At 42.2% G+C, this 60,948-nt stretch overlaps 1 protein-coding gene and 1 pseudogene across 4 annotated transcripts; one reads left to right on the top strand and one right to left on the bottom strand.

Annotated features, from left to right (window-relative positions):
- Positions 1-33,480: 33,480 nt before the first annotated feature.
- On the top strand, positions 33,481-50,536 carry Ogfrl1 (opioid growth factor receptor like 1). 4 transcript variants are annotated; one of them, XM_052745287.1, is made up of 7 exons: positions 33,481-33,818; positions 37,901-37,987; positions 38,144-38,225; positions 41,092-41,170; positions 41,279-41,375; positions 41,488-41,633; positions 46,748-50,536. In XM_052745287.1, exons 1-7 carry the CDS (start codon positions 33,582-33,584, stop codon positions 47,409-47,411), a joined length of 1,392 nt encoding a protein of 463 aa, XP_052601247.1. In that variant the 5' UTR covers positions 33,481-33,581; the 3' UTR covers positions 47,412-50,536. The 4 variants fall into 4 exon arrangements, with proteins under 4 accessions (XP_052601247.1, XP_052601248.1, XP_052601249.1 ...); XM_052745288.1 differs by having other exon boundaries at positions 38,147-38,225; XM_052745289.1 differs by having other exon boundaries at positions 33,483-33,818; positions 41,279-41,345.
- On the bottom strand, positions 48,854-58,334 carry LOC128113933 (60S ribosomal protein L35a-like; annotated as a pseudogene).
- Between the last annotated feature and the right edge of the window lie 2,614 nt (positions 58,335-60,948).

Raw genomic sequence — 60,948 nt, forward strand, 5'->3', positions numbered from 1 at the left:
AGTTGCCACGTGGCTTGTGGCTTACCAGTACCTTACATCTCACTTGTCATGGTGGCGGCTCGCAGGTCTCTTCCCTCTGTTTTCCTGTTCCCTCAATTCTCCTCTCTGTTAGTCCCACCTACACTTCCTGCCTGGCTACTGGAAAATCAGTGTTTTATTTATTAGCCAACTAGAGCAATACATTTGTCATACAGAACATCCCACAGCAGACATGTACATAGGCCAGTTTCCCTCTGTAATGTTTTGTCCACCTGAATTCAAGCCCATTGGTCAATGTTTCCCACATTCACCACAGGTGGCCTACACTCAGTTTATTGACTCACATGTCAACTGTCTCCGAGACATACCCAGAAGCACACTGTACCAGTTTACATACAGAACATGCCTTAGCAGTTTTCTGGACCCTCCTAATCCAGACAGATTGACAACCAAGATTAACTATCATAACTCTCATGGATGTTTGAGAAAGAACCATGGCTTGAAATCAAGACCAGGATACTCAAGAGAGGAATAAGCATGGATTGAAAAAAGAGCCCTTAGAGGTTAAAATGTGAATTAGCAAACAAACAAACAAAAACCAATGTAGCTGAGTGTTAATATGGAGGCACACACCTGTAATCTCAGCACTTGGGAGGCCGATGCAAGAGGATCACCGGATTTCAGGCAAGCTAGGGATACAGACGAAGACTCCTTCTAACTCCATGCCCCGTCCCTAGAAAGAGAAGACAGAGAGAAAAGAAGGAAGAAAGGGGAACAGGAGAGAGGAAGGAAGACAATATAAAGACCAGAAGACAGTCCCCAGAGGCTGCCCAGACAGCGATTGTGTGGACTTGAGCTCCCACCACAGATCTGTGGACAACAAATCAGCCATCAATGAGCAGCACTGTTCCTGTGGCTAAAGAGTCATCTCATGGTTTCTACTGCTGCTGCCTGGCGGTCTGATGTGGCATTAGTCTTTTGTCCCTCATGTCCCCTGAGAACGTAATCTGATAGCATCTTGCTTCCTTCCGCTGTAGCATCTTCTGCCTCTTACCCTGGGGACTCTTAGCTCCTGCTGAGGACCACTATGGTGTCTTTATGTTTTTAGCCAGCAAGTGTGGAGGAGTTAAACTGTGGAGCAATCTCTAAGTAAAAATCATCCCCCAAAAGAAGATGCCATTGGGAGATTACACCCTTTTTCCTTCAAGCAGACTGTGGGCAAAAACAAATTTCTACTTCTTTCTTAAGCTGTCCTGCAGTATTTGAAGCTGTGGCCTACTCAGGAATTCCCTCTATCTGTTTTTGTTTCTCTCCCCTTCTCTTAGACTCCTGCTCTCTGTCACCATACTCTTAAGCAAAAAGATAGATGGTTCCTTGGAAACAGGTCTAGGATAGCCATCTTCAGATTGGAAGCACTCCATATGTACCCAGAAACTGAATGGAAAAGACCCTTGCCTAGACAGAGGAGCATGATAATAGACTATAAAACAAATAAAGAGAAGAATAATAGATCACTTACAAAGGGAAAAGTACAGACTAGGATCAGCACCCAGAGGCCAGTTGATAAGGATACAGCATCTCCAAAGTTTATTATCAGCCAAAGCAAACCCTTTCAATAGACAATATCTGAGAGTCCACTCCAGCAAAACAAGCATCCAGCTGAGGAAAAGAGTCGGGAGTCAGCAATGCCACCCTGAAAGGACAAGGAGGGGACATTGTCAGACATAGGTACACAGAAGACAAGACACAGAGCAGGACAGGAGGTGGCCGGAAGTGAAGGGCAGCAGTAAACCGAGAAGAATCTGAACCCAAGAGTATCTCTGTTACCAAATAATAAAGAACTGAAAGAAAGAGAAAAGTTTAGACTTTTCTAGAAACCATTGGCAAAACATACACCAAAAGTCATCTCAAGAGTATGAGATTACAATATTGTATAATTTTAAGTGATTTGTACAATAAAAGGAAAACAAATGATAATGCAACCCCAGGACTTGGGAGGTGGAGGCAGGGGGTTGCCAATTCAAAGCCAGCCAGGAGTGACCTAAGGTCAGCCTGGACAACAGAGAGATCCCATCTCAAACAAAAGTAAGGAAACAAAACCAAGACTAAACAAAACAGAGGGAGGTCCACTTGACTTTGATGTTGGGAAATGTCCAATGCCACCACAGGGCTCATGAATTTGGAGGAGGAACAGATACTTTTGTTCAGTAGTTAGCCCAACAGTAAAATACTGTTGATATTTAATAATAATAATAATACAATTCCATTTGCTGCTTTCCTTTAGTGTGAATCTCTAGATACATTCTGGAAAGACAGTAACAATAATGTCAATGTCTAAGTTAGAGAGGTAAAGTAGGAGGTGGGAATGGATGGCAGAGTGCTCCTAGCCTCAGCCTAAGAAGTGGGCAGTTGAGAAATCATGCTTAAATTTGATTTAAAAAAATAGAGGTTTACTTTAAGTTTCACAGGCATAGTACCAATGATAAACACTAGAAAATGCAGAGGGGGAGGGGATGGTGCTGAGAAGGCAGTGGGCATCATCTGTAGCAAGAGGCACTCTGAAACAGGAGTAGAAACACACTCTCGATGATCTCAGAGCCTCACAGCACAGACTATGGTGATTAAAATGGTGCCTCCGAAGTCTGGAGCTCCGGCTAGAGAAGAGCCGGGCACGAGGACACAGAAGGCTTTTCACAGATTTCAGGACTCTGATTTGTTTACTGTGCATGTCTCATATTTACAAACCTAAATATGAAGTTATTTTTAAAAGCTGCCAGAAGCCGGGCGGTGGTGGCGCACGCCTTTAATCCCAGCACTCGGGAGGCAGAGCCAGGCGGATCTCTGTGAGTTCGAGGCCAGCCTGGGCTACAGAGTGAGTTCCAGGAAAGGCGCAAAGCTACACAGAGAAACCCTGTCTCGAAAAAACCAAAAAAAAAAAAAAAAAAAGCTGCCAGCCTTTAGAAGGCAAGTTAAACCATAGGAACTGATAGAATGCCTTTGACCTAGAGCCCTATGCAAAACAAAGAGGAGGTACCTACGGCAAAATCACAAGGAGCTTTAAGAGGACAGTGGGGCAGTAAGGACATGAGGAAGGCTCAGGAAGGATGGAGCAAAACAGGGAGGTTGGCTTAGGAAATGACAGGGAGAAGATGCACTCCATTGCACCAAGCCTTGGAATCATTGATGAGCTACATCAGCGGTTCTCAACCTGTGGGTTATAACCCTCAGGGGGTCAAACAACCCTTTCACCGGGGTCACCTAAGACCATCAGAAAACACAGATGTTTACATCATGACTGATAACAGTAGCAAAATTACAGTTATGAAGTAGCAACAAAAATAATTTTTCTGTTGGGGGTCACCACATCCTGAGGAGCTGTGTCGAAGGGTCGCAGCGTTCAGAAGGTTGAGACCCACTGGGTAGATGAACCCTGGTCTGGACTTGGAACAGTTTGCATCTCAAAGATAATTCATCTGTGAAAGAAGCAGCTTCTGCTGAGACAGAATGAACAAGTGGACTAGAGCTAGGTTTATTGGGTGAACTCTCACCCCCTCCCGCTGCTCTCCCTTCCCCAGTACTAAGCAGTGCTTTGGCAAGAGAGGCAGAAGGCAATATTCATTCAAAATTGGAGTCTGGCCAGGTAGGCAAGAAGGGTGAGGGACAGGTATATTCTAGAAACTCGAGAGAAAGAATGAAAACGCAGGCCAATTAGCAAAAGGTGTATTAATCAAAAGCCAATTTTGCAAATGGTGAAAAGTATTTCAATTATGTAATGAGCAATTCTTTTAAATGCAAAGTAGCATGTGAAAAAGTTGTTGTGTGCTGAAATTCAAATAACTATTACAACATAAATTATACTTATGCTCAGTGATTCATTAACTTGGGCTAGAGGTGAGTGCCACATGCTGTCTGCTAAGACCAAGGCTCAGATTTCAGCACATTCCTTTCCAAACTCATTGAAGAACAGACAAAGACTAAGTAGAGGAGCCCAGTTGGTGCAGAAACCTCTTGGTTAGCTACCAGCTAGATCTGGAAACATTTTAAAAATGCTATGGGACAACTTTATAGAGCTGGAAAAGAGTCATTAGAACATGGAATGTTCTGGAAAAGACTTGAGGTTCTTGGAAGCAACCCATTGGGCACTATGAAAACTAGGTTCTGCTTTACTCAGCTTTTTTGGACTGGCATTTGGCAACTCTAGTCCCTTTCACAGTCCTGGATGGGCCTTGAAAGATGGCTGAGGCTTAGAAAGAGTCTTGTCATGTGATCTTAACTGTGGTCCAAACTTCTCATTTTCAGTGAGTCCTGCTTCTGACTGAGGTCTTAAAATCTGACAGTCTTGAACTTGTGACATGAAACTACCCATATGGGGTATGTAGGGGGATACAGGGCACCCCCAAAGGAGGTTGGCATCTTCTGCCTTGCATGAGTAGACTGAATCAAAGTCTGGTACCAGAGACTAATTCTGGCCTTGTATTAGTATTCTCTAGAGGAACAAAACTTGCAGAATGAATAGATAGAAAGGGGATTTATTAGAATGGCTTGCAGGCTGTGGTCCAGCTAATCCAACAATGGCTGTCTATAAATGGAAGGTCCAAGAATCCAGGAGTTCTTGAGTTCACGAAGCTGGATGTTTCAGCTGGTCTTCAGTATACATACACTGGAATCCTGAAGAAGTAGGCTCTAATGCCAGTGAAGGAAGGTACTTGCTAGTGAGAGCAGCAGGCAAAGAAGGCAAGCTTCCTTCTTCCGTGTCCTTTACATAGGGTGCCAGCAGAAGGTATGGCCCAGATTAAAGTGGATCTTCCCACATAAAATGATTTAATTAAGAAAACGAATGCCTCAGTGGTGAAGCCAGTTACTTGGACTTTGGTTAATTCTAGATGTAGTCAAGGTGACTACACAGGCCTCTGTGTTTCCTGCTGATGCTGGGAACAAGTGCAGAAACACTATTTACCAATGCATTTACACAAGTATTTTGTGGTAAAGGAGGAGCTGAGAGGAGAAGGAGACTTTGCCTGTGTAACTCTGGCTGACAGAGGCCTCAGAGGTCTGTGTGGCAGATTCCAGTTTGGGCTCAGTGGCTTCTGGGATCACTGCCCAGCTATTGGCTGTATTTGTTCCCTTGCATTCTGAACTGTAGTGAGAGACATACACACCTTTGTTTGCTCCTTTGTTCACTGGAGGATTTGCTTAAGATTGTTTTGTGCTCTGAACTTTGATATGGACTTGAGAGGCTGAAAACCTAATACAGACAAGGCTATTTCCTTTTTCTCTAAACCCCAATGTACTTTAACTGCATCTCCTTTGAGATTTTTTTTTATTGTTGTTTTTTCCTTTGAACCATAGTTATTTATTTGAATGCCATCTCTTATCTTGGGCTTTTAGCCAGACCTTTAAAAAATGGCTGTGGTGAGTAGATTTGATATGAAAATGTGTATTTCATAGTTCCTCAGAGAGAACTTCTTTAAAAAGCAAAGTTGGTTACCACGTATAAAATTTAGAAGTTGTCCCTATACAGACTTAGGAGTCTGTCTTCTTTAATAGTATTAGAACATCTGCAGCATTAAGAGTCCAGTTAGAGGTTGTCTTTTTAGGCCAAGCACAGCCTTTCTAGTGTATCTGTGTTAGCCTTCCACTACCACAATAAATGTGTGAGATAACTACTCAGAAAGAGGAAAGGTCAGCTTTGCTTATGGTTTTGGAAGTTTCAGTCCGTGGTTAGCTGGTCCCATTACTTTTTGGCCTTTGTCTAGACAATGACATCCTAAAGCAGACTGCTTATTTTATTAAAACCAGAAACCAAAGAGAAAGACATGAAAGAAGCAGGCTTCCACTCTGCTCTTTAAGGGCAACCCTCAATATCCAGAAAACCTCCCACTAACCCCTACCTCTTGAAGGTTTCATCATTGTCCATTGGCACCACTGTGGTTGTTTTTTTGTCTGTTTGTTTTTTCACTCTTTGCTCTTTGGGAGCCTGCCATCCAGCTCTCAAATAAATACACAAAGACTTCATCTTACTTACGAATGCCTAGTCTTAACATGGCTTGTTTCTAGCCAGCTTTTCTTAAATTATCCCATCTACCTTTTGCCTCTTGGCTTTTACCTTTCTCTATTCTATATATCTCTCATTCCATCTTACTTCGTGGCTGGTTGTGTGGCTGGGTGCCTGGCCCGTGGCATCATCCTCTCCTTCTCCATTTCTCCTCCTCCCTCTTCTCTCTCCTATTTATTCTCTCTGCCCACCAGTCCTGCCTATTTCTCTCCCCTGCCTAGCTATCGACCATTCAGCTCTTTATTAGACCAATCAGATGTTTTAGACAAGCAAAGTAACACAGCTTCACAGAGTTAAAAAAAAATGCAACATAAAAGAATGCAACACATCTTTGTATCGTTAAACAAATATTCCCAGCATAAATAAATGTAACACATCTTAAACTAGTATTCCATAACACAGCACTGATTGGGCCCCAAATTCCACATGGGTCTTTGGAGAACACATCAAAACAATAGCAACATATCAGATGCCACCAATGGCTTTGAGCACTGGAGGTACTATTAACTGCATATGGAAGTTCTGAAGCTAGTTAGGGGAATGTGATTGTGGGTTAAATATCAATCAGTTCTGGTAACAGTTAAATCTACTCTAAGCCGCAGTTAGGAATAAAGGAGAAGCCAAAACTCTAGGTAAAAATAAGAGGAAGATGTGTAGTGAAGCAGGGTAGGCATGGTGACACATGCCTGTATTCTCATCATTAGGGAAGCTGAGGCAGAAGGACTGAGTGTTCAAGGTAAGCCTGGGACACATAGTGTAGCTTCTGGCCAGCCTCGGCTACACAGTGAGATTCCCATATTATAAAACAAACAAGGGTTAGTGAAAAATCAGGCATGGCTTGACATATAGTAATTCTGACCCTCAAGGTAGTGGTGGTGTTTTACGGGCTTGTTTGGTGGTCGTTCAGATGTCTTTATCAGCTGGTGTGCAGCTTCTCTAGCTGCTTTGTAAGGGGGCTGATAAAAGATCATGGTGGCCCTCTTTCCATCCATGGAAAAGCAGGGGAGCAGAAAGATGGGGAATTTACAATAGCACCCTCCAGGGATACCGTCATCCATGCTGTGTGGTTAGTGGCATTTATGTACAAAAGGTACCCTGCATGTTCCAAGTAGGATCAACTCAAGGGAATTGATTATTCTTCAGAATTGCCCATGAGACCACACTGCAGGTGGGGTCCAACAAGGACATGGGCCTTAGCTTCTTCCTCTGCCCTGCTGACCTTGATTCTGAGAACAGCAGCATCTCAATAAACCATGCTGTTGGAAACCCAACCTTAGATACTGTTATGACAGAATTAAGTAGTTTAAAAGTTGAGGAATGGCTAGTGGTAGGGAGACAGGATGTGGGAGCTGTTTCCTGCAGCTTTCCCTTCCAGACTATGATTTAATCTCTGGCTCTTCAGCATAGGGCCTGCCTTTCACTAAGTGAGCAACACATTTTATTTTCTTTGTCAAATGAACTTGACTTGGAGTTTGTTGAGTTTGAGAAAGTATCAAGGCGTCTGCCTGAGATACAGAACGAAGACCCGGGAAGGCTGCTAGAGCTAGAAGTTCAGATCTTTCACAGGGAAGGAAGCAATTCAAGACAGAGGCAGTAATTAGTGTCAAGTGCAAATGAAATCTGACTCTTTTCAATGTAAAGCAGCCAACATTGGTCTTTATCTCAATTAGGTAGCTAATTCTCATTACTCTTAATCAATGAGTTACGATCTTCTAGTAATGTCTGGGCACAATTCCAATTAGTGAGTTTTGTTCACTGCTAGTCAGTAGGGCGGGTGGAAAAGAAGATCGATGGCAGGTTAGAGAAGTATTTGTGGATTTTGTTTGTCTTCTTGTGACAAATAATAGAACAAGCCACTGAGACTCTTAGAATAAGAAAGTCACCTTATACCAAAGAGGAGATCAATACTCATTTTTCTTCATTAAAATTGTGTATTTTCTAAAAATTTAAATAAGGAAAACAGACATAGCATTCAGTTATTCCAAAGGTGACTTTATCTTTTTTAAAAAAAAAAATCTTTCTTTTATATTTTGAGATTATAATGCAACTATATCATTTCCTCCCTCCAAGCCCTCCCATATACCTCTCTCTGCTTTCTTCCAAATTCATGTGCTCTTTTTCATTAATTGTTGTTTTGTGTGTGTATGTGTGTGTAACTATATATCCTGTAATACATAAGTACAACCTTCCCAGTTTATATAATGTTAGTTTTATGTGTGTTTTCAGGGTTGACCACTTGATATTGCATATCAATATAGGTCTCCATTATCCAAAGGAAGATGATTTTAGGTGCTCTCAACTCTTGTCCAGTTTCATTCCACAAACTGTAGTTAGATGCTAACAAACCCTCCTCCTGTTAGATGTTTATACTTTTCAAATATTTCTAGGCTTCCATCATTCCTTCCTCATCTTTTCACGAATCGGCTTGTATTTTATGCCTATAATACTTCTTTTTTTTTTTTTTTTTTTTCGAGACAGGGTTTCTCTGTGTAGCTTTGCGCCTTTCCTGGAACTCACTTGGTAGTCCAGGCTGGCCTCGAACTCACAGAAATCCGCCTGGCTCTGCCTCCCGAGTGCTGGGATTAAAGGCGTGCGCCACCACCGCCCGGCTCTATAATACTTCTTATGAATCAATTTCCTTAATATTAAGCTGCTTCTCCTAATTCTCTATCCAATTTGTATCTGTATTTTGATATAATGCTAGTCAAAGAAAATGAGATATTTCAGGCACAAATTATCCAAAGGTTCTTTGAAAGTGTATAAACTTTCCTCATCCTGGTTAGAATTTCTGACTTATATGTGCTGAATTTATTAATATGCTTTGAAAATTTGTAAATACTTCTACATAAGATATTTAAAAATCTCTATTCCATCTCTGCTTTATCCATAATCGAGTAACAGGTGGGAATTAGATGAATTTAGAAAATATTTCTGCATTTTATTTCTTATTATGCAATATTGAACCACACGTCGTCTTATTTATATCCATAAGCTGTCATTATTCCTCGCTGTTCTTCTAAATAGAGACTATCTAGAAACGATTGGAAAGATGCTGTTTTCAGTCCAGATTGTTTGAATAATAGCAAGTTCCTTCAAGCTTCACTTTTAATCTCTCGACAGGATGTCTTCTTTTCAATGACACTTTAGTTGAGCATACAGGGCCATTGTTATGACACTTTAATGATTTTATTCCTTTTGCTTATGAGTTGAGACTTGAGAATCTTAGTGCTGTCTTCGTTTTCTGAACTTTTACTTACATTATTTATGTGTGTGGATGTAAGCATGTGGGCATACGCATGGAGGTCAGAAGACAGTTTGGGAGTCTATTTTCTTCTTCCACCATATGTGTCTCGGGGATCAAACTAGGGTTGTCAGGCTTGGCAGCAAGGGCTTTTCCCACTGAGATAACTCGCCAACCCTTGTATCTTGTGTGTGTGTGTGTGTGTGTGTGTGTGTGTGTGTGTGTGTGTGTGTGTGTGTGGTTGTATACCCATAATAGGAAATGTACAGTGTTTTCCTCTTCCTTCTTCAATGTATACCCTATATTTATACATTGTAAGTTTTGAAATAAATTTATATCCCTTCTTAATATAAAATATTCACTTGTCTCACTGTTACCATAAAGAGCACTAACGCTGGTGTGACTTCTGAAGGACCTGTTCAGCTCTGTGATTCCCATGCTTCCCTGGGCACCTTTCTTGTGTCTGTGAAGCTTTTTGAGGGGTCCTCAGGGAATTGATTGTCCCCTTGTTGATTTAATGTATACGTCTACGGTAACACTTTAATGTATACTCAAATCTAAACTGCTACTTGTACACCTTTGTCGCCCACACATCATTCATTATGGGAGCTTGTTTCCCTCCTGCGTAGTGACTGGCAAGAGTGATCTTAATTACTAAGCATAGAGTAGTGGCCAATCGAGGTTTTTTATACAGAAAGGATCTGGGGTGACAATCCCATTAGCAACTGGGAGATGTGTATCCTGAAAGTGCATTTCAGAGCAAACACGGGCCTTTACCTAGATGGTTCCTTTAGGATAGCTTTGGGTGAATTGAGAGGGATCCTAAAGGACTTTGTCCTGTGGTCCCAACAGGGTCCTGTGTTCCTTTAGGACTAGAAACAATCAAATGAGGAAGGAAGTGAAGATGGTCAGATTTAGAACAATGTGATAACGATGTCATATCAGAGGTGGCAGAAAACTGACTTCTGGGCTCATGGTATCATCCAATGAGTCATGTATTCCACTGGACTCAGAGTTTTTCTCTTAATATTTACATCAAATAGGCAAGGCCACATTTCTTTACTTGCATACAATATCCTTTCCTATGTTGACTCCACACAAATCAGAAAATGGAAACCACCTCAGGCACTTCACACAGAGGGACTTGCACACAAAGGACTGAATTTTAAAAAGGGTTGTGGGACCAGCAAGATGGATCAGTGGGCAAAGGTGCTTGTCACCAACCTGATGGCCCAAGTTCCATCCTTGGAACCCACATGATGGGAAAAGAGAACTGTCTCTGGCCATTGCAACTCAGATCTTTGTAACACGAATCTTAAAAGGTCTTATTAATTTTTTTTTTAAAAAAAGAGCCAGATATTGGGGTGAAAGCTGAAAGATCAGAGAAACAGAACAAGCCAACCCCATTCTTACCTCTATGAAATCCTCAGCCTCACCGGGCGGTGGTGGCGCACGCCTTTAATCCCAGCACTCGGGAGGCAGAGCCAGGTGGATCTCTGTGAGTTCGAGGCCAGCCTGGGCTACCAAGTGAGTTCCAGGAAAAGGCGCAAAGCTACACAGAGAAACCCTGTCTCGAAAAACCAAAAAAAAAAAAAAAGAAAAAAAAAAAGAAAAAGAAATCCTCAGCCTCAAAAGAGAGACTTCCTGTTTACTCACGCCTTATATACCTTTCTGTGCCCTGCCATCTTCCTTCCTCCCTAGTGCTGGGATTAAGTGTGTATGCGCTTCCCAAATACTTGGTAGCAAAGGCATGAGCTTCCCAAATACTTGGTAGCAAAGGCATGAGATCTCAAGTGCTGAGATTAAAGGCATGTGCCACCATGCCTGGCTCAGTTTCCAGTGTGGCCTTGAACTCACAGAGATCTGGATGGATCTCTGTCTCCCTAGTGCTAGGATTATAGGTGTGTGCTACCACTGTCTGACCTCTATGTCTAATTTAGTGGCTGGCTCTGCCCTCTGATCCCTAGATAAGCTTTATTTGGGTACACAATAGATCACCACAGATCTTCCCAAGCAAGCCCCGGTTAATGTGTACACATAGTCAGTCAATAAACGTGAAAATGTTGGAAAGCCTGAAGGAGCACAAGATAGGAAAAATAGAACCAGTGACTACAGAGAGTTCCTGTGAGGTCTTGGCTAAGAGCACACAACGGAGAACTAGGAAGTCACTCACCCAGGGATACTGCTGGAGGCAGAAACCACACCACTGCCAACTTCGTTGCCAGAATTGCTGCAACGTTGAAGGCCTTGAGGGCTGGAAGTGTAGCTTGGTGATTGAACACTAGCCTAGCATGAACGAAGGTCTGAGTTTAGTCTCCAGCATTGCAAAACATTGAGGACCTGAGGAGGGCATTGAAAGCCAGGGAGCATGCAGCTAGTTGACTTACAGTTGCTTTTCTGCCAGGGCCCTCAACTGTGTCACAACCATAGGTAGTCACTTAAGCCTGGGGCTACTCACTGCTTTCAGACACAGTCTGAAAAAGCAGGGTGGGGTGGGGTGGCAAGATCTCTTTATTTCTGTATCTTTCCAATATCCAGTGGTTGCCTCTTTGTCGAACACTCCTTCCTCAGAAGTCATTATGCTAGGAAATTTGGGGAATTCAATTTTCTATGTTTGAGCCCTAGAGCATGAAAGGACAGAAAGAAAACTAAGAGAAGAGTGGTGGTGGTGGGGGACAGGACAAGTGAGTGTCACACATGCATAGTCAGCTGAATCTGCGACACAATTCCAACTCTGTGCTTTCCCGTCTGTCCTGGGAAGGACTGTAGCATGTTAAATAAGTATCCATATTCCTTATCATTTGTAACCTAGCAAATTAGTTTTACCATCTTAAACTTTCTGGATAGTTCTTTAGTATTTCCTATTCTACATTCCATGATATGCATCTGAAAAAATAGGTCCAAAAACCAATGGGTTTTGGAAACTTCACTTTACACATCCCTCTTGGAATTTCACACTTTAGGGTAGCATGTGTTTTAAAGAGAGTGAAATGATAGAAAGTTTAAAGGAGTAGCCTGGTGAGAAGACTTGGTCAGGACATACCCTTTGAGGAAGGCTGAAACCTAAACAAGCAGATGGAATCAGCTATGCTCAGAGTCCTCAGCAGCCTGTGACTCAGACTCCATTAGTGAACTGTTCTTGGCTCCTAATTAGTTCCATTGAGAGTAAACATTTGTAACTTATGAAGCAATTTGATAGGACCACATTTATGTCTGTTAAATCTGAAACTAAAAGTCTTTAATCTTTTTCTAATATTTTTTTTTCTGTTTTACATGGCAGATTCACAAGAGAAAAAAAATCCTTCCCACTCATAGTTTGAAAGGCTCTTTGTAACCAAAGTCAGCCACAGCTGCAAAAGCCCCCAAGAAAGAGCCTGTTGAGTTGGAGGAACTAACAGGATGCTCGTAAGTGGGACTGGAGCTACATGTTATGTGCAGAGCCCCGAGGATGAGAGGAAGAGCTTGGGTCACAGTCCAAGCAGTGGAGTCCACTGAAGAATTTTAAATAACTCAAACTGACAGAGCATAGATTTTTTTTTCAAACAACCATTGAGTGCTTACTGGATGGTGAAAGAAAAAGCGTAAACCAGGTTGATCAGGTCAGAGCCATTCAGAAGTTTGTTAGAGAGAGGATGGGGGCCTGGATTGCCTTAGCAATGGACAAGAGTGAATTGACTGGGGGAACCGAATGAGCTGGCACATGTCTAGCTGATGAATTAGAGACAAATTGGGGAGAAATGGGACAATGGACCAGGAAGATGGCCAGCTTCCTCCGAGAAAAACTTAAAGCAGTATGATACGTTAGAGATGATAGTTATTAAGTTTTCACAGCATCAGAGACTATGGAATTGAACCCAGAAAAGGAAGAATTTGAAAACCGAGGACTGTCTTAAAGAATAGCTTAGGATCCCGTAAGAGCTTCTGGAATCTAGTATAAAAAGAGCTGACTGCCTCGGGAGCATGTTGATAACATGTGTCTTGTGTCCCTGACATTAAATTCTTCTCAGTACATTTACTCATTTTCCCAATTATAAAAGAGTTCATGGAAGGTGTTGTAAAAGATATAAGGCATACCATATTTGGAGGGACCTGTATTGGCACAAGATACCCCAAGACCAAGTTCTCAGCACAAAGGAGATTTGCCCAAGAGAGACAAAGGGCAGGGAATAAGAGACAAAGACAGGAGACGAGGAGGAGGGAGAAGGGGAAGGGAACAAGGGAGCGGGGGGGGGGGGGGGGGGGGGGGGGGGGGGGGGGGGGGGGGGAAGGGATCTCTGTCCCAGAGGGACAAAGAACCGCCTCTGGATGGAGAGGAGACAGACATGGCCCATAGGAAAATGGCGGTTTAAAAAGGGAAAAGAGGAAATCCCATATTAGGATGAGGGTTTAATTTTAATTGGGCATGTTAATTAGGGCAGCCAAAGGGGGCTTTTGATTGCTGGACTTCAACACTTTGATAGCTGGACCTTGGTAGTCAGCCTCAGGAGGAGGAAGTGGCCAAATAAGGGAATAGATCTTGGTGGCCAGCTTTAGGAATGTAATCTAATGTTTTTTTAGCAAGGCAGATAGAATGGGGGAGAAGGGCAAGGCCTGCCAGAGTCATGTTTGCCATGCTTGGGCTGGCTAGAGACCCTTCAATATTTTTAAGAATTTTCAATCTTGAAGGGTCTCTAAAAATATGTGCAAAAGTTCAAGGCAGTCATGATGGTGCTATGAAAGAATTATAAATCAAAAGGGATCTGTAGACGTCAGTGTAAGGCTCTCAGAGGGCAAGGCATTGAGCTGGCCTTGGGGTGGATGGATTAAAAAAGTCCTATATAAGAACTGGAGAGTTGGCTCAGCAGTTAAGAGCACTGACTGCTCTCCCAGAGGTCCTAAGTTCAATTCCCAGCAACCATATGGTGGCTCACAACCACCTATAATGAGATCTTCTGGCCTGCAGGGACACATGCGGGCAGAACATTGTCTACATAATAAATAAATCTTAAAAAAAAAAAAAAAAGGCCGGGTGGTGGTGCGCACACCTTTAATCCCAGGACTCGAGAGGCAGAGGCAGGCAGATCTCTGTGAGTTTGAGGCCAGCCTGGGCTAGAGAGTGAGTTCCAGGACAGGCTCCAGAGCTACACAGAGAAACCTTGTCTCAAAAAACAAAACAAAACAAAAGTCCTATATATAAACATAGTATGTATATTAGCCCCATTCACACACATATTCATTTTTGTGTTTGTATTACTCTCTCTATATTATTCTCTGAGTTCATAGTTCCAATCTAATTCCAGTTCAGTACAGACTGATGTCTTCTTTGACAACTAGAAACCTGGTCCTAACGGTTTACAATGTACTTCCTTATTTGTGTAATTCTACTGTACCCAAGACGTCTCAGAACTGCCAACTCATACTTCTGTTGGAAACACTAATCGGAATATATCTGAACATTATTTTTGTCTTTAGTTTGTCATAGTATCCTACCAAAATACTGATTTCTGAGATTCCTTAGTTAATTCTGTCCTCTGTTTTGCTGTGGTAATTATTCAGAAGGAAGGTTGGCAACCTTTGTTTGAGTTTGTATTCTACTCGGCAGCACCTCCACTAGCGTGTTTTTAATTTAGCTGACGAAGAGTAACACGCACTCCTCATAGTGTTTTGTTCTTCAGGCTTTGTTATGTACCTACTACCACAGTCATGGCAGAGGGTGTCCTTGTCACCTGGATGTCCTTTGTGTTTGCCCCTCTGCAGAGAGCCACTCCCACTACCTCTAAACAGTTATCTATTCCAACTTTGTATAAATGGAACAAGACAATGGCCTTTGAGTCTGGCTGCTTTCACTCGGCAAAGCATGTTTGGGATTCATGTGTGGCTGCCAGTAGCAACGGCTCGTTCTTTTTTAATGGTAACTAGTATTTGATTGATTGGCTGTACGTGTTTTATCTGCTCACAGGTTTAAAGACATCTGGGTCGTATTATGAATAGGGGTATGGTAAACATTCGGGTATAGTGTTCTCTTTCGGCATGTTCTAAGTTGTTTTGGGTAAAGCCACCGAGGAGGGGTTGACTCTTTTCTCCTCTTTGTTTTTCAGTTTGGTTAATTACCATTGACAGGGGTCCAAAGTTAACTGGTGCTGTAGCAGGACTCAGGAGCCACGGGAAGGTTCCCACTCCAGCTCTATGCTTGTGGCTTTCACTCCTGGCATGCCAGTTTGGCTGACTCTGTTTCTGTTTGTTGTCATCCGTTCCTACCAGTGTTTACACATTCCTGAGTTATTTTAAATTCCCAGTCACAGTTCTTACACCCGTGGACCACCTGAGTTTTTTTTTCTATTTGCTGACTTGTGACTTGTTTTATGACCTGTGGTCTGCCCTTTAAAGCCAAACACCTGGTTTAGGACACAGAGACAAGAAAGCAGAGTTTATGCTGGAAATGGAAACATGTGTCCTGCTACTGCAGTGCTAGAGTGAGTTTGATTAGGAGTTGGCCATCCTTGACTTTCCCTGGTGCTGCAGTGGGATCAAATTCCTTTGCAGCGGCCTGGTGGGGTGGGGTGGGGTGGGGTGGGGTGTGCCTGTAATTCCAGCCTGGGAAACAAGACCAGTTAGAGACTAGCTTGAACTAATAGTGAAATCCTATCTCAAATAATCAAAACACCCCTTCCCCCGCAACACACACACACACACACACACACACACACACACACACACCTTTCTCCTATGTAACGGCGCTATTTTCCAGCTGGATGCTCTTTGCCTGCGGTTACTTCTCAACATCCGCTTCCCCATTAGCTTCAGAATGATCTCTTGCTCTGTCCTTATGTGTGATCTTGGTCTTCTTCCAGCAATACTCCAGTGCTCTTTGTGACTCACTTCTGGGCCTGGTGAAGGGGAGGGTAGTTCTCTGTGGTAAGCCTTCCTCTTAGGTGGCCATTGGATCTGGGGTTGTGGCCCTCTCCATCACCCTACTTACCTTGCAGCTATAGTGGTAGGTAGGGCTCAATCAGGGTTAGGGGGTCCAGCCTTTCTCATTTCACCAGAGTGTGCATATCATTCTTAGCATTGAATGTTCTAGAAACTGAAGGATTATTATCTGTTCCTCTGTTGCAGTAGGTTTTCAAGTATCTCAAACATGGCTGTTTGTTGCTACTGTACCCCACATAGACGAAGGAGGCTTTTGCCCCAGAGGATGGATGTAGGAGAAAGGTCCTGGTTGAGGATTTTCCTTGGACAGAGGCGGTGACTCAGCTCTCCCTGTGCACATGGCCAGGAACGCTCATAAGTGGTGGGGTTGGTGGACTGTACCCTGCAGGAGCGTGCACGCTCCCTTATACCCAAAGTTCACAAGGGCTGTGCACTGGTCAATCAGCCCACATTCAACCTCTACTAATCCAGTTGAGTCCTTTTTATCAGGGTAGTGCATGGTTAGGTTCTCCTTTTTCTCTCTGTGGCTGCTTCTCCCTCCTTAAAGTTTAGAGTATTCAGTTGTTAATGTTCTTTTAAAAAATCTCCTTTGAGTTTTGTGGTTTGGTACTAATAAAAATAATTTTAGGTGCACACACACTCAGCTCATCCCTGCCACATGTCAGCATCCTCCTCATTGGCCTACAGCACTTGGCTGTCCAAATTAGACATAGCAAGCAGAGCCGGTTGTAGTTTTAAGGGACTATCTTGAAGAAACAGGTTTCTTTTTCAAGCAGCACAAGACTATTCCTGTGATGTTTCACTGGCTTAAAGCATACTGACCGCCATATTGACACTACCTTCTTAATGACATTATACATACTTGACAAACATTAATCTATTGATTAGGTCGGAGACCTCAGGATCCACTTTCCAAAAGTTATTCAGCTGGTCACAAAGCCTTTATCATGTAAGTCTGCAAGATACATTTCAGATCCAAACTATTGTATGTAAATTTTGTTCTGTTGCAGCAGATTAATTAAACAAATAAAGAGAGAGCAGGGCAATTTGGACATAAAAACATAAAAGATATATTGAGATTTTATGGAAAGTACTGGTATTTTAATAGGTTGAGACGCAAAGGTGTGCTGTAAGTTAATGCATGGGTATTTGCAGTACAGGTATCGGTGTTGTGAAATCTTGTTAGCAGGTCGTGGAAACTCTCTGCTAGCCTTTCTCTCTCCTGGTATGTCCTCAGGTACCATAGTATATCATTTAATGCCAACTAATGTGATGAGCATTATAATCAAGCTATTAATTTATAGCTATTGTAATGCCACCAAGGTAAATAGTCTCCGTTTTATTACCTAATATTAGATGAAGAATTTCTTTGATTCATAAATATTATAAATATGATTTGTTGTTTTTTGTGGCACTCAAAAATGTCTATCTATACTGATTTTTGCATACCTTACCAAACATCGAAGCGTATGATATGCCTGCAAAGAAAAATCTCTCTTTAAAAAGTAGACAATATCACCTTTAACTTGTATAATTTTTTATTAAAAATGTTTACGCATACTAATTTCATGGTTGCTTTGGATACCAAAACATTACAAACAATCTAAGTAACTATAAGATGCTTCTGGAAGAATGTGTAACAACTAAATTCAGATTTCTATTGTTTTAATCCCTATTGAAATTTTGTTCAACTAGGCGTGGTGGCTCATGACTACAATGTCAGATCTAGGGACACCAAGGCAGGATAGTTACAAGTTCAGGGACAGCCTGGGCTACATAGGAAGACCCAGTCTCAACAAACAAAAAACCATCATATTTTTTCTTAGTTAACGTAATATAAAATAACTGTTTTGGTATGAATTCTATAGGATGCAATTCATGTAAGCACTACCACAATCAGTGTACATGAGCTCCATTCCCACAAGGGCTGCCTTAGTAATGTTCCCTAATGCCCCCCTTTCCTAAGCACTGAAGTCTCTCTACTCTCTTCTTCCTTGCTTTCATTTTCCTTTTCTCCAAGAGGAGAAATGTCCGTGGAGTCCTGGAGGCTGAGACATTCTAAGATTGACCTCCATCATTCAGTATGCTGCTTTTGGGTCTCATCCTTGTTATGATGGCGTCAATAGTTTGTTCCAGTATTTTCCTGAGTAGTATTGGTTGGGTGGGTGTGTCCACCTTGTTAATCTTGGTGGACACTAAAAATTGATGATTGCAAATGAAGCTGCTGTAATCATCCGCTGACACTCATTATGTTTTTATTTCTCTAGGTTTGTGGTTGTCAGCTTGCCGTCCCTGTTACTAAATGCCTGAGAGGAGTAACTTTAAAGGAGGAAAGGTTTTTTTGGGTCTCCTTTAGTGCAGTTAGCATCCTCATGATCCATCTGTCCCTCAAGAGAGACCCCAGCTGAGATGCGAGCATTTAATACACTAACTTTTTGAGGACAAATCACAGCTCATGCATAACAAGTTTCAATAGAACTTCTGAGACACTGGTGAAGTGCATGCCTGACTTTCTAATAAATTCACCACCTGTTCCAGAGTGTACTAACCATTTTAGATTTTCCCCAGCAATGCAAGCATTTGGCATTCCCTGGTGTTGATAGGTTAGCATGAGTGATAAAAACACACAGGCAAAAGCTCCCATCTTAAAATGGAAACATTGCAAGCGTTGGGTAGGGAATAAGGAGATATTTTACATTGACGTTTATTGATGAATGATCTGGTGATGTTGTCTGACACAGATCGGAAGAGAGTGAGTGGGCAGAACCACACCCATACTGGCTAGCTGAGAAACTATGGAAGTATACCTACAAAAGACTAGGAAATGGGTCACTAGATTTTGTATGTCAAAGGTATAATCTAGCATGTGGTATTTCACAATCAATATAGAAAGAGCATAGGAAAAGTACTATGGCCTTCAACGGGACCCCAGCAGAAGATATTTCTCTATAGGGAACAAATAAAAAGAATTTGTTTAGGGCAGTTCCAAGGTTTTAAAGAAAATGACTAAGTGAATGACAAGTGAGAAAGTTCGTGATTCCAGAAGGGAGTAAGATCGTGGGGTTAGCTCAGGATAGCTTGCTTGACCCGAGTTATGGTACAGCCATTTTTGTATCTCAGCTCCTGGCATTTTACCCAATAGCCAACATATGATTTTTAAATAAGTAACACTGAGACTCCAAGAGGGCAGGGATATTGAGAGGAATTGTGTAGAGAGTGAAGGTGATCTTAAAGTCAGGATATACAAACAAATGTACTTAATATGTGACCTATGGATGTCATGTTAGAATTCACTCAGTGCGGCATTGCCATCAATACATACACACGTAACACACACACACACACACACACACACACACACACACACACACACACACACGCATGCACCCCTCACCACACCAAAAAAAAAGGTGTTGTGCATTTTCTCAGAAGAGTTACAGCCCTAATTTTCACTTTAAAAATTTGTCTTTGATTTCCTAGAGAAAGTAGTCAATACAGTTCCAGATATGGGGTCAATGAATGGTAGAAGCTCCTTGGAGGACGAAGGTGCAGGTACCAAAAGGTGTCCATCATGGAAGAGATTTGATATTTTAAATTTGATATAGCAATACTTGAACCCCGTAAGGGAGTCAGTGCAGGAAGCAGAGCAGGTGGATTGGGAAAGTGGGGAGGTGACAGTGTGGGTTCCTGAAAATGGTGGGCATGAGCGCAAAGGCACATCCAGCTGCTTGAAGTGGTAAATTTAGCAGGAAGACTGACATGTCGCAGAAACTCTGAAGCTCATTCAGTGACTTCTAGCAGTTTCAGAAGAGGGCAGAGTAGCGGAATTCAGACAGCACTGGAGGAAATGCATAATGAAGTGGAGGCGCTCAGAGCGCCTGTCATTCACAAGTTGGTGGTGAGCAAAAGGTAAAAATAGCACAGTGGTGACAAGTGCTTCTGGTCAACTGAGCTGCTTTTGAAGCCAGGGCTGAGGGACACACTTTGCTCACTGTTGCCTCATCGAAAGGGATAATCACTAAGAGAGGAGAAATGGACAGTGTAAAAGAGTGGTAAGTGCAAGGACCTGTACGATCTCCTTGGACAGAAAGTACAGAACCCTGGAATCCAGGCATTCTGTTTCTACCTCTGTCCTGAAGGCAACCCAGAAGAACAGCCAAGACATTTATCTGTGTCCAAAGATGGCTAACGTACTCTGGGATGCATATGTTTTCACAAGGATTCTTAATATGTGCGGATCAACTTTTTCTATTGAATTTAGTCAGTTTTGTTTCTTACCTGAGAACATTTCCTGTTACAATAGCACGTCAATCATTCTGAGTAAAACTCCGCTCTGTTCTTTACCTTACACACATGGTAGACTGATGGGTCTCTACTCCAAATATCTAGAAGTGACATTTTAATTATTAAAATAGAATCTTGAAAGTACTTTATTGAGAATTGTTTCACTTAGATTGCAAGTCCAGAAATCTATCATACCTTTAAGATTCTTTTCTTTTTATATAAAAATACAAAAAACAATGGAGAACAATTTATTCTCAAATGGATTACTCAGTGAACTGAAAGGCTGGCCATAACTTAGAATTCATGCAGTTGCTGCGGGGGCAGGAGGGGATGACAGGGTGATTTAATATTTATTCTCAAATAAAAACAATACACTGATTTTATTTGGCAGGTGTGGCTGGTAGAGGGATTATCAGATTGAGCTGTGTCTGTTATGTCTCATGCTTCCTAATGCTCACACCAAGTCCAGTGAAGAGAGGAAGCAATCTGAGGTGATGAGGTGATGGAGCCAGCTGGTTGGGGAGCGGAGGAGAAGCAAGAGAATGGGTGCGTATTTACACCAGCCGTCTCTGTCTTCTTCCTCCTTCTATTCCAATTTATCATCTATTTTTTTATTTTTTTATTTATTTATTTATTTTTTTACCATTCTACAGAAACCGGTCCAATTCAAAACTTACACCACTGCCCCTTAAGGACATATTCGATTTTGTTGCACTTTTGAAATGCAAAACAAGACCACCCCTGTCCCTGCTTTACAGTTGCAAAGAAGCTAAAGATGCAAGTCTACAAAACCAGTAAGCGTGCTGCTGCTGAGGGCTGTGAACTACTGTTTTATAAAACATAAAAGAAAAATGGAGGAAAGTGTGCTCTCAGACAGATTATTCGGTGAACGGAAAGGCTGGCGGCGATAAGCAATCAGCAAGCGACCTTTGTATTAACGCTCTTCACCAGCAGTGCAGTGGCAGCAATAGATCCCAGCTTTACGAGCCTAGACCTATGTTTAAGAGTGTATAACCGTCTTAGATTTCCCTGGCAGTGCAACCACTTGGCACTGCCAGGGCTGTTTTCTGCCCCCATTTTCACGGGTATGTACTGCTCTATTACTATAGTTGGGATTTTCATTTCCGTAAATAACTCACAATTTGAAGCATCTTTTTATATTCTTAGTTGATTTGCCCTTTGGCCACATGTGTTTTTTTTTTTTTTTCTGGTAAAGTCTCTATTAAAATATTTTGTCATTAAAAAAATTTTTTACTGTTGATTTTAGAAATTTTTCATATCTTTCAGATAAGCCTTTTTGCGTAAATATGATTTTCTAATATCTTTCATTTTCCCAGTTGTGTTATTTAGAGAACAAAAGTTTAAAGTTTTAATTAAAAATGAATGACTTTCTAAAAATTTTATGGATGTGCTTCTGGTTTCACATTTAAAGATCTGTGCCTCACACACAATGTCCTTAGAAGGACAAGTCCACGAAGAGCAGGCATGGATAGGTTAGAGCAGCAGTTCTCAACCTATGGTTGGGCATCACCAGAACACGAGGATTAAAGGGCTCCTGCGTTAGGAATGCTGAGAAACACTGGATTAGACTGGGTGGTAAAGACCCACCAGCAAAGTTCAGCTCCCATCTTAAAATGGAAACATTGCAAGTGTTGGATAGGGAATTTGAAGATATTTGGTGGAGTAATAAATACCAGGTTTATAAGTCTATTGATCTGCTAAGCTCTGTTATTTCCTCACACTTAATAAAAAACATTGAAAACATGACTATAATATGTCAACTATTATAAGGAGTTTTGGGGAGGAAAACACAAATTCCATTGTAATTTGTTAATGTTTATTAAAAACAATACTTGGAATAACGATATTGTACTTTCAAAAACTAGGGACTCCAGGTTTCCCCTGAATATCAAGTTTTGATTCAGTATTAGACGGATTCAGATTGAAAGCAGAAGCTACAACAAAGACGGCCTCAGAGTTTCTCACACAGTTACAATCCACAATGCCGCTGGGCTTTCTTCCTCCCAACTACCCTATAACATCCCATTATCCAGCAGGAGGCAGAGCCGGGAGTCTCCCCCAATGAACCTTCCTTACTGCTGACCCATGACATGCAGCTTCTTGTAGAGTTGATGATCCTGCCTGGGCAATCCATTCCTTGAATTATTGATGGACAGGGAAGCTAGAGTCCAAAGTATGTTGTATGTGTGGTGTGTTGAATCCAGAAGAACATTTCCCGGGGGCCAGAAGGCAATTGCTTTTCTCCTCAATCTATATGAAAGGAGGTTGTGGATTCTGGGAGCTCAAAATTTTGAAGATGTAGATCCCATAATTCCACTGTTCTGATACCGTGCTCGCCAAGCTGAGGCTTGTCAGGGTTCTCATTGTAAATTAAGAAGTGGGGATGTGGTTTCATAGACGGGTCTCTTGAGAGCTTCTTAAAGGACTGGTAAGATGAACAGGTTGATGAACGCCACACACTGCCCCTTTAAGGCTCTGAGCCTGCTCAGCTGACTTCGGTGAGCTTGTTCTGGAGGGTGCCACTCAGTGATCAGTAGAAGCCATCTGGGCTCTTGAGGACTCCTGTGTTTACATAGGCTGATGCCTGAAAACCAGCCTAGTCACTGAACATCACCTTTCTACATTCATTCATTATGTCACTGTCTCTATGCAGCTATGAAATTTGCGACAGCCATTCCATCTTCTTGTAAAACTCACTTTAATGTCAAAAAGCATTCCCTACTTGCAGAGCTGTGATTAGGTTCCTAGAATGGTAGTTTTTAGGAAATGTCCGCTCTTGGGAGCCCACTAGTGCCCTGAGCCTGCTCCACGTCAGCTTTGCTGTGCTGCCGCGATGTAGGCCAGCGGAGACGGGAAGCAAGTTGCCAGTGATGAGAGCAGCTGATAGAAGGGAGAGGAAACATGCTCTTGACCTTTCTCTTTTCTCCCAACCACTAACATCCTTGAAAATACCCGTGTGTTCTACACCAGCAGTTTCCCGGTCCTCTTTCTAGTCCAATTTATTATCTATTTTTACCATTTTACAGCAACTGGTCTTAGGTCACAGTATGCCAGATCTGATGGCCTCATTTTAACTTTCCTCCAATCTGTTATCTACTTAACTTTCCAGAGTGATCTTGCAGGCAGAAATCTGTATTGAATGTTGTGGTTTTGTTTGTTTGTTTGTTTGTTTTTAACCAGCATTTGTCACAGATCACAGTGACTTCCTAGGAGATACGAAATACATTTTTATTGCAAGAATGAGTAACCTTTTCTCATTAGCAGAGAAAGTCATCCCCTTTTTTTGTGCTTCAACATTATTTTTCCAAAGAATCATATTTGTTTGTCTGTATTTACTTATGGATGTTCCCGGGAAGTAAGGGATGTGGCTCATATCGCAAGTGATCAGCAGGAGTATGAGGCGTGATTGACATTGGTGATTGACATTGACTCCATGATGACCCAGTCAGTTACTCTACTGACTTTGTAACAAATCACCCCCCAAACACTGCAGTTCCAAACAATAGTCACTTATTTTCTTTCTCATTTTCTGCTGGTCAGGGATTGAGGAAGGACTACACTGGTCACTTTTCTCTTCAAGTATTTGAGGGACTTATATAAGGAGAAAGAGAGTGAGATGTCAGCTGGAGTGGTAGGAACCTAAAGGTTTGCCTTGGATTAGAGAATCCATTTCCAAGCTCAGTCCCTAGGGCTGGGGCCATTGTGCCTCTCCACGGGGTTGACTGCATGTCCTCACAGCTTGGCAACTAGTTCCTTTAGAGCAGACAGTTCAGGATACCAAAGTGGAATCAACAATGCCTTTAGACCCGCTTCTCAGATGTCCTACATCAGGGTACTGCCATTCTTTATTGATCATACAGGGTTCTCAGTTAGTGTGGCAAATGATGGAATGTAAGGAAGTAAGGACACTAGAGCTTGCTTGAACATGGGGCACAGAGTTTAGCCTTGAGGGAAACAGTTTTGATCTGAGACAAAACTACATGTATTTCCTTTTAGGAAGGTAAATATTCAGTACAAAGCCTGAAAAACAAAGCAAACAAACAAACCCATTGTGATTGTAGAGTGAATTGTACTTCTTGTGTATGTCACATTTAACACCTCAGTTCTGCCCTGATGCAATGGCTGGCTGCCTAGGATGAGTTACTCTTTAGGGCCCCAAACAGCACACCCATCTCAGTGAAGGCAAGTGAAGAAGAAGTTGGATTGGTTTAATCTTAAACTGTCTGGGCTGTCCCTTGGGCAGTCCCTTAGTACTGAAGCTGCCAGTAAGTCCCAAATAAAGTCACATGCTTGTCTTCTGGCCTTGTATAACTGGACTGGGTCTCAGGGCTCTAAGACAGACGAGTTGCCTGGAGGAAACACATTTCTTTAGGATTATTTCAAAAGACAAGGAGAAGGGCAGGAACTCCCAGGAAGCCTGGCGCACACCCACACAAACCATGTGTTCCTTGGTTGTTGATTTTCGAGCCAACGTCCTTCAGATCTGGGGGAAAGTCCGGGATGTGTTTACATATCCTTTTTTTTTTTTTTTTGGTTCAGTTACTGCAATGCTTTTAAGTGATTAGAAAAATTTAAAGGACCAAGAAAAAGAATTATGGAAGAAAAAATAATGGAATAATTTTTGAAAAGATTATATGATATATATCCTTTTAATTAATGAAAAACAAGTAGTTAACATTGAAATAAAATGGTCTTATTTCATAAGATTTGTAGTACTTATTTTAAAATAACAATATGCAGCTGAATTATCCAAATGAGAACTATAAACTATAGTTTTGAACAGTGTTATTTTTAACTTTGAAGACTAGTCTACATTCAGTTCCCAGGTTGACTTCCTTTGATTAGTTATGCAAATGTAGTCTCTTACCTGGTTCTTATCATATTAGTTTCAGCTTAATTTCACTGTCAGTACGTCTAATAACATCTTACTACATCCTAATGCAACACGCACACACTATAAACCTTTAACCTTGCTCTCGGTAAGAACTTTGGAGTGATGAGTAGGTACAAAGGGTTTTGTGCAGTGAAAATACTCACTACTGACTGTGACTATATGGGCTTGGCCTTTGATTTAAAAACTAGTTCTTAGAAATAAGCCAGTATTTTAACAGTCCTAAGTTTTCCCTCTTAGTCACCTACCCTACTGTGGGGATTTTCAAACATATAGTTTTTCACATTTCAGTGAAACAAGATTGCATGTTAGAATCAGTATTTCTTGGATTCCACAAAACGCAGTATGTTCTGGCTTCGCTGTGTCGGTCACTATTGCAAGTGTCACAAAGAACTCACTACTGGGAGGGTCCACTCCTTCCACTTGTACTTTAGGACAAAGCAATAAACACCAGAAGGCTTACAGAAGTTATAAAAATAGGGTTGTTTGTGGTGATATTTTATTTGTGCTGAAATGTGATATTTTATTTGTATGTTAATAAATAAAGTTTGCCTGGAGATCAGAGGCCAGTGAGCCATAAACAGAAGTCAGGTGGTGGTAGCCCACACCCTTAATCTGATCACATGGCAGGCAGAGTCTCTGTGTGTTCAAGGACACAGCCTTTAATGCCAGTACCAACCACAGAGACCTGGAGGTCTGTATAGAAAGGCAGTGATGAGGAAGTGATGTGGCTGGGCTTAGAGCCAATGAGAAGGCAGAACAGGAAGCACAAACAAGTGGCTTCCAAAAAAAATGTGAGTTGACAGAAACAGCCAGCTGCCTGGACAGTCACCCGAGGTTTCTCTACAACGTTGGGGCATCACCTTCAGCCTGACAGACTCATTTGTGAAGTAGGATGTGCACAAGGCCTACAGATCAACCTCATTTCAGGTGCAAGTATTCCATGTACCAGATAAACATGAATTCTACCAGTGTCCTGTCATGATTTGGGATTTTAAAATCTGGAAATTGCTGGTGTTTTTGGAATTCAGCTGGCCATTCTTCTCAGCTTGTGGGTGGCTTCATCTCTTTTATTAAATGCCATTGAGAGGTTAGATTCCGTCAGCCTAGTTACTCTTTCAAGAATAACTATTTCAGCTACTGTTCCACTGCACACTAAAAGCCATCAGTCTATTGCCTGTTCAGCTGCCTTCAAAGAAAGGGACACAGCACCTTTTCCAGATTGCAAAGGCCACTTCAGGGATGGTGCCATATTGTCCTCGCCTCAGAGGATTCCTGTTGCTAAAGCCACAACCACACTTGTATTGGCAAGGATCGGTAGTCCTTTGTTTTGTGTCCTGTCTGTCCATTTTGTCCTGTTTGTCACCCACAAGCCGAGAAGAATGGACAGCTGAATTCCCAAAAGCATCAGCAATTTCCTGCTGTGGGATGTTCTGTATGGCAAATGTGTTGCTGATTAGTCAATAAATAAAACACTGATTGGCCATTGGCTAGGCAGGAAGTGTAGGCGGGACAAGGAGGAGAATAAAGCTGAGAAGTGGAAGGCTGAGTCAGAGAGACACTGCCAGCCTCCACGATGAGAAACAGCATGTGAAGATGCCAGTAAGCCACGAGCCATGTGGCAAGGTATAGATTTATAGAAATGGATTAATTTAAGCTGTAAGAACAGTTAGCAAGAAGCCTGCCACGGCCATAGTTTATAACCAATATAAGTCTCTGTGTTTACTTGGTTGGGTCTGAGCAGCTGTGGGACTGGCAGGTGAGAGAGATTTGCCCTGACCGTGGGCCAGGCAGGAAAACTCTAGCTACAATTTCCAGAATTTAAAATCCTGAATCATGACAGGACACTGGTAGAATTCATGTTTATCTGGTACATGGAATACTTGCACCAAATGTGAGGTCGAGCTGTAGGCCTTGTGTACATCCAACTTCGCAAGTGAGTCTAGCAGATACGCTAAGCCTAAAGGCTGAAGTTGATACCCCAACGTTGCGGAGAAACTTTGGGTGAACTGTCCAGGCAGCTGGCTATTTCTGTCAACTCACATTTTTTGGAAGCCGCTTGTTTATACTTCCTGTTCTGCCCTCTCATTGGCTCTAAGCCCAGCCACATCACTTCCTCATCACTGCCTGTCTATACAGACCTCCAGGTCTCTGTGGTTGGTACTGGGATTAAGGATGTGTGCTGCCACCGCCTGACTTCTGTTTATGGCTATGACTTCTGATCTCCAGGCAAACTTTATTTATTAACATACAAATAAAATATCACATTTCAGCACAATAAAATATCACCACAATTGTTCTTGATTAAATTGACTAGCTAGTAGTTTTGGAAGTAAAACAAACAGCTTTAAGCTGGTTGCTCTGAAACCGGCAGCCGTGGCCAGCTTGCTCCCCTCGGAAGTCCATACTCCGGCCACACTGGGGGCCAGTCTTGGTTTTGCTTGTTCTCGCTGCCCACACCAGTGTCTTAACCAGAAGCTCTCTTCTCACTGCTGCTCGTTCTGTTACTTCATTTCTTCATTTCATTTCTTTCATTGTTCAATTCTTCATTTCATCACTTGTACGTCACCTCCCTCAGAGAAACCTCCTAGAGCCAGACCGCTGTCATCTCATCTTGCCTCTGCTGTATTTCCGATGTGTACGGTTGTTATTGTGGGTTAAATTGTGCTCTTCCCCAATGCACTCTCAAACTCTTCAGTCTGTGGCCCTGACTGGTACAACGGCTATCCCTCGTGAATGCTGGTGAAACAAGTGAAGCGTCGGGGAGCCAGTCAACACAGACTAACATCACTCAGTTATATTTTGTCACTTTGGTAGATTATATGTGGTAATATTTAAAGCCCCCCCGGGCAAAGCAGCAGAATCTTGGCAGCAGTGTGGCTGCCAATGAGAGAATTTCATGCATTTGTTACCAAGACTTGAGAGCATAATATTTGGCATCTTCTTTTAATGATTAAAAATACAAAAATCTCTTTGTTACATAAAACTTGATTTAGTTGAAGCAAGGTATGTTCTTTTATGCCTATATCTCATTTAATACAACTTTGAGAACTCTAGTTCTGAGCTTCAAAAATTGCTTGAGTTGAACACTAGCGGGAGGTGGTCATAAGAGGACTTAAAGAAAGAGTTAATGGATAGAAAATACATCAGCCATGAAATCCTGTAAAGATAGGAAATAACAGGCAAGATAAAAATAGCTTTTCCAAGTGCGGTATCCAGTGAAAGAGCAGATTTTGTAGGAGGCATCGCGGTGGTGACGCTGCACGTTCAGGAGAGCTAAAACTGGGGAGTGGTAGCTCATGTACAAAGCACCCCCTCATTTTGTCTTCATAAACTAAAACATTTACAAATTCCTTTTTTGAAAAGAGAGATGATCTCGGGAAATTTCTAGTAAGTCTTGGTTTGGTCAAAGAATCCAGAAGCGGATCTGTAGGTTGTGCCCTGTTGGAAGGTGTCTCCTGGAGTCCTTGGGAGGGACCTCCGATCCAGTGAGGCAAAGAGCATCTTCTTCCTAGGGGCACGGTGGCTCTGCAGAGATGTGTACTGTGGTGAATGCCAGGGTCCTGGCACACAGCTGTTTCTTTGAGATATTTTTTTTCTTCCCCCCTCTAGGATTCTGGGTTAACTCCTGGTAAAGTGGTCCTTCATCTGACCTCTGTGTTCATTTGGAAGATTCCCAAAGGACATACACCACAACAAGACCTCCTTTGCTAATATTCTTAAAACACAACTCACTATAAAAATCAAATGCATGTTATGCCAGATGCACTTGGGAATCCATCCAAAGGTTTAGTTTCTGAAGTGTCCATTCCTCTTGAAGACCTTTCAATGCTTCCCAAGCAAAACTGAAACAGAATTACACTGGAGAATCGCAGTAGTGCCTGTGTGTGACTCCAGCGAGAATCCGGATACAGAGAGGCAGAAGCCATGCTTCTTTAATGCTCATCCTGACAGCACTTTCTCCTCATTCCACATACAATTTACATTAGAACTCAACCTGATATTCTTGAAGGACATAGTAGATGAATAATGACAAGAACTAATACACCCTGATAAATTAAGATGTTTCCGGGTTCTGGGTTAAGGGCTGAAATTTGTTTTGTTTTGAGATAATTTCTCCCTGTGCTGCTTGGGCTGATTTTGAACTCCAGGCCTAAATGAAGGCTCCCATCTTAGTCTTCTGAGTCACTATTAGGGTTGTGCTGGCTAGCTTTATGTCCACTAGACATGAGCTAAAGTCACCTGAGAAGAAGGAGCCTCAATTAAGAAAATGCCTGCATAAGTTCGGGCTGTAGGCAAGCCTAGGACATTTTCTTAATTTGTGATTGATGAGGGAGGCCCCAGTCCATTTTGGGTGGCGCCAGCCCTGGGCTGGTGGTTCTGGGTTCCGTCAGAAAGCAGGCTGAGCAAGCCACGGGGAACAAGCCAGTAAGCAGCTCTGCTCCATGGCATGTTAGCTGCTGGCACTAGGTTCCTGCCCTTGTTTGGGTTCCTGCCCTGACTTCTTTTGATGATGAACTGGGATAGGATGTAGGAATATAAACCAAATAAACCCTTCCCTCCCCAAGCTGCTTTGGTCGTGGTGTTTCATCACAGAAATGATAACCCTAACTAAGATGGAGGTATACTACCATATCCAGCAAAATGATGATCTTTTTTAAATATGCTTAACTGTTAATTCAAAAACGTTATATACTCTCAAAGGTAGGAATGTTTTCAATTTTTAATTCTAAGAGACATTCAGAATTAACTCTTAAAAACATATATTAGATACAATGTAGGCAAAATATTGCTTTAAACTTTCAGTGTTTTTCTATATTATGTTTTTATGATATTTCATATAAAACAACACTCACTAATAAATACATTTCACAACTTGGCAGGTGACCTATCACCCTATAAAACTGATAAAAATGCCAAAAGGTGTAGGAAAATGTAAGCGCTTAACTGGAGCAGTTATTTATGTTTATATGTGTATATATATATATATATATATATGTGTGTGTGTGTGTGTGTGTGTGTGTGTGTGTGTGTGTGTGTGTGTGTTTGTATATATACTTCCCATTGTATAAGAGAGAAATTCAAAATTTGGTGACCTAAAAACAAGAGTCTTTTTTTTAAATTTCATGACTCAGAAATTTGATCTGCGCTCTATTGTGTGTTTATTTTGTTCTGAGTAGGATCAATGAATCCTGCTGAATGAGATCCGCCTGGTGAATGGATTCAACATAAAGCAATTCACAATTAACAAGAGATACCGAGAGGCAGGGATTAGCTGGCATCCCTGGCCAGAGTCCTGTTCCAGTAGCCTTTCCAGCTAGGCAGTATCAAGGGAGTTGAATTTACATGTTAGCCCAGAGCTATCAGAGGGAATAACCCAAAATAATATGCTGAAAATGCAAATTCCTTGTGGCTAAACTTTGAAAATCTCAGAATATCTCTTACTCCAGCTTCTGCTTTTCAAGGTTAGAACCAATTCAAGAGTGAGGGTTAAAAGTGTCTTTTTCTTGTCTTTAATTTTTTGAAATTACAATGTGATTACAACATTTTTGCCCTTCCCTTTTCTTCCCCCTAACCCTTCCCATGAACCCGCACCCCCTTGTTCTTTCTCAAGTGTGTAGACATGTGTGTGTGTTTTAAATTGTTGGTACAGATAGTGGAAGAGGGAGGCGGAGGAGAAAGCTTACGAGCCAGAGGAACAGGAGTTTGCTGTGAGATTTCCTGTTTTCAGGAGGCTACACCCAGGAAGTCTCATGAACATGACCGCCTAAACAAGACCTGACCAGGGACGACAACCATTAGACATGCTAACGGGAAAGGGGAAGAATCTCACGGGGCTTCCACCCTAGACAAAAACCTACATGCAACCAAGACATCTGGGAGCAGGGGAAATCATGGCTTAGTTACAGGAAAGCAAGCAAATGCAATGCAATTTACACACAACTGGGCCAACTGGCGGAGCACCTGGGCACACTATCCCTAGACTTTCAGCATCATGGACCCTGGACTAGTTAACATACACTTTTGCAGTATGTTCTAGTCCAGTACCGATGGAAGATGAGTGGAATCCCTGGAATTTAACAGTGTTGGATTGATTTGTTGGGCAGCTAACCCGTAATTTTTTTTTTCACCCAGTCATTGTCAACATAAAGGACAATTAGAGGTTCTCTGCCATGATGTTGATTTGGGAAGAGCAGAGCATTGTGGAGAGAGCAGGCAACAAGAATAAACTGTGGATTTATTTAAGAAGGTTCGAGGCAAGGATATGATTCTAAACTCGAAAAGAGATGAATTTGCGTTAGCTTCTTGGATATCAAGATTTGAGGTTTTGGAGGTGGAAGGAAGGAGTTGAGATGAGTTCATTTGTATAGTAGGTAGGATGTTAGGAAAGTGTGCAGGAACATTTGTATGGACTGCTGCAATCTTAATGTTCAGGATAATTTTTTTTTCCTCCGGGGGAGAGGCATGCAGAGCATGACTGTCTTTTAGAACAGACACAGATCTTATGAGCCAAGAAACTACTTACCTCAGACAGGCATGAACACCCCCTCCCCCAATAATACTGTCTGGCTCTAATTTTGTCTGGGTCTGACAAGGAGGATTTCATCTTTTTTTTTTTTTTGGTTTTTCGAGACAGGGTTTCTCTGTGTAGCTTTGCGCCTTTCCTGGAACTCACTTGGTAGCCCAGGCTGGCCTCGAACTCGCAGAGATCCGCCTGGCTCTGCCTCCCGAGTGCTGGGATTAAAGGCGTGCGCCACCACCGCCCGGCGGATTTCATCTTAATATCATCAGTTTTTTATGATATTCTGACCAGAAAGCTCTTTTGTGTGTATTATGGATCCATTATTAGTTTTAGAGCCAGCCTCTTCTAGTCATAAAGTCATTAAAGGTCAAGCTAGATGCTACTCTAGAGAGAAAAACCTGGCTTCATTTTGAAGATGAGGGAATTGGGGTCTCAAGAAGCTATGTGACCTATCCAAAGTCAGAAACTAGAGATAGAAGTGCGCCCTACTGCAACGTTTGAAAAGAAGCAACCCTGATTTATCTGTGGGTAGGGCATCCTGCTCGTCTGAGTCTCCCCTAAGCAATACCCACCTACCTTGATTTGTATTTTTTTAAATTACTAGTTTTGAGTACAATTGATTGATTTAAAAAACAAACAAACAAAAAACTAACCCATTTTCTTGGCCGTATTCAATAATGTTTTCTGAGCACCAAACTCCCTGCATGAGCCCAGGCAATGTTCCGGAGCAGAAAACAGTCCCGTCCAGACTCACATGCTGGATGAGGGCCCAATTTCATGAGATTCGTTTTACACTCTATCATTTTTCGGATTCTTTGGTTGTTATTTTGCCTTGAGTACTTTTACCGAATGGTTCCCCTTAGAACCATGAGTCTAAACCCCACGTAGAACCAGCCTATCTGTGGTACGGATCCTGAGATTTTTCTGCATAGAGCACACATGTGGAGTGGGTACTGTTAAAACTACTCATAGATGGAGTATGCTGGTCTAGTTCTTACTGCTCCTTTGTTTCAAGAGAAGTTTGCTCTTTGGCTGCGGTGACAGATAGCTCTGACTTTTTACACAGACCGCAGGGACTCTAGGTGGCCCTAAGTACTGTTCCTGAAGCTTGGATTTCCTGTTTAGAGGGTGCCCTGTCACACCATATTAGCTTTTGGCTTCTGCTGCTGCGGCGGCGGCGGCGGCGGCTAATTTGTCTTCCTCTTGGACCAGCCGGTGGGGGGCGGGGGTGTGGGCAGGACCCGCCTGCTGATGGAGACACCTCCTTCCCCTCTCTGACCCGGGGCGGGATCCATCTTCCCGCTTAGCGGGGAGGAGCCCCAAGGGGGCGGCTCCCGAGCCAGATGGGGCGGGCCAGCAGCTGACCCCTGTCCACTCCCGGGGACCGTGGAGGGAGGGGGTTGCGCGTCCCGGAGGAGCTGGCGGACGGGCGCTCCGGAGTGGGGTTGGCACCTCGGGGGCGGGGCGGCGGCGGGATGGGCGGGCTGGGACGCGTGCGGCGGCGGCGGCGGCCCCGGGGCGCCCGGCTCCTCCCCGCCTGTGCGCTGGAGCGCCGGCGGCCGCGCTGAGCTGTGCGGCGCGGGCCGTGCGAGCTTCGCCGCCGGCGCCCCGAGCGGGAGCGCGGCCATGCCCGGGCCCTAGCGCGCTGCCGCAGCCCGCGCCCGCCGCCGCCTCTTCAATGGGCAACCTGCTCGGCGGGGTCAGCTTCCGCGAGCCCACCACCGTGGAGGACTGCGACTCCACCTGGCAGACCGACTCGGAGCCCGAGCCCGAGCAGCCGGGGCCGGCGGGCGGTGGCGAGGGCCAGGAGCACGACGAACCGGAGCAGCCCGAGCAGCCTCCCGAGAGAGCCGGAGGGCGGCCCCGAGCCAGCCCCGTGCCCGAGGACCATGCCGAGGCGGGGGGCGCCGAGCAGGTAAACGCGAATCCCCCCCCCCCGCCGCCGGATCCATGGTGGGCCCGGCAGGGCTAAGCGCCCCGGCACCGGGGAGGGGACAGCGCGCGGCCCCCGGGGGATGCAGGGCGGGCGGGATGCTAGGCGTCTGTGGCCCGGGTACTCGACCTGGGGGAGCCTGCGGTGGCCAGGATCGCCTGAGTGGATAGCTGTGCTGGCCCGGGGCCTTGCTGTGAGCACCATGGGGAAGTCCCCCAAGGCAAACCCCGACTCCACTAGGTGTTATCTTTGCCTCTGCAGCGCAGCTGGGTGATGCGAAGGTGGGGTGGGAGGAACCAACCTAAAAATAGAGGATTGTGAGGACCCGGCCGGTGCGTGTTACTGTTTGTTTAAAATATATATATATTCAGAACAGGACGGAACTGCAATTGCCGAGCGGCGGCCCCCAGGCTCCCCCTCAGCGGGGGTCCACGGCCATTAAAAGTATTGCAGTAAGGCTCCTGTGCAAACTTAATATGTCTCCGTTCTTTCCCCCAAGAGAGACCTTTCAACGACTTCAAGACATTCCTTAAACAGTTTGTTTCACCCAGAAGACTTGTTGATCCAACCAAGCTTAAGTCAGTTAGTTGACCAATACGGTTAGGGAGGTTAGAAGAGAGAGAGATGTTGTCCCTTAACCTCATGGCTTTAGAAACTTTTAAATAGAGGAACTGTATTTTTTAAAGAAGTCTGCAGTGTTTAAGGTTGGTGGTTCTGTATTAGGACTCCCCTTTGCCACTTAAGGGGAAATGGAGCCCCAAGTCCGATATGTGACTTTCGGGGAAGCAACACCTTGCGAGGAAGTCCAAGTCTTCCTTATGGGGAGCTAATGGTGCATGATATTGAAAAGGAATGCAATTTCGGGGTGTGTGCGTGCCGTTTCCATTCCCCATTTAGGAGACTTGTGAGCCTTCCAGAGAGACTCTTGCCCAGAGCACAGAAGGAAAGATGCAAACCTAAGTATGTCTGTCGCCAAAGTGAGCGCCCTTGGCCCTGATGGGTGGGATCCGGGCCATCCTTCCCTTGTGCTCGGTCTGGTTTGCATTCCGCATTGTGTGCCCAACCCTGAGACAGTATTGTGTGCCATATTTCAGTGTTTTATCTTTCCATGTGTCTTTCAAGTAAGTTGCCATGGGCAGAAGTTTGGGATATTAAAAAACAAAACCAACACAGGCAATAATCTAATGAACTAGGTCAGTCTATGTAAAATAGTGTGGTAACATTTCAGCCAGTGCTCCCCAACCTGAGTAAATAGTAGACCACCTCTTAATGGTTACTTCTTCCCCCAGTTAAGTACCGCCAAACTTCTGAAATACTGTTTTCATTTTATGTTTTGACTCCTCACCCTGTTTGTTCCTTACCTGGAGCAGTCAGCTCTCCTTTTAAAGTAGGTTGCAGACTGGCTTCTCGCCAGTCTGGGTAGTCTGCTTGGGTAGACTTTGCTGCCATCCATCTCTCTGTAAACATTAGGCAAAGGATGGTACCATTAACTGAGATGAGGAAGCCTGGGGCGGAAGACGCTTTAGCCATTAAGTCAAGTCTTATCTTAAGTTTCCCATCCTATTAGACGTCCAAGTGGGATTGTAGAGTAGTTAATGTTATCTATACATCGATAGTCAGCCTAGAATTGGAGCTGTAGGCAGGCATTTAGGATTAGTTGTACTTAAAAATCAGTGCTCTTAGATAAGAGGTCATCGGGGAGTCATGAGGGATGAGGACAGACCGTCTCTGGACCAGTGGTTCCCAGCCTTCCTAATGTTGCGACCCTTTAGTACAGTTCCTCATGTTGTGGGGACCCCCATCCATACAATTATATCATTGCTACTTCATAACTGTAATTTTGCTATGAATTGCAATGTAAATATCTGATAATGCAGGATATCTGATATGCAACCCCTATGAAAGGGTCGTGACCCACAGGTTGAGACCCACTGCTCTATACAAAGGCTGTGATTAAGAGGAGGAGCCAAAAAAAGGGGACCAATGACACCGGAACAAGACTGGAGAGCGTGGTGTTCTGACAGCTAAGTGCTAACATTGCTTCTGGGTGGAGGACCTTAAGGGGTCCAGTGTTGCTGGGAAGTCATCTGGGATGATCACTGAGACGTGATTTGACCAGACAGAGATTTGAAAAGTTCCTAACAGTCCTAATTTAATGTGATGCTGTGGGCAGAGCCTTATTTAGGACATGGGATGGGCTCTAGAAGGATAGAGAGTATGCACAATTCTTTGGTGATGATTTACTTGAAAGGGGAGCGGAGGCGTGGTCTGTACTTGGGGTAGACTTGGGTCAATGGAGATACGATGCCGAAGTTTGGAGAGAGTATAGCATGCTTGTTGGTTTCGGGAATGGTTAGGAAGAGGGAAGTTTTAATGATCCGGGGGGAAAGGAATGGTAGGCTAAGGTGCAGAATCCTCTCTGAGGAAGAGGCTAGGATACAGAATTGAACAGGACAGATGCTGGCGGGCTGAAGGATGCGATCAGTTACATGGCAGACTTGGGGAACAGGCAGGCCATGAGTCATTATCTTCACAGATGATAAAACGAAGATTCAGCTAAGTGATTTGCTTAAGGCCTCACCAATATTAAGTAGCAGAACCAAGACTCACCTTAGTCTCTTGGCTCCTGATCTTGGGTCGTTGATCTTTATAAGAGGCTTTTCAAATTTCCCTCACTTCCATCACTTTTAGCAGGGATTGAAACTGGTTCAGACCTAATTAGGCAAACAGGCATGCAGCTAGTTCTTGTGCTGTTACTAGGCTCTGAGCCTTGTTCAGTTCCTCTTAAACTCCAGCAACCTTGTTTCTAAGATACAAACACTAATGAATGTCAGGCCAGGTATGTTGTAAGACTCAAGTGAAGTAATATACATGGAAGTGTTTTGTAAATGGAAAAGGGCTTTCTGCAAATGCAGATGATGATTCATGTAGTTGTAGCTCAGGCTAAATAGATCCCGAAACTTGCGAGGCAGAGCTATTTTGAAAAGTGTGGCAAGAACCAGAATTGAAGCTTTTCCTTGCTTATGTAACATGACAGTGTAGCTACCGTTAGACATCAGAGGATTTGGTGTTAAAGTATCTCTGTACTGGTAGTAAGAGTGAGAATCACACCACTTCAGAAATGTGTGAAAATTGCTTAGAAGGATGCCAGTCTGTCAACACAGATAGAGGGTAGGAGAGAATGAGAGAAAGGATTGGGGACAGCTCTCTTAATGAATATTCATTTGTTAACACCACAGTCTTCGCCATGTTCCATCTCACTGTCCTGCATGTCACCGGACAAAAGCATTGTGTCATGCATTATATGGTCTGGATGGCGAAAGGGTGCCAGACCCGCATCTTATCCATTGGAAATGGCATCCCAGAGGTGGTGGCACTTTGTAAGCAGCCTGAGTGAACTGCCACATACTTCAGTTAACGTTCATTCCACCCCAGAGCTTTATCTTGCTTTGTGTATTTATCTCAAGTTTGCTGATTTATAGCCTATTGATCATTGAATGGGCGGACGATTATTCATGCCTTGTATGTTTGTTATGGTGCTTTGAAGGAATTTAGAAAGCTAATTTAGTTTAAAATCCTCCCTTCCTTTCATAAATATTACTTGACTTTCAAGTGCAGCTCAGAGCTGCACATTTAATGAGAATCTTCTGTGTAGAATTGATTTACCAACTTAACCCTTTCATAGAATTATATAAAATAAGTTTTGTCATAGGCTCCATTTTGCATCGGGTGAAACATGTTTTCAATTCATTCTGAGTGCTGTTCTGGATCGATACTGGTCCTTAGCATTTGCCCTCCAAAGGCGTTGAACGGTTTACTATTTAGTGAATTGAAAGTTTATTATTTAGTGATAGAGCTTAGGATATGGGTTTTTAATGTAAACAAGGAAGTCGTGCCCATAAGCATTGTTCGTAAAGCATCATTGAAGAGACATAGTAGTTTTCTATAACTGAATGGATTGTCGATGTTCAGGGTTCTTTATGGATGTTGAGTGTTTTAGAGTTTGTTCTGGAACTTTCTGAGTATCCTTCTTTGTGTAAGTGGAGTTTCACTCTGTGTCTTAGGGTGGTGATCCCACAGAAGCCACTGCCAAACCAAAGAGGAGCTTCTATGCTGCGAGGGATTTGTACAAATACCGACATCAGTACCCAGTAAGACAACGGGATGCTTTCCCCCCTTAAATGTAAACTCTTGTCTTTCTGTTTTTCTGATTTTACTCCACTGGTAAGAAAACATGTCAGAAGGGTCCTTGTGCGTTTATTGTGTGTGTTTCCATATACTGGAGATTAATTTATCTTTTCCTTTAGCAGAACTTCAAAGATATCCGATATCAAAATGACTTGAGCAACCTTCGCTTTTATAAGAATAAAATTCCATTTAAGCCAGATGGTGAGTAAGCCACTTGGTGAAAAGCAAAGTTTAAGTACTTGCAGATACCTGGGTGTTCTTTCCTTATTCTGGACTTGGTGTATTCTTGCTGCACTTGTGGGTGGGTTTGGTTAGCTTTGTTTTGCCTTGCCATGTAGACTGATGTGTCTGTCCCCAGAGCCCAGGGTTTTAGAGTTGTGGTCATCCATTTAGTGAACTGTGGAGAAACAGATATTGGTTAGCCGTACCATCTCATTATCTGTGTGTCATGGCTGTCGCTGAAAAGGTAGTAGGGGCAGATGTTTTGTTTGGTTGGTTTAGTTTAGTTTTGTGTTTTTGTTTTTTATTTTTGTTTTGTTTTGTCTTTAGACTTTCGGTGTGCGTGTGAGCAGAGAAGAGGAGAGATTTGTAGAGCCATATAATTTAAAACGATTAGATTTTGAAGGGGGTTGCATTCAGCTTTTTGATCTTTAAGATGCGCTAACTGGGATTTGAAGCCTAAATAACTGACTTGCTAGGTCACTAAATTGATTTTAGAGGGGGACGAAGCTCCAGGATCCACTCTTCCTTCTGCTGTGCCAGACCTAGAAATTATTTAGAATATTAGTAAAGATATTGTTGGTGTCTAGAATTACCTTTGCCACTCTTCAAAGTCAAGGCTTGGGAAACTACAGCAACCCCAGTTCAAACCCTGCCAACTAAATGTGCCTCCTCCACAACGGCACAACCTCCCTCATAGCAGAGGAGCTTTCCCAAACCCATAATGAAAATTCACAGTTGCTATGGTAATTTGATTATGAACTTGTCAGCCAAAAAAATGAGGCAGCACACTGGGCCTCTCTCTCAGTGGGTATCTGAATTGTGTATAGGCAAAGCAGGAGCCAGATTCGCCTTAGAGGCTTAGTGTGTGAGTTGACCAAATTGTCCTGATTCTTGTCATTTGCCCCCAGTGAAAACTGAATGATATTTCTAGTAGTGTGAGTCAGCTAGTGAAGGTCCTAGATCAGCGGTTCTCAACCTGTATAGGTCATGACGACCCTTTCACAGGGGTCGCCTAAGACCATCGGGAAACACAGATACTTACATTAAGATTCATAACAGTAGCAAACTCATGGTTATGAAGTAGCAACAGTAATAATTTTATGGTTGGGGGGTCACCACAACATGAGGAACTGTATTAAAGGGTCGCAGCACTAGGAAGACTGAGAACCGCACTGTCCTAGACTGTGAGCTGTGCTGGCTAGCTTTATGTTAACTGATACAAGCTGGAGTCATTTGTGAAGAGGGAGCCTTGATTGAGCAGATGCCTCCATCGGATTGGCCTGTGGGAAAGCCTAGGGCAGTTTCTTTTTTTTTTTTTTGGTTTTTCGAGACAGGGTTTCTCTGTGTAGCTTTGCGCCTTTCCTGGAACTCGCTTTGGAGACCAGGCTGGCCTCGAACTCACAGAGATCCGCCTGCCTCTGCCTCCCGAGTGCTGGGATTAAAGGCGTGCGCCACCACCGCCCGGCTAGGGCAGTTTCTTGATTGATGACTAACATGGAGGGCCTGCCTCCCTAGGGGCCATGGATGGTGTAAGATCTCAAGAGTACAAGCCATGGGAAACAAGCTGGCAAACAGTATTCCTCTGTGGCCTCTGCTTCTGTTCCTGCCTGGAGTTCTTACCCTAATGTCAGTTCAGTTTTGGACTCTGATGTGGAGGTGTGAGCGAAATAAGCCCTTTCCTCCTTGTGTTGCTTCTGGTCCTGGTGTTAGTCTCAGCAATAGGAACCCTAAGACATAAGCCTTTCGGAGTGTTAGGGTCTTGGGTGATTAAGTTGGAAGGGAGCTCATGACTGGGTGTGGTTTTGGGGAGAGGGAGTCCTGATAGGATGCCCTGGGGAGCCTTGCCGAAATGGCCAAATCCAATTCTCTTCAACTGTTTGGTGTCCCAGAAGTCTGGAGGCAAACCCATGGGCATAGATGCAGTTGTATTGACCACTGTTTAAAAAAAAAAAGCAGGGGAAAAAATGACCCCAGTGTGTTAAACCTGTGGCGTGATTCAATACAACTTTCCCCACTTCCTGCGAGGGGCCTTAGTGATCTTTGAGGAAACAAGAATGAGATGAGTTGTGGGTTTGTTTGTTTGTTTGGTGTTTTGTTTGGTTTTTTGTTTTTTGTTTTTTTCTGTAAGATTAGCTAACTGGCCAATTATAAGAACCATGACAGACTTGGGAATCAAGAGGATTTTTATTAAGTTCTTAGAGGAGAGCATGGGCTATAATAAAAGGCTTACTTTCTACAGGCACAAAGACATGTGTTCTCTCCTAGGCTGCTTTGTTACTAGTGTGAGACTCTGAAGAAAGTTTTATTATTATCATTATTAATAATTTGCTAGTATGCAGCTTTGAACAAATATACCGCTTAACAGCATTGTTTTCGCTGGTAATTATTTTTTTTTGTTAGTCATACGGAGATGATAATGCTGTTTGGAATAGTTTTTCTGCACAGAGGCAGATAGCAACTGTGTTAGGCTTTGCAGAATAGTCCATTGTAACACTCAAGTCTATGTTGTACTAAAAAGCAACTGTGGACAGTATATAAATGGTGTGCTTGTCGATGTTCCAATAAAACTTTATTTACAAAATGATCCTTAGCCCATCACTTCTTATCCTCTGCTTTAGAGTACATTGGCCAGTACAGAGTTTTGTAATTTGAGGTGCTGCTATTTCTTTTTAAATTAGGCTTATTACATTACAGAGTATATGGCAGAGTATTCTTCTTTTAGGGGTGTTCTTGTGTGTTGTTTTTAAGCTAAATGTTTTAATATAGAACTCAAATGACTTGTCTGTTAAAATGCTATCACCATGTTTTCAATGAATGGTTCATTTTCTAAATATTTACTGTGTAGGTGTTTACATTGAAGAGGTTCTAAATAAATGGAAAGGAGACTATGAGAAGCTGGAACACAACCACACTTACATTCAATGGTCAGTAAAATGTTCTCTGCCTTGAACCGTGTCCTGTTTAATTGTGTGTTCTCAAGACAATGTCAATTGAAAATTTTTATTTTATTTATTTATTTTTTAACAAACTAGGCTCTTTCCCCTGAGAGAACAAGGCTTGAACTTTTATGCTAAAGAGTTAACTACATATGAAATTGAGGTAATGCAAGCTCAATTCATCCTACATGAGGTAGCCAAATAATATCTTTATAATATATTATAAAGTATATAATAATTACTTTATTGTCCTGATAGCTACTGAGTCATTTCAAGTGACTTTTTTTCTCCCCTTCTTATATTAGGAATTCAAAAAAACAAAAGAAGCAATCAGAAGATTCCTCTTGGCTTATAAAATGATGCTGGAATTTTTTGGAATAAAGCTGATTGATAAAACTGGAAATGTTGCTCGGGCTGTAAATTGGCAAGAAAGATTTCAACATCTGAATGAGTAAGTGGAGCTTTAATGGTAAGCCAGTGGCCTTTTCCTGTGGCCCCATTCTCTGCAAAGTAGGAACAGCTAGCCATTTGGGCGTAGGGCTGGCTAGCTGGTGGACATAGGACTAGCTAGCTGTTGGACATTGAAATAGCTTGTCATTGGGCACAGGACAAGCTAACTGTTGGGCATAGAACTAGTTAGCCATTGGGCATAGGAGCAGCTAGCCATTGGGCATAGGGATGGCTAGACATTGGATATAGGACTACTAGATGTTGGGCATAGAGATGAGTCAAAATCCAGTCAGAAATGCATTTATTCCTTCTTGTCCATTCTAAAGGCAAGCACAGAAACTCCGAAGGACAAATTCTACGTAGAGCATTGGCTGTTCTGCTCCAGAGCAGTCTCTTCCTGAATCCTCTGCCTGCAGCCAAATGTGGCTTTTCTTGGTCTATATGCCACATTTCAGGGAGTTTATAGTTATTGCTTGCTTGTAGTTTTTCATGTATTCTCTCCTAGGCTATAGGCTGCTTGCGGTACAAACTGTTTCTAGTATCTTCATGCATGCAGACGTCTTAGATTAAATTCGTGACTGAGGTCTATGATGTATAAAAATGGTTTCAAGCAATGTGGCCATACTTCTAACTAAAATAGAGGAAAAGCTATCTTTATGAGTTATGGAAAAGACAAGTACTCATTTCTGGTTAATTCCAAAATCTATAAAGGAAAATTCATCAGCTTCCTTGGATGAGTTTAGCTGTACTCTTTTGCTTGACTATATATAATGGTAATTAATACTTATAACCAAAGTTTAGTTTTAAAAATATTCATATGCACCCTGTTTTTTTTTTCCATTTTTAATTATAGAGTGACTTATGAGTACTGGACTATGAAACCAACAATTTTAAGAAACTTTTTTTAGTACCTTGTAATTAGCTGAACTGGGCAAGTATTAAGGAAAAAAAGAACTAACATAAGTGATTTCTCTTTGGCAAAAACAATCAGAGTCTTGGCATCAGCTCTTTAAATTTTTCGCATCTTTCTAGAATTTACCCTTGCTTTGGTAAAAGGAGTAGAACTGTTAGTGTTGGGGCATCTTTTCCCTTTGTTGTAAAGTTAATACTGTTAAAATAGTAGCTTCTGCTAGTGCCTTGCAAATGTGGGCGTGAAGCTTTACAGTCCTGGCTGGAGACCCAGCAACTTAGAACTGGGGTTAAGTTGGACACATAAGCTATTTGAAGCGCAGACATGTATGCCTCTGCCTGGGTAATGCAGACAGCCGTGTCTGGATGGTTTCTAAGGCAACTTTGTCACACTGCTGGAGAAAGCTGTATGCAAGTCAGCCTTAGCAGAAAGTGATCACACCTCACTGTTTGTGTGCTCACCACTGTCGTTTTTTTTTTTGTTTGGAATGACAGTCTGGCTTGGCACATGGTTGTTGAAGTTATAAATCCTGGACAGAAGATGATCAAAGGCTCAAATCCTCCCCAGGGTATCACTGCCAGCTCTTTTCATTTATAGCCAAAAAACAGAGCCCTTGCTGAAGGCTTGATTTAATTAGGCTGTCTCTTCACCTCAGTTGGAAGAATGGCCTGAATTCACAGCCTTTCCACTCCGTTCCACCTAGCAACTGCTCCTCCTGTCATCCAGTGTCTCTCTGCTTTCCCAGCTCTGGATGAACTCTCCTAGGCAAAAAAAAAAAAAAAAAAAAAGATTTAAAAAATTTGAGCAAAACATTTTATGTGTATATATGTGTGCCACATATGTGCAGATGCCTGCGGAAGTCAGAAGACCGGTGGGACTGGTGTTCCAGGCAGTTGTGAACTGCCTCGTGCGGGTGCTGGGAACCAAGTCTGGATTCTCTGCAAGACGTTGAGACAAGGTCTCTGAGTCCAGGCTGACTTCAAATTTGCCATCCTCCGGGCACTGAATCCTGGGATGTCAGACACATGCCGCCACAACTTCCCCATTGCCAAAAGGTTTTGTTGATTGTATTTGAGCAAATGCTGTGGAATGACATAAACATATATCCTCTATTTTCATTTTCATTTGGATTCTTCTGTGATTTATTCTTAAATGTCACCGCTTATATGTGATTGAAGCCATGTGGCATCTTGAACTTTTTAGAATAGGCCGAGATTTGGTTATATTTATAGCTCAGTGGAGGAAAACTGTTTAATCAGATTAACACAAAGTAACATTGAGTGAACAAGTAACCATGATAAAATATGGTGGTGAAACACGTTCAGGCATGAAAGTACAGATCGGCAGATCCACCGCCAAGATGCTGTTCAGGTCATGTTTGCAGTGAGCTGTACTGAGTCTTGTTTGGGGTTTTATTTCCCTCCTGTGTTCTCTCTTTACCTGTCTAGTCTTCAGGCAGAATCAGCCCCTCCCTTCTGTCTGTACAGCAGCCCTTTCTCCGTTCCCTGGTGTGCAAGCCCAAGGCTGTGCACGGTTCCAGCAGGAGCTGACTTCTCTTTCTACCGCTTTGCCTTTTGTTGCAACATTATTTCAAATCGTCCCCAAACACCCAATATCTTTGTTTTATAGATAATTTCATTCTAGAATCCTGATCATTATTTTCTTCAGCTCAGGTTTGGTTTTTGTTGTTGTTGTTGTTTTCTGTTACATAAATACTTTAACTTGTGAATGTGTAGCTACAAATGAGTGTGTATGCAAATACTAAGTTTCCTGTTCACCCGAGGGTGGTTTTTGTTGCAAATCTGGTATCTGCTTCATCGTGTTTCAGGTTTTGTCCCTAAGTTCTTTCAGTATCAGAACTCTACATTAATGTGACAGCTACATCAAGCCTGTTGTTAGTGGTATGGCTTCTTAATGTCACCCCAGTCACATTGTCTCAAAACACAATTTAAAATGCTACATCAACCCTGTTGTTAGTGGTATGGCTTCTTAATGTCACCCTAGTCACATTGTCTCAAAACACAATTTAAACTGTAGATTTGAGGCTGGAGAGATGACTCAGTGGTTAAGAACAGTTGCTGCCCTTGCAGAGGACCAGGGTGTGGGTCCCAGCACCCATGTGGGATCTCACTGCCTTCAGCTCCAGTTCCTGAAAAATCTGGCACCCTCTTCTCACTTCCATTGATTCCTGCACACACATGATGCATATAAACTTACACAGGGACACACACAGCCACATTAGTGAGCTTTTAAAAAATCAGGTATCACAGATTCATAATATTCAGACATATGTCTTAAGTTTTACCTTTCAGATTAAAAAAATTAAATTTTAAAATAATACATTTGGGACAAATATCCAAAAGGATGGAGATAATAAAATTTGTGTGGTTTATCTATCCCAGGAGTTGGTTAGCTCAAATAATTAAGATTTTTTATTTCGTCTGTATTTTCTCATTGAAATTTAAGACCTATTAAGATCATAGAATTGCATACTTCTGTGTCTCAAATAATTTGACATCTTTCTCCAGCATTCCCAGATGATGAGGTAATTATTTCTAATTAAAAAACTCAAGCACTTTTGGAAGCTGGGGCAGATACGTGTAGTGCTTTCAAGAAAGTCTGACGTCTGTTCTAAAACAGGGTTTAGGGAGTTAGAAGTCACTGCTCGACTACTGGTTCTGGTGGGTAGCGATTTTGGGTCAATGCATACCTGACCTGTTACTGTCAGACGTGGTTCTGTCCTGGGGGTTCTGAAGGGTTTGGCCAGGTGTGTGCGTGAAGGCAAGTGTGGTCAGCTGAACAAGGCAGGGGAGTTCGGGTGTGACTTGTGAGAAAGAAAATTTGGAAAGCGCCAATCCAAGAATGGCCTGGGTTTTGAAATAAAAAAGTGTCTAAGTGTCTGTCACGTGGGAGAAATGCGTGCTTGGAATCGGGCTTGTTATGAGTAAGATTTAAAGCCTTTTAATAAGGGAAGGGACAGTGAGGATGGAAAAGATGGAAGAAATAGGTGAAGCCGAGTGCAGATAGTGTTCCTCGGTGCCATATCCTATCTCAGTAGATGGTAGTAGTAATAATAACGCTAAGAGCTGAGGGTGGTGGGTGAGACATGCTTCCAGTCCCAGCCCTGGGGAAGTGAAGACAGGCAGATCCCTAGGGGTCACTGGCCAACTAGCCTAGCCTCTAGGAGGCCGATGAGAGGCCCAGTGTCAAAAGACAAGGGGAGTGGTGACAGAGAGACAGTGCCAGAGGACACAGATGTACCTGTCTGTATACTCACTCACACGTGCACCTGTGCACACATGAACACACGTGCACACCAAATAGTTCTACGTAATGTCCAGTATTTCTGGAGTCTGTCCATGTCTTTCGTTTGTGTCATTTACTCTGATTTTTGCAACATTGCAGTTAGAGTGTGGGCCCTTTCCCCCATTTTACAGATGGAAACACTGAGGCTTAGATGGGCATTGTCGTTTCTCATTGCTATTGAGTAACAAAGCTAGGGTGGGACAGGCTGGAAGGCCCGTACTCTGCCAACAGCCAAGGCAGTTTCTCTCAAGTCAGTTCTGCTTCTTCCTGTCACAATTGTTCGAGCCAGACAGCGGGACCGAGCGCTGCCCTCCTTGTGACTTATCCTATCTGACCGATTCTGCTGGTCGGTTGGTGCTGTTTATTACCGTTGAGCTGTTAGCCGGTGCGTCTCTGTTTAGCCCTGGCTACCTGTGATGAGGAGCATACGTCCGTGATGTTGCAAGCGTGGAAGGGGCCCGTGGCTGCCTGAGGTCACAGATGGCACAGAGCCCTATATACGTACTCTGGTTTGTTCATGTAGATGGACATCCAGGATGAGGTTTATAAGTTAGACATGGTAAGAGTCAGCCATAACCAGGAATAAAACAGAGCTGTTAAAACATGACTCTAGTAAGAGTTACGTGCATGTGTCTTCTTGGTTTGTGCCATCCTTACTTCTCAGGGTGATATCAGCTAACCTGATGCTTGGCTGTTTGTGCAAGCTGCTCTTGTAGATAGACCACACTGGTCCCCAGATCCATTAATAAACAAGGTAGCACCAGCGAGGATACATTCAATCCCAATGTATTTCCGTGAAGAGTCTTTTAAAGAGGGGAGCTTGTTTTTACCTTGGAGTTTCACGTGGGTTCCGTTACACCGAGGCCTCAGAGTTAAATGCATTCTATTCTCTCTTTCAGGTCCCAGCACAACTACTTAAGAATTACACGGATTCTGAAAAGCCTTGGTGAGCTTGGGTACGAGAGTTTTAAGTCCCCTCTCGTAAAATTTATTCTCCACGAGGCTCTGGTGGAGAACACTATTCCCAATATTAGGCAGAGTGCTCTGGAGTATTTTGTTTATACAATTAGAGACAGAAGAGAGAGGAGAAAGCTCCTGCGCTTTGCCCAAAAACATTACACCCCGTCAGAGAATTTCATCTGGGGGCCGCCTAGAAAAGAACAGCCAGAGCGAAGCAAAGCCCAGAAAATGCCCACTCTGCCCACTTCGGGTTCGAACAGTCAAACTTCTGTGCACAAGAAATCCAAGGACTCCAAAAATTCCTCAGCTATTCACCCAAATAGCAAAACTGTGGAAGAAAAAAAGGGACCGTCTAGAGAGGCTGGGGAGGAGACCAGCAAGCCAAGCCCAGAGTCCCACAGTGAAGATGCCACACCAGGAAACCCAGAGAAAGACGATGTTGCTGAAGAGTCAGAGTCTCCACCCGAGAAAACAGTTACTGATGCCGTGGGGAAAGGGGAGTGTCCAACTTCCTCTGAAAACGCCAGAGAGGGGGAAAACCAGAGCAAAGACTTGGAAAATCCTGAAAACACCAGTTGCCACGAAGAGGTGGTGTCCCAGTGAATTGTCACAAACCCACACATCAGTTCCGGTGAAGGAAGTGAAAAACCACTGTCTAATTTATCCTGAAGAACAGAGATGAGGTCACGTTTGAAATGTTAGCCATCTGTGACTTTTGCCGTCAGCCCTGTGTTCTTGTTTTTATTTTGGATGATGGTGAAATTGGATATTTAATAAGAAGTTTTTAAGACCAGATCCAATAAAAGAATATATTTAGGATGCGTTTCCAAAAATCTCTACAACAGTCGTCACTTTACAAATATTTTCAAGTTATCTAGAACGAATCGAGTAGCATTTGGTACTCAGCCTGTTCTCTGGAGAGATTCATGCGGAAATCGAGACCCTCTCGTGACGCCTCGCCCCTGACTTTTAGATTCGTTTTGAAGTTGGAAGGATGAAGTTGGGTCTCCTCAAATGTTGCAGCACCTCGGTGTCCTTAGCTTGGATTTCTGCAGTGGCTGCCGTTCCCACTTGTCCTTCATCCTGTTTTGTCCCCCTTCCTCTTCTGGCTTGAACCACCATCATGGTCGGCTTCGTGAGTTTTCTAGTACACATTAGGACCCTCTCCTAGGCCGACATCCAGGTGGAAGACAGGGACATCTTTAAGAGTCTGATTTCAAGATTTTTTCTTTAAGGTTTAGAATAATAAAAATATTTTCAGTATTAATTGCTTAGAGAAGATTTGTATATGTGTGTGAAAAAATATAGAACAAAAGTAGACTTTGGTTTTTTTTTTTTTTTTTGGCTGTCCTCTACAAAATTGGTGGTTGATTGTGGATGCAAATCACTGAGAAGTGGTTTTTTTTTTTCTTTAAATCACAAAAATTACTCATTTTTTTTAACGATGTCTCCTCACCCTGTCAACAAACACTTTTGTCTTTTGAGCCATTAGTGTATTGATGCCATGAGCATTATGGGATTCCTGATGTCACTACTCCACAGAGTCTCTATGTATGTGTGTATGTGCATATTTAGTTTGTCATTTTGGACCTGAGAACGGTTTGCAGTTACATACATTCACTTTTAGTAAGTATTAGATATATTGCATTGCATCGGCTAAAACTTATATTGTGTACAGTTGTTGCTAATTATTACAGATCTGAAGACAATCAGAAACACTGTGATGGGGACTTTAGAACATTCATACGAACACAGACAAAGCAATGAACAGAGAATATTTTTACTTGTTTCTATTTAGCAAGGAATTGACTTTTTAAAATCTCTCTTAGGCTTTTAAGGAAAGTCCTGTATTCTTTCGCCACCCCCCTCTTGCCCCAGGGAACTTTTGCTATTTCCTCTTTCTAGCACACCCAACACATAATCATCTTGTTGGCTTTTTCCACCTGTACGTTCCGTGGTGATTCCTACAGAATACGCCTATCAATCGTGTGCTTTTAGAAATAAGGTTTTACTGTTTTTAAGTTTGCACAACACAGCCCAGTTGCTTATTCCTGACTGTGTGTGTGTGTGTGTGTGTGTGTGTGTGTGTGTGTGTGTGTGTGCATCCTAGTGGCACTGGTGTTGTGCATCATATCCCAGTAAGATAGGAAATGCTTCATCGTTTAGTTCCCACAGTTCGACAGCTTTAGTTTGTTCCAGTCTGCACAGGGTTCAGGCATGAAAGAGGACTATTAAGTTAGGCCGAATTGTAGGGATATGGTCAATTTAATTCAAAATATCTTAATTTTGCACACACAAATGAAGTATTCAGTATGTAACTGCACACACAAATGAAGTGTTCAGACCACTTTAAGGGTATTTAGTGTAAGAAACTTGGGATCAGGGGTGCTGGAGAGATGTCTCAGTGGTTCAGAGCATTGCTGCTCTTTAGAAGACCAGGGTTCAGTTCCCAGCACCTGTACTGGGTGGGGTGGTTCACCACCGTCTCTAGTACTAAGGGATCTGACTCCTTGTTCTGGCTTTCAGGGGAACTGCATGCATGTGGTGCACATACATACATGCACACGCACACATATACATAAATAAGTTTTTTAAAAAAAAATAAATGTGGGCCAGCTACTAAAAATATTTTTAAAAAACAAAATACCAGAAGCTAATACAATCTGAATCACTTAGAAATTATGGTATACCAGAACCCTTAGAAATGAAAACACTTAACAATTTAGATTTTAGACTGTTATTTCTTATTAATTATTTTGCTAGCTTGTGCTGTTTAATTTCAGAATATTGAGTCCCAAGAGGAGAGCTCCCTGGCTTCCATCTAAAATAGTGGCCTTTTCTCAACAATGGTTATTTAAACTTCATAAAGGGGCAATGTTTCCTACATTTAATCTGTAAATAGCAGTGAGAATAACTCAGTGAAGAACAAGCTAAAGGAAGTCATTCCTTTTGCTAATAAAAATTGAACGTCTCGATTTTTTTCTATTAAGAGTACTTTGTACATTTAATAGTTTTTTAACATAAGATCTGTAGATGATGTATTTCTGAGTGTGTTAGATATCAAAAACCCCTCTGAATTTTACTTCTGCGTTTTGTGTTTTGCAAACTACCATATGCTTACAGAAATTGACTAAAAAGCTGTTCCAGAAAATGCTGTATAGCATGGCCAAGTAGCTAGACGCATGGCTAAGCATCCGCAGGTGTTCTCATATGGTCTTTGTTATGCCATGGGCTGTAAGGATGCTAAGTGTTGGCTATTGATAAAACTACATCTCACAGCAAATAGATGCCATATTGCTTGATTAGCCTAGTGCATTTCTAATATTTTTTTGCTTTCATATTTCAGAGGAGAAAATATATGTGAAGATATTTTGAAATACTGTAAAGTGACAAATAATTATATATTTCTGTACGGTGGAGATGTTTCTGACATTAAGATTATTATATCATTCTGCATTTTTGAGCTCATTCTTACAGGAAATTCTAAATAATTATGGTGGACGTAAAAAAATCTATGTGCTTCCTCTAAATTAGGTCTAGTTGTCAGTTCTAAAATTACATGGTATAGTTTTATTTTGTTGTAAGTTTTGAGACTATACTTTTTGTTTTGAAGGAGAGAAAGTATATAACTCAGGAGTTACTAAGAAAGTTGTAAGGTTTTTTCTTTCTTTTTTGTTGTTACATATATAAATACATGAAGATGTAATAAAAACTTGTCACAGCCATGATGCTTTGTATCATGCTCTCCTGGTTATCACAGTTTACTAGGGATGGGGGTAGGATGGGGTAAGAAGGAAAAGAAACACAGTGAGGTAGTCCTTAAAAAATATTTTGGTAAATAAACCTACATGCCAAATGATTTTTTAAAAAAAGGGTTAAATGAACAAAGAATATTTGGTTAATTGTTTTAAAGTCAAAGTTTTCCATTTATGATCAAGTGATTGAGTCAAGCAATTTAAAACTATTCCCTAGGTGCCTCTCAGATCTGTGTTTTGTAAAGACAAGAAGAGCATTTTCAAATCTTATAATTACATCCACAGCTCTTTAATGACTATTTGGAATAAGATCCCTTGTTACAGGAGTATTGGTGAATAGTTGTTTTTATGTTTTCCCACTTAGAATAATTTCCTTTGCCTTTCAGTGTACGTGTGTGTGTGTGTGTGTGTGTGTGTGTGTGTGTGTGTGTGTGTATGCGTGCACGTGTACGCACACACCCACTAGGATGGGCTGAAATTTGACATGCTAGACTCATTCAAGGCAGGGGTAGTTCTGGAGGGAGATGATGGATGGAGTGAGTGTTGGACCTAGGAACCTAGCAATGCACCTCTACTCTTTGAGCATTGAGTTCATAATGTTTATTGCAGGAACAGATTTGTGTGGGAAATTTCTAGGGTGACAGTGAGTACTACCCTGCCTCCTGCATTGTTCTAGTGAGCCAACCCACCCAGCAGATTGTATTTCAGGGACAGGCTGCTTTTAGAAATCTCATTATTGAAATGAATAATATAGTTCTACTATGAATGCCTAGAGGTTTCAGATGTGCCTTAATGGAAGTAAATGGTCTTCTTTTAGAAGTTTACATTTACATTATCTCATTGTAAACTCTTGTCATGAGTGTAAGTCATGTTCATAAAATTTAAGTTGGTGCTTTATCATTTTGGAGAGATTACCACTTAGTGACAAGAGCACCAATTCTGAAAGTATATTCACCACAGTATTCAATAATATGTCACCTTTGTCCAAAGGGTTCAGAGAAGCAACGATTCACCTGTGTTATTGTGTTACTTTTATGTTTCTCAGTTCTTTTACATGCTGGCTCACTGAAGCATCCTTTGGTTGCTGCAAATCATAGTGATCTGTTTTACTTTCTGTTCTTGCATTCAGATGGCTACATAAAATGGAATGTTACTAGAGAAATTTAAATTCTCCATTCTAGTAGTCGTTTTGAGGAGTCTGAAATTAGTTTGAAAAACCTTCATGTTACATCCTTAGTAGACAAGATTTAAAGGCTTGTTCCTCATTTCCCCTAGATTAGAGAAAGTATTCAGTGTCATATGCTTTTGCCAATTCTGTTGTGAAATTTATTGTTTTGGTTATTTGTGGAAAATAGCTTCCTTTTTTTTCTTGAATTAAAGTTTTCATGTGGAAAATCTTGTGATGGACTTGTATTGTGGCCCTAACCCTGGCTCGCTGGAAATGGAGTTCAGAGAAGGAGAGGTGGTTAAGAATCGTGTGGGCCCCTTTCACGGCACGGGGTGGGATGGGGGAGGGCGGGTCTTCACAGGTGTAGTTGGATCATGAAGCTGTCTGACCTGTGACCTCTGGTACCCAGGGACGATAGGCCTCCTTGGACCCCATGTCCGATTTCAATCAGTGTTGTTTTTCACAGAGTATTTGCTATAATTTATTTGCTACCATTTTATAGCAGTTTAGAAATTATGAGCAAATGGGCATCTGCTATGTAAACTTGTTCTATCGTTCTATCTCTCCTGGGAGACACTAAAATACCACCCTTCACCTTGGTTCTTTAATCAAATTTCTTTTGAGCTGTTCTCCCATAGGCTTATTGTATTAGCCAGGTTCTCTAGAGGGCCAGAGCTTATAGGAATATATATATTCTTATACTAGAACTTTTAGAATACATATATTCTGTTGGTAGACAATGTTTGTCTAAGAATCCTGTAGGTCCAAGAATCCTGTAGTTGTCCAGTCCGTGAGGCTGGATCCCTCAGTTCGTCTTCAGTATACGCTGGAATCTGTAACACCAGTGAAGGAAGGGACTTGCCAGCAAGAGCAAGTAGACTGAGAGCGAGCTTCCTCCATCCATGTCCTTTATCTCGGCTGCCAGCAGAAGGTGTGGCCCAGGTGGATCTTCCCACCTCACAAGTTTAAGAGAAAAATTCCCCACAGGTGTGCCCAGCTGCTTGGATTTTAGTTAATTTCAGCTGTAGGTGACAACCAAGAATAGCCATCATACTTACATTTTTAAAACAATAACAGCAGCAGCAGCAGCAACAAGAAAACCCTTCTTTTAAAGCGGTTGTGAGAGGAAGCTTGAGGTCCACTCCTTGTTATTCTAAAATATGTTTTAAATCATAGTATCTTAAACCTTTTGAATGATGTTTAATTATTTTATTTTTTTAAGTTAAGTTTGTGAACTACAAGCGACTAAGGGATGTTGTGAGAGAGAGAAATAGTTTTCCCCGGAGAAGAGCATACTAATTGATAATCCAATATGGTCAGCACTGAGAACATATGCATACAAATAGCATATGGACTGAGAAGGTTGTATTTATAGTATTTAGGAATATATGTGTGTGTGTGTGTGTGTGTGTGTGTGTGTGTGTGTGTGTGTCTGTGTGTGTGTGTGTGTGTACACATACATATGTATAACAACAGGAAAAGAGGCCATGAATTTGAAGGAGGGAGAGGAAGGGGTGGGTATATGGGAGGGTTTGGAGGGAGGAAAGGAAAAATGGAAATGGTGTAATTATTTTCTTAAAAATTCAAAAAGAAACTTTATGGAGCTTATATTAACTAGAGAACCCAGTTATAGAAGATACTTTTAGCCTAAGGAACGCTCAACAACTGGGCCAAATGAGCATATTTTCATACTAACTGATACAGATTTATGTGAAGAAAAGGATAGCAAATAAGAATAAATATTAGAAACCTCCAAGACATTCCTGAATCTAAGTTACTGCCCATTCGAAAATTATTCAAAGTGGATGAGGAATGGGTTGGAGATGCTGTGGGGTGTGCTGTAAAGATGATCTGGGTGCTCTGTGGCGAGGTGATCAGCAATTGGTGGAGAGGCAGGCCATTAATACTCTCTGTGAACTGTGAGTTCCACACTGACACACACCTTCAATTAGGCTAATGGGATGAGTCAAATGATCAGTTCCAAATTAAATTCTTTTTATGTGCAGACAAGCAGGGTCGTTCAGATGACTCGGTGATAGGTAGCAGATGGAGTTCCTGTCTCCCACGCTGTCTCGTCGTCTGGATAGCAATTGCATGGCATTTTAACTAAGAACCAAGCGAGGGCTGGAGAGAGCGAGCTCAGTGGGTAAAGGTGAGCTCAGTGGGTAAAGGTGCTTGCTGCTAGGCCTGACAACCCAAGTTCGATCCCTGTCAGCCACGTGATGGAAGGAGAGAACTGACTTTGGCAAGTTTCCTTCCTCCAGCCTCCACAAGTGCATGGTGAGGTTCTCACACCTGCACACTCGCAGGTGCGTTTGTGTGCACACACCCAGAGTAAAGGAGTAGAATAGGAGAAATGGCAAAATGAGAAACTGTGAGAGCAGAACGTCACATCCTTGGATACGTTTTTAATGATTTTTTTTTTAAAGGCTTCCCCTTGTTTCCTGATTGGCATACTGGTCCATCCTTTATGTTACCTAAGGAGATAAAAAGGGTCATTGTTGGGTCTCTAGTATTTCAGATATCTTAGGGAAAGGGGTGTGATTCTTCTAAAGGTGTGGGTTTTCCTTGTCCAATCCCCTGGGAGTCACTGGGCCTTCTCTGCACTCTGTCTGTCTTCAGCTCTGGTGTGAACTGCCCAGTGCTTTGCATGTTTGTTACGGCAAATACCATGTGTGTATGGTAGAAGGTGTAACCAGTTTCTGGATCTGTATGGTACTTCGAGATTCTTCTTTTATGATTCTGTGACTGTGTAGCAGAGTTATGCCACACGAGTCTAAAGAGCAATGGTTTCTGTTGCTAACTGCTGTATATCGTTTCTGAATAATATATTTAGACTTCCTTTAGATTGTTATTTTTAATAACTACTGTGTTTAATAACTATTATGCCCTGTAAATTAATAAAAGCCAGTTAACCTGAGGGAACACTTTAGTATTGTGCTGGAGTACACTGTGTTGATTCTGCATGATTAAAATATTTTTAAAGAGCTAGAAAAAAAAGACGTGCTGTTTTCCAATGACTAAGTGTAATTTTTTAATGCTTAACATCTAAGATTATCTCCCTTATCTTCTAAAATAAATATTTTACTATGAAGGGTAAAATCTTCCTGTTGTCAAATTTTTATTGTGAGATTTTATGTGGCAGAGCATGTATGTAAATACTTGGATAAGTAACTTGCTTTCTTTTTCATTTTTTTCCATGCAAATTCCACGTGCAGGTTAATGAATATGAATAGCTAATGGAAATAACACTTTTTCATTTAAGCGGGATAAAATTTGTAAGAAATCAAGTTTTTGTGTAAGAAAAATGCGGTCATGAGATACACGTGAGGAGGAAACTCTAGTGGTTCCCAACCTTCCTAACGATGTGACCCTCTAATACAGTTCCTTGTGTTGTGGTAACCATCCCCCACCCCACACACCATAAAATTATTTCATTGCTACTTCATAACTGTAATTTTGCTCTTGTATGAACAGTAATGTAAATATCTGATTTGCAGTATATCTGATATGTGACCCCTGTGAAAGGGTCATTTAACCCCCAGGGGGTCGCAACCCACAGGTTGAGAACCACTGCTGTGGAGTCACGGTGATGTGGGTCAGACTATTTGAACTTGGCTGCACTGACCTGTGTGCAGGAAAGGATGGGATTGAAGAACTGAGAGCAACTTGTGCTAGGGGACGAGGTCACTTTGTATACAAAGGAGAGGAGGCCAGAAGAGTGTAACAGTCACAGGGGTGCCTGAGCACGATGTTAACCCCAGTCTTTTAGATGAACCAGCAGAGAGGATGCACACAATTACTGTCAGCATTCCAGTAAGAACACAGAAAGGCTCCCTTTTGCCCACAGATCGAAGGCAGTGTAAAAATGTAGTGAAAATGAACGTTCTCGGGCTTGGCAGGATTATAGGATGAAGCCCACCTCTCTCTCAGAGTGTAATATTCAATAAAAGAGAAGCCTTGTAAAAAAATAGTCACGACATCTTCCTTCATTTTTCCAGTGCACACCATACCGGCATATGTATATTTTAGAAATAAAAAGAAAATTCCTACCTGGAAAAAGTGCTGAGAGCATTTTGGTGTTGTGGCGGGGGAGGGGGGTGTTGTTGATGGTTTTAGGTCTCGAATGGTGACTGAATCATCAGACTATTCCAGAGGAAACATAAGGATTATCTTGCCCCTTAGATTATCCTCATGAATATGTAGGATTAATTGCAACGACATTTTGAAATAGGACACTGAAGAGAAAGATTAGAGAGCCACAAGGCTTTGATTTGATGGCTCGGGAGCACAAGGTTTATTAATTTTGCTGTAATAGTGAACATGTTCTACATGGATAATGGTGTGCATTCAACACTTCTAAGAAACACACAAATGCTTAAAAGGTGTATTCAGTATTTTTTTGTTGGGGTTTAGCTGATTGATTTAACCCACCCTCAACTTTGGAGAAGGAAGAGGTCTGTAAGCGGAAGGGAAGTGGCAGAGAGGATGAGTCAAGTGAAGTCACACTGAGGGGACCTGAGAACCTAGAAATGGGTGGTATAGCTGTTAGGAGAGACGCTCAAGGAAAGTCCTGGAGGAGGGAGATGGAAGGATAAAAGGACGTTGCTTGACAGGCTCTGAGGTCAGGTGAACACGAGTACGTAGGGCTACATCATCACTTGCAATTGGCTGTGTGACGTTGGCCAAGTTTCTCAGTTTCTGGGCATTATTTGTGTGGTGTGTGTGTGTGTGTGTGTGTGTGTGTGTGTGTGTGTGTGTTAGAGGGAGTGTCACGTCTGGGGCTGTGTTCCAGGTAGTCCCTTACAGGACTAGCTGCTGGTGTTCAGAGATGAGAGGCACAGCAGGAATTGTACAACATTTGTCTCAACGGAAATCAGTCTAATCTCATCTATGCTAGTCAGGTGTATGAATCAAAACAAATACTGTCAAGTTTACTTATAATTCTAATGTACTTCTTAGAAAAGACTCCATGGGGTATATAAAATTGGTGGTTTATATAATTAGTATATATGTGTTGATATAGACAGGCAGAAATCTTTTCTGTTGTAAATACATGAAACATCTTATTGTTTCATCAATAATTAGTTGTTGGGAATGACTTATAACCAGAGGATAGTCTTGGCTTCTCCTGGGACACTATTTGATTCCTATTGAAATCAGAACATTTTAATTTGTAACCCTCCAGGTGGATATTCACTTCATGTCTTAATGGGAGGCCTCTTAAAAGTTAAACTTTAAAATATGCATGTAATTAATTCTCTGAGCATGATGACTTAGCTGCCATTATTTTCATAAAATTAGAAGGTTGAATTATCTTGGCTGATATTCACACTTTGAAATTCTAAACTGTAGGTATTGACACACTGTGCATTAAAAGGGGTATTACACAGCCTTTCTCCCCTAAGAATGTCATACAGATATTATCAACACGATCTGAAATAAATTCACATTGACTTGGATAGAAATTTAACGTTTTCATTTCCTCTAGAATACAAAAATCTAGATTCATTTCAAGCATTTGCCCTGATTTTATTGTTTCCGTGTGCAAAAATATGAGGGGAAAATCACAGATTTCCATTGTTGGCAGAATGTTTTATGATTTTACAGATAATGACGCTGAGGTGGTCAATGACTCCCTCCACACCCACAGGTGCAAATGCAAGAGCCAAATGTGGAACCCAAGCAGGGAGGAGGGGTTGGGGTCTCTCAGTGGGTGTGCTGTATGGCTTCTTTAACTCGGCCTGCGTTTTTAATAATCAGAAGAGATGAAAGAGGATCAGTCAGGAAATGAGCTGGCCTATGCTGTGGGGGTAATTTGAAACCCGAGGACTGAACTGAAAGAGGCTTCACCACTGGAGCCATTTGTGCCCTGCTGGCGCTTACAATTAGTGGAATTTCAGATATCCATTTGGGAAACCAGCCAAGGGGCCTCTAAACTTGGCCTGGGAATACAGTCATCTTTGACAGCATACACACTGCAGTTCGCTCTCCGTGCGCTCCTCTGTAGGGTGATGGAGCCTGTGCTTCTGCTCTGACCTGGACATTTCTCCTCCCTCGCTTTTATTTATTTGCTTTTCATTAGTTTAAATCCAGGAAGGGTATAGCATCACACAGATTCTGTGTCCAATGGCCTTTGAGGGAAGGTTGCTTCGGAATTTGGCACGAACCATGAACCGTGTCACTGTTTCCGTGGGCCCGAGTTACTTTTCCCCCAGATCTCTCTGGTGTTGTTTTCTTTGCCTCCAGGAGTCACTTGTTGGTGTTTTTTGCTTTATACACATAAGCACATCTCTTGTCCAAATAGAATTCAGTTTCATCTTGGACATAAACACCTTCAATTTCAAGAAGAGCTGTATGCTCTCTTTGGTTCCAAAGACCTTGCTTACAGCCACTAAAAATGGCCTTGCACCACAGCCTTCCAGACACACTTGCCTTTTAAAAGTCCTGTTCCTAACGGGCCTCCACAGACTTGACATTTCTTCATCTTCTCCAGTGGCGTTGCCTGATCCCCAAACTGGAAACCCAGTTTCCCTGTTCACCAACATCCAGTGTGGTAACGGATTCTGTTGACTCTTCTTGACTTGTCTCCAAGTCTTTCATGCACCATCACCATCACCATCACCATCACCACCTCCACAGGCCTCTGTCTACTTTTGCAGATGCCAGATCATCTGTTTCCAATCGAGACAGGAGTCTTCACAAAATGCCGTGGCGTCTCGTTATATTTTGAGTGCCTAACATGAAGCCTACAGTACATACTGAGTTATCATTCACTGAATTTCAAACATAGGACATTAGCATCTTGAGGCAAGATGTGTATGTGGTAGACAGCTACTTGTGTTCTTTTATGGAAACAAGATCTCTCCCTTGAGGTAGATAGCTTTAAGAAGGGATTATTTGGGGGCTGGAGAGATGGCTCAGTGGTTAAGAGATTTCCAGTACCCACACGCCAGCTCACAACTGTCTATAACTCCAGTCTCAGAGTATCCAACACCCTCTTCTGGCCTCTGTGAGTACACATGGTGCACAGACATACATGCAGGCAAAACTCCCATACACATAAATTTTTAAAAAATTCTAAAAGAATCATGTATATGGCATTACTAATTTTTATACTGAAACATTTCACAAGTATTTAATAATTTGCTCTGTAAACTTAGGTCTTGGTTCTTTCCTGCTTTCTTGGTCACTGAGTGATACTTGTTTTTAATATGATTTAGTGTCAGTTTCAGGTTCAAGGTTAGAAAAAGAAAAGGGAAACCCATGGTTCCACTTTTACTGCTTAGTTTCATTTTTAAATCAAGTCAAGTAATTTTAAAGTCATGTTCTGTAAGTCAGAGGAATACCTTACTCGGCCTGGCTGAGTTATGTGCATGGAAATCAGGATTAGCATGATATGGAAATTTCTCTGGAAGAAAAACATCTGGACCATTTGTCAGGATAAAGGTAATTCCCTTGGAAGTTCACAGGGAAGATGGATTTGCCCTCTTTGTTTTTACAACTTGGAAATCCTGATTATCAGCAAATACCACATGTGTAGGAATACATTTTTTTCTGATAACATTTAATTTTCAGGTTGTATTGTATCTTTCATTTGAGTATTTCCCCCCGGATATTGTCAACCAAATCAAAAGAAAACATTGACTTGGGTCCCCTTTAAGTAGAAACACTGTGGAGGCTTATTGGATGGAAGCAATCGATCACTCAAATTCCTCTCAACTACATAAACATTGTTAGGAGCCCTAAGAAAGGTTTGAGTGTTTCATGGACTTAGAAAACACTTGAGTTGAACATAACTTGGTGAAGAGGGTGATTCTTGATTGTGTTCGTCCTTCTGTAGCTCATAGTGATAAAAATCAAATGATGAAAGTTTGATGAGCTCACAGAATCTCTCTCACCCAACTCGGATGTGTAAATACATGTAAGGCATAGGTTCTCATATCTCCTGTGATGTCAGGAGCCCCACCCTGCTCATTGTCTGGGGGGCGCTGTAGACTGGACAGTGGAAGCTGGTTCTGTTATTTCATGCTTGCATTTCTTTTTCTGGTTTAAGTATCCAGAATGTTCGAAACTCAAACAGAGCCAGTAAAATGCTTCTTTGGAACAACCTAGCTTCGTTCAGCAAATTGCTAGTCATTTGGGTTTTGCACTCCACTCTCTCGTCTTTACCAAGACTGCTCTGGGGAAGTTGGCACTAAGGAGTTCTACGAAATATCTGTGGCAGCACAGACAGCTGAAGAGATCTGCACTGGTCTCTGGAATGGCTGACTTGGGTTCGACAGGCTTTCTCTGACTACTGAGACATAACCCCAGTGGTACTCATGGTAAAGCAGGAAGCCTCAGTCTTAGAGTTGTCCCATGTAGCAGTCACATCCTTGAGGTCCCAAGGCTGTGGCATCATGGGTAGTATAGAAAGCATGTGAAAGATGGAGAGAAAGTTGGTTTGTAAATCTTTAATCTCACCACCCATCCCCCTACCCCTGCATTAGTCTGCGTGACCTTGGGAAAGGTTGCTACACACTGTGAGCGTCGATTTATTTATCGGGTGGAAATAATACTTGCCTTGCACAGACTGAAGGTTACAGAATTAGAATGTCTTTTCCTGGGAAGAGCAGACAGCTACTGTTGTTGACTGGCAGTTATTTAATATTGTGGCTTATGAGCATTTTCCACAAGAACAGAGTCAAAAAGGGAAGAGGAGGATGGGAAGGAAGAAAGAGAAGGAAGAAAGGACGACCAGTTCTCCACATGCCATCCCAGAGCCCACTTTGACTTTTGCTTGAATTTGTTTCCCAATTAGATAACACCTAGTCATTTCTTATCTAATATGATTGATATGCAATAGATTGGTACCACAAATAGAAATGTTATGTAAGTATGCATGTTATATTTACTATTTAATTATCACAGGAATCTTGAAAAAACTCTTTTTCAAATTAAGGGGACCCATAAAATGCCCATCAGGGGATTTAGCAAGAGAAATAATATGATTTTAATGTTTCAGAAAGCTACTTTCTTCTTCATCATCAATATTTTTGTGTGCAAAGCCTGAAGATCAACTAGGTAGTGAGATTTCCCCAAAGTGTTATAAAGACAATTTTGTCCATGTAGGTAAAACTGTGCTGATAAGACATTGCTATCCACACTCTCTAGGCTTCCTTCAAGTATTTATAATTGCATAAACACCATTGCTGATTCAAAGTGAAGGTGGGGA

The sequence above is a fragment of the Peromyscus californicus genome, unplaced genomic scaffold (assembly GCF_007827085.1).
Source record: "Peromyscus californicus insignis strain IS unplaced genomic scaffold, ASM782708v3 Scaffold_19__1_contigs__length_69161282, whole genome shotgun sequence".
Lineage (NCBI taxonomy): Eukaryota > Metazoa > Chordata > Mammalia > Rodentia > Cricetidae > Peromyscus > Peromyscus californicus.

What these genes read in the sequence shown, in the direction of transcription:
- Ogfrl1 (XM_052745287.1), top strand. Translation starts at nt 33,582, where the DNA reads ATGGGCAACCTGCTCGGCGGGGTCAGCTTCCGCGAGCCCACCACCGTG. An exon ending in AATACCGACATCAGTACCCA is followed by an intron (nt 37,988 to 38,143) that starts GTAAGACAACGG and finishes CTTTTCCTTTAG; the next exon opens with CAGAACTTCAAAGATATCCG. An exon ending in AGATTTCAACATCTGAATGA is followed by an intron (nt 41,634 to 46,747) that starts GTAAGTGGAGCT and finishes TCTCTCTTTCAG; the next exon opens with GTCCCAGCACAACTACTTAA.